The sequence below is a fragment of the Triticum aestivum genome, chromosome 7D (genome assembly GCF_018294505.1).
Source record: "Triticum aestivum cultivar Chinese Spring chromosome 7D, IWGSC CS RefSeq v2.1, whole genome shotgun sequence".
NCBI lineage: Eukaryota > Viridiplantae > Streptophyta > Magnoliopsida > Poales > Poaceae > Triticum > Triticum aestivum.
Genome location: NC_057814.1, coordinates 569,300,892 through 569,372,980, shown reverse-complemented (window position 1 = coordinate 569,372,980; position 72,089 = coordinate 569,300,892). Strand labels below are relative to the sequence as shown.

Below are 72,089 nucleotides of genomic sequence, written 5' to 3'. Positions count from 1 at the left end.
AATAAAGTTTCTACGATCTGGTCGCAGAAGCAAATATTTGAGTTACGAGTTTGGCCTTTAATTAAAGAGAAAAGTATGTTTTTGGTCCCTCAAGTTCCCCAAAAGTATAGACTTGGTCCCTCAAGATTTCTTTGTATAGATTTGGTCCTTCAAGTTTCAAAACCAGATAAGTTTGGTCCAAAACCAGATTTTAAACACGTAGACTGGGTTTGACCATGTTTGACCGGGTTTGAATGATGAATAGTAAATTCAAAAGCATGTTGGTTGTCGCAAAATTTCAGACTTTTTAAATTTGTTTCCTATTTTTTGAATTTACTGTTCATCGGCCAAATCTGGTCAATGTGGTCAAACCTGGTCAACGTGCTCAAAATCTGGTTTTGGACCAAACTTGTCCGGTTTTGAGACTTGAAGGACCAAATATATACCAAAAAATCTTGAGGGACCAAGTTTATACTTTTGGGGAACTTGTGGGACTAAAAACATATTTTTCTCTTAATTAAAACAATGTGGAATAGTTCCACAAACTCATGCCACCTGGAACACCACAGCATAATGGAGTGTCCGAACGTCGTAACCGTACTTTATTAGATACGGTGCGATCTATGATGTCTCTTACCGATTTACCACTATCGTTTTGGGGGTATGCATTAGAGACAACTGCATTCATGTTAAATAGGGCACCGTCTAAAAATCCGTTGAGACGACACCATATGAACTGTGGTTTAGCAAGAAACCTAAGCTATCGTTTCTTAAAGTTTGGGGTTGCGATGCTTATGTGAAAAAGTTTCTGCCTGATAAGCTCAAACCCAAATCAGAGAAGTGTGTCTTCATAGGATACCCAAAAGAAATTGTTGGGTACACCTTCTATCACAGATCCGAAGGCAAGATCTTTGTTGCTAAGAATGGATCCTTTCTAGAGAAGAAGTTTCTCTCAAAAGAAGTGAGTGGGAGGAAAGTAGAACTTGATGAGGTAATTGTACCTTCTCTCGAATTCGAAAGTAGCTCATCACTGAAATCAGTTCCAGTGATGCCTCCACCAATTAGTGAGGAAGTTAATGATGATGATCATGAAACTTCAGATCAACTTACTACCGAACCACGTAGGTCAACCAGAGTACAATCCACACCAGAGTGGTACGGTAATGATGTTCTGGAAATCATGTTAATAGACCATGATGAACCTACGAACTATGAGGAAGCGATGATGAGCCCAGATTTCAACAGATGGCTTGAGGCCATGAAATCTGAGATAGAATCCATGTATGAGAATAGAGTGTGGACTTTGGTGGACTTGCCCGATGATCGGCAAGCCATTGAGAATAAATGGATCTTCAAGAGGAAGACGGACGCTGATAGTAGTGTTACTATCTACAAAGCTCAACTTATTGAAAAGGGTTTTTGACAAGTTTAAGATGTTGACTACGATGAGATTTTCTCACTCGTATCGATGCTTAAAGTCTGTCTGAATCATGTTAGCAATTGCCACATTTTATGAAATCTGACAAATGGATATCAAAATTGTTCCTTAATGGATTTATTAAAGAAGATTTGTATATGATACAACCAGAAGGTTTTTTCAATCCTAAAGGTGCTAACAAAATGTGCAAGCTCCAGCGATCCATCTATGGACTGGTGCAAGCATCTCAGAGTTGGAATATACGCTTTGATAAGTTGATCAAAGCATATAGTTTTATACAGACTTGCGGTGAAGCCTGTATTTACAAGAAAGTGAGTGGGAGCACTACAGCCTTTCTGATAAGTATATGTGAATGACATATTGTTGATCGGAAATGATGTAGAATTTTCTGGAAAGCATAAAGGAGTGTTTGAAACGAGTTTTTTAAAGAAAGACCTCGGTGAAGCTGCTTACATATTGGGCATCAAGATCTATAGAGATAGATCAAGACGCTTGATAAGATTTTTCAATGAGTACATACCTTGACAAGATTTTTGAAGTAGTTCAAAATGGAACAGTCAAAGAAGGAGTTCTTGCCTGTATTGCAAGGTGTAAAGTTGAGTAAGACTCAAAACATGACCACGGCAGAAAATAGAAAGAGAATGAAAGTCATTCCCTATGCCTCAGCCATAGATTCTATAAAGTATGTTATGTTGTGTACCAAACCTATTGTGTACCTTGCCATGAGTTTGGCAAGGGGGTACGATATTGATCCAGGAGTGGATCACTTGACAGCGGACAAAATTATCCTTAGAAGACTAAGGAGATATTTCTCGGTTATGGAGGTGATAAAGAGTTCGTCGTAAAGAGTTACATCGATGCACACTTTGACACCGATCTGGATGACTCTGAGTCTCGATCTGAATACATATTGAAAGTGGGAGCATTTAGCTAGAGTAGCTCTGTGCAGAGCATTCTTGACATAGAAATTTGCAAAATACATACGGATCTGAATGTGGCAGACCCATTGATTAAACCTCACTCACAAGCAAAACATGATCACACTTTAGTACTTTTTGGGTTAATCACATGGCGATGTGAACTAGACTATTGACTCTAGTAAACCCTTTGGGTATTGGTCACATGACGATGTGAACTATAGAGTGTTAAACCACATGACGATGTGAACTATTGGTGTTAAATCACATGGCGATGTGAACTAGATTATTGACTCTAGTGCAAGTGGGAGACTGAAGGAAATATGCCCTAGAGGCAATAATGAAGTTATTATTTTATTTCCTTATATCATGATAAATGTTTATTATTCATGCTAGAATTGTATTAACCGGAAACTTGATACATGTGTGAATACATATACAAAACAAAGTGTCCCTGGTATGCCTCTACTAGACTAGCTCGTTAATCAAAGATGGTTAAGTTTCCTGACCATAGACATGTGTTGTCATTTGATGAACGGGATCACATCATTAGAGAATGATGTGATGGACAAGACCCATCCGTTAGCTTAGCATTATGATCGTTGAGTTTTATTGCTATTGCTTTCTTCATGACTTATACATGTTCCTCTGACTATGAGATTATGCAACTCCCGAATACCGGAGGAACACCTTGTGTGCTCTCAAACGTCACAATGTAACTGGGTGATTATAAAGATGCTCTATAGGTGTCTCCAAAGGTGTTTGTTGGGTTGGCATAGATCGAGATTAGGATTTGTCACTCCAAGTATCGGAGAGGTATCTCTGGGCCTCTCGATAATGCACATCACTATAAGCCTTGCAAGCAATGTGACTAATGAATTAGTTGCGGGATGATGCATTACAGAACGAGTAAAGATACTTGCCGGTAACGAGATTGAACTAGATATGGTGATACCGACGATCGAATCTCGGGCAAGTAACATACCGATGACAAAGGGAACAACGTATATTGTTATGCGGTTTGACCGATAAAGATCTTCGTAGAATATGTAGGAGCCAATATGAGGGTCCAGGATCCGCTATTGGTTATTGACCGGAGATGTGTCTCGGTCATGTCAACGTAGTTCTCGAACCCGTAGGGTCCGCACTCTTAACGTTCAATGACGATTTGTATTATGAGTTATGTGATTTGATGACCGAAGTTTGTTCGGAGTCCCGGATGAGATCACGGACATGACAAGGAGTCTCGAAATGGTCGAGACATAAAGATCGATATATTGGAAGGCTATATTCGGACATCGGAAAGGTTCTAAGTGGTTCGGGTATTTTTCGGAGTACCAGAGAGTTACGGTAATCCGCCGGGGGAAGTATTGGGCCTTCATGGGCCTTAGTGGAAAGGAGAGAAGGGACACAAGGGGAGGCTGCGCCCCCCCCCATGGGCTGGTCCGAATTGGACTAGGGAAGGGGCGGCACCCCCCCCCCTCTTTCCTTCTCCCTCTCCTCTTCCTTCCCTCACTCCCCTCTTGGAAAAGGAAGGGGACTCCAACTAGGATTGGGAATCCTAGTTGGACTCCCCCTATAGGCGCGCCCCTCCTAGGCCGGCCTCCTCTTTCCCCCCTCCTTTATATACATGGGCAGGGGGCACCCAAAGACACACAAGTTTATCGTTTAGCCGTGTGCGGTGCCCCCTCCCACTACAAAAAAAGACACATCCATGACATTTTGGGCCGAACGAAATTTTTTTCTGTCATACATATGACACTTCTATGACGATAATTGTGACAAAACTTGGTATCATCATAGATGTGGTGGGCTCCTACTTCTATGACAAAAAATCATGACAGAACATGGGCTTTTCGTCCTGGGCGGGCCGGAGACGCAGCTGCATGACATTCTTTGGGCCGTCCATGACGGAAAAAACCGTGGTAGAAGCGAGGGCGAGGAAAATTTCGGGGAGTTCCCGGTTACGGTGGGAGGTCGGGGCCGAGCGATGCGCGTTTCTCTCGTACACGTACGCGCGTGTGTGCGAGGCGTTGGCTCTAACTGAACCCGAGCGAGGCGTTGGGCTCTAACTGAACCCGAGCGATTGCACTGCAGGCTACGCGTTACTGAACCCGAGCGATCGATCGATGGCTGTTAACTGAACCCGATCGAGCGATTCCTTCGCTACTGCTGCTAACTGAAGCCGATCGATGCTGCCTCTGGGATGAACAGTGAGCGTTGCGGGGGGGGGGGGGGTTTGGATGAACAGTGAGCGGTGGCATTGCCTCTGGATGAACAGGACCCCGTGGTGTGGTGAAGGGCTGGATGAACAGTAGACGGTGGAGGGGTGCCCGTGGAGGGGTGGTTGAACAGGACCCCGTGGTGTGGAGGACTGGATGAACAGTAGACGGTGGAGGGGTGCTTTTGGAGGGGTGGTTGAACAGTAGCCGGTGGAGTAGCGCGCGGTGGAGGCTGGATGAACAGGAGCCCGTGGAGGCTGGAGGAGGTCGACGGTAGCCCGTGGAGGCTGGAGGAGGTCGACAGTGGAGATGAACAGTATCCCGTGGAGTCCCGTTTTGCGGTACGCCACACCCCTCCTGATGAACAGGACCCCCGTTTTGACCGTAGGAGGTCCGTTTCGTCCGTTTTGCGGTACGCCACACCCCTCCCGATCAACAGGACCCCCGTTTCGACCGTAGGAGGTCCGTTTCGTTCGTTTTGCGGTACGCCACACCCCTCCCGATCAACAGGACCCCCGTTTCGACCGTAGGAGGTCCGTTTCCTCCGTTTTGCGGAACGCCACACCCCTCCCGATCAACAGGACCCCCGTTTCGACCGTAGGAGGTTCGTTTCCTCCGTTTTGCGGTACGCCACACTCCTCCCGATCAACAAAACCCCCGTTTCGACCGTAGGAGGTCCGTTTCCTCCGTTTTGCGGTACGCCACACCCCTCCCCATGAACACGACGCATTCCGTTGCCTCCCCACGAACAAGACGACGACGCTGTTTCTCCGTTCTGACCCAGCCATGTACACGAGCCCTGGCCATACGTATGCGCGAGTAGGCATTCGAGACCCCGCCCGTATGTACACATACGTGGCCGTATTTTCTTTCTTGCACCCTGGCCGCTGTACGTACGTGTACATGCTACGTGCGCGCCTCTACTACGACACGTACGCGCCTCTACTACGACACGTGCGCGCCTCTACATCCACCAGTATATATGTACGTACACGTTCGCGACCAGAATGACAACGCTATGTACGCTTCGACCAGGTGGGTCCCGACTGTCAGGCACTTCCTTGCCTACGAAGATGTAGCTGGTGGGTCCCAGCAGTCAGGGGGGCGAATCGTTTTTTTTTGCCCGGACGCACTTCCTTGCGTGCGAAGATGTAGCTGGTGGGTCCCAGCAGTCAGGGGCAAACATTTTTTTCGCGAAATACGGTGGCCCGTCTGGTGGGTCCCCGCTGTCAGGTGGAGGAATAATTATTTTGCACGTAATAAGGAGGCACTTCCTTGCTGCGGCCGTGGATCCAGTTGTCAGCCTCTCCACGTACAGTCCACATCTGATGGAAGCCGTTCCTTGACCACGTTGACCGCGCCGCGCCGAGAGCACCAGGGCGGTGGACGACAGCGAGGCCTAGGAAGGGGACGATGCGGAGCCGGGGAAGACGCGGCAGTGGATGCCCACGCGTAGAGGAGTACGAGGGTTCACTGGTTTGCTGCGGTGTGAGGCTGCCGTCGCCGTAGAATAACAGGGGGTGTGGGTGAGTAGAGGGATGGCCTGGCCAGCGGTGGGAGTAGTAGGGGGCGGTGAGGCCTCCGCCGCATCGCACCCGGCCACGGGAGGCAGGAGCACGAGGCACGACCGGCGCTGGTTTGGGCGGCTGGAGCAAGAAGACCAGAGGTTGAAGAAGCACTACGGCCGTTGGATGGACATCGTACGGTCACTGGAGCTAGAATCGTGCATATTGACTAAGTTGACAAAGCCCTCCGTCCCCGTCAATTTAGTAGGCCCACAAGTCAGCCTGCCACTATACTGGGTCCCAGCTAACAGGGGGAGTATTCATTTTTTTGTGCGTAATAAGGAGGCACTTCCTTGCGTGCGAAGATATAGCTGGTGGGTCCGAGCTGTCAGTGGCGGTAACGTTTTTTTCGCGAAATACAGAAGGTGGGTCCCTGATGTCAGGTGGAGGAATCATTATTTTGCGCGTAATAAGGAGGCATTTCCTTGCGTGCGGCCGTGGACCCAGGTGTCGGCCTCTCCACGTACAGTCCACTTCAGATGCATGTCGGTCGTTGACCACATTGACCAGGCCGCGCCGAGAGCACCAGGGCGGTGGACGACGGCGAGGCCTAGGAAGGAAACGACATGGAGGCAGGGAAGACTCGGCAGTTGTTTCCCACGTGGAGGGGAGTACGACTGTATGAGGGTTTACTGGTTCGTCTGCCGTCGCCGGAGAATAACAGCAGGTGTGGGTGAGTAGAGGGATGGCTAGGCCAGCGATGGGAGTACGGTGGGGCGGTGAGGCCTGAGCGGCAGCAGAGCCGGCCGCGGGGAGGAGGGAGCAGGCAGTCCCGCCGGCGCTTGTTTGAGCGGCTGGAGCAGGAAGAGCAGAGATTGAAGAAGCACGACGGCCATTGGATGGCCATCCAACAGTCACTGCTTGTGCGTCAACCTCTTTTTTAGGAAAGCCTCACATCTGTGGAAAACAGCATACAGCCCATCTGCCATTATTTCTAATAATTTACAGCCCATTTGCTAATTATTGAGGTTTTTTTTGGAGCCCATATTCTTTTTGTTAGCATTACAGCCCATATTGTGGCCACGGTTAAAAAATTATACGAAATTTTGCATATTTCGGTGCGGTCCGAACTGTTTTTAATCCCGAAATTTCGACTCACATTCAAACTGATTTTAAAAATAATGTATATCAATATAAAATCCAACAAATTCTCCACGCATAAAAATTAATGTAATTTAAAATCTCGAAATGAAAAAAAAGATATTTGAAACTAATTGTCGGTTTGATGTGTTTTAAAAATGTACAGCCCATTTCTCATTACTGATGGGTCATTTTCTCGGCCAGCCGAATGAAAGCTCTCCTCGGCTTGAAAGATTTGCAACCCAACAGGCCTGACAAAGCGACTTACTTGGAAAATCACAAAAAAACTGGGCTGTGGCCGTGGACCCAGCTGTCAGCCTCTCCACGTACAGTACTCTTCCGATGGAAGTCGTTCCTTGACCACGTTGACCACGCCGCGCGGAGAGCACCACGGTGGTGGACGACGGCGAGGCCTAGGAAGGGGACGACGCGGAGCCGGGGAAGATGCGGCAGTGGAAGCCCGCGCGGAGAGGAGTACGAGGGTTCACTGGTTCGGCTGCGGTGTGAGGCTGCCGTCGCCGCAGGGTCTGGCCAGCGGTGGGAATAGTAGGGGGCGATGAGGCCTCTGCGGCAGCACAGCCGGCCACGGGAGGCAGGAGCATGCGGCACGACCGGCGCTGCTTTGGGCGGCTGGAGCAAGAAGACCAGAGGTTGAAGAAGCACTATGGCGGTTGGATGGACATCGTACGGTCACTGGAGCTAGAGTCGTTCATATTGACTAAGTTGACAAAGCCCTTCGTCCCCGTCAACTTAGTAGGCCCACAAGTCAGCCTCCCACCAAGGTGGGTCCCAGCTAGCCGGGGGAGTATTCATTTTTTTGTGCGTAATAAGGAGGCACTTCCGGTGGGTCCGAGCTGACAGCGGGGGGAACGTTTTTTTCGTGAAATACGGTGGCCCGTCAGGTGGGTCCCAGCAGTCAGGGGGCAAACGTTTTTTCGCAAAATACGGTGGCCCGTCCAGTGGGTCCCTACTGTCAATTGGAGGAATCATTATTTTCCGCGTAATAAGGAGGCACTTACTTGCTGCGGCCGTGGACCCAGCTGAGACTCTCCACGTACAGTATACTTCCGATGGAAGTTGTTCCTTGACCACGTTGACCTCGCCGCGTTCCGTTGCATGCATGCGTCCGTGGGCGTGGTGCGTCCCTACTGTCAGCCTCTCACATACAGTCATCTTCCGATGACTCTCGGTTGTTGACCATGTTGACCACACCGTGCCGAGCGCACCCAGACTGGAACGACCCGGAGATGGGGAAGACGGGGCAGTGGAGTCGCAGATGGAGAGGATTGGGAAACTTCACTGGTTCGGGTGCGCGGCAGCACAGCCGCGGTGCCGCCCACGGGAGACAGGAGCAAGAACAGAGGTTGAAGAAGGAGCACGGCTATTGGATTAACATCCAACGGTCCAGCTGCTAGAATCATTTGTTGATTAAGTTGACAAAGCCGTGCGTACACGTCCGCTTAGTAGGCCCACAAGTCAGTCACCAAATCTGACGGGTCCCAGCTGTCAACGGGATGAATAATTTTTTTCGCAAAACAAGGAGGCACTTCCTTCCGTGCGAAGATATAGCCGGTGGGTCCCAGCTGTCAGGTGGAGAAATAATTTTTTTCGCAAAACAAGGAGGTCCCTCCTGTAGCTGGTTCGAATCCAAACCTAGACTATGACTATATATGGTGCTATGCTACTCTGCAAGTAATGAAACTGACATATCCAACGTTTGCTTCTCCTCTTCTCTACTTACTCTGCCTAGCATCAGAAGCTCTGGCCGCAGCAACCATGTCCGCTGGCTGCTCGTCCACCTGCTCTTCAGCAGGCAACAACCAGATATGCGCCAAGTCGCCACCCGTACCATCGCCTGTGGGTCTCATCACACCCCCGCTGGCACGCGCACCGCAGCCGATTGCTCATCACAACCCGCTGCCATTGGTGTGGTGCCACTGCTGCAAATCACGCAGAGTCATCCGTCGCGTCTCAACCACAATCCGCAACCCTGGCCGAGTCTTCTACAAATGCCCGAATCATGGGGTAATAATATGTTTAAGTGTTGTTCTGCTGCTTTCAGTTGCTGATTTTTTTAATAGTTTGGTTGATGATCTTCCAATTTGATTCGTGCAGAAAAGGGAAGATTCGTGTGATTTGTATTTCTGGGAAGTTACTGATGTAGGGGAATGCAACTACGATGATTATTTGGTTAGCCGAGGAATCCCGATACCAGCAGGTTGGGGTGTTGGACAAGTAACTGAAGGAACGGCAGAAGAGGAAGATGCAGAGCAGAAGGTTAAAGATGCAGTTCCTCTGATCATGGCCAAGCAACAGCTGCTGAACGGCCTTGACAGCAATGAGGAGATGAAAGAGCTTGTGAAGATAATGGGCAAAATCGATGTGCTCTGTAGGATGATTGTCTCTTTATTTGCAGTGTATGTAGCACTCATGATGTATTCAGTGGCTATGACATGAGCACTTTGCTGAAACTAGTAATGAATGAAACCTGTGTAGCAGGCTGGGCGTAGTGTTGTGAACATCTAATGACTTCTATTAACAGAAATCAGGGGTATCCCCTTTTGCTCATATAAATAAATAGCAGAGGCCCTGTCGGGTCAGCTTTGTTCTCATTCGAAGACGTCAAGCAAATTGCAGTCCAACAGCAAACTATGTCATCAAATTCAAGTTTCACAGCCAAATATGAGTACAACTAAACAACAATGTCATCATGTTTTAGTTGTCATACAATCACCAAACACAAATCAGCATACATAACAAGTGATGTTCTCACAGCAAAATACTAAACAACATGTTCATCAGGTTTCAGTTGTCATAGCAAACACAATTTCACATAGTAGATAAAAAACGTCTTTTGACAGGCAAATACGACAAAAGCAATGTAATCATCATCCGCAGCAGCAGCGTCAACATCTTCGCCATGTGTATTAGTCTGAATCGTAATTCCCCACGGTGTCATCTTCTTCTTCGTCCTCAACGTCCTCGAACGTTGGCTTCTTCTTGATCAACTCTTGTATGTCCACAGCACGACAGGCAATCTTTTCGCCGGTGTCATTGACGTGATGGTTCTCAAAGATATTAGGAACATTGGTGTTATCTTGTACATCAGGAGCAGTGTAAGCATCATCTTGTTGTGCAACTTCATTAAACGAATTCCTCTGCTCAAACCTTTGCAATACTCTCCAGTCATCGCTACATGCAAATGTGTCTTCCAAGAAAAATATATGTGTTGCTTGATTTGCCAAAATAAAAGGCTCGTTGGTCTGGTACGCCGCCTTGACATTGATGGATTTGAAATAATCATCAGCTCTAGGTTTTGCGATCCTGGAAAACAGGTTATACCAACAACAGCACAACAGAACCACACACCGATGATCCTCGAAACTGGAGATATACTGCAACTGAACAATGTCTGTTATGTTAGCATACATTTCAGTTGTCTCTTTGTCATACGTATCCGTGCTCATGATGGCACTGTTTTGTGTCTTCCTGCCTTCGTCTCGTGCAAGGGTGTTGTAGCGCACATCTCCAACAACGCAAGATTCATAATGTCTTACCCGAGTATCAGGACCCATTGCTAGTGAGTAAAGGGCATCATCAACTGCCTGCCCATCCTCCCGCATCTTCTTAACCTATGGTTAGAAAATAGACAAGCTGATCATCTTATGTACTCAATATATTAAAAAAACTGACAGTGCACTTCAAAAGCTTACATGGTTCTTGAACCATTTCGCAAATCCTGCCATAACCAGTTTGTCAATGTTTCTTGGATTTTGCGGCAGTAACTCCTCTTTGTAGATGCTGCACAACATAGTGATCGCGTCAAACATCTAAATATATAAGAATGTGCTGCAAGTTTAGTAGATTACGATGTATAAGCTGCAGTGCTGCACTTACTTGATATAAGGTAGTATCTCAGGACAGTTATTCAACACATACCAAACCATTTTGTCCAAATCTTTAGGTTTGTCCTCTTGTCGACTCTTCCCTGTAACTCGAACAAAATAATCGAAAACATTGAGCCCGGGATTGTCTTCACCCACCTCTTTGCTAAGCTGATCAGCTGTTTCAATGTATTTTGAGCAGAATGTCAACGCTTCTGTAGCAATGTAGGCCTCTGCAATGGAACCCTCGGGTCTAGCTCTGTTCCTAACATAGCCCTTGAAAGTGCCTAGCCGCCTTTCAATAGGGTACATCCAGCCATACTATACTGGACCTCTAAGTAGTGCCTCATCAGGTAGATGAACAGCCAAATGCACCATCACATCAAAGAAGGCTGGAGGATATATCTTCTCAAGGTCGCATAGGATAGTTGGTATCTTGTCTCTAAGACGCTCCAAAGCATCTATCCTGATATTCCTACTGCAGAGTTCCCTGAAGAATTGTCCCAACTCTGCAACTGCTCTGTATAAGTCAGGGCGGCCCAATCCTCTAAGGATAACAGGTAAAACCCTTTGAAGTAGGACGTGGCAGTCATGAGTTTTCAACCCTTGTACCTTGTTTCCATCTGCACTGACTCTCCTTTCAGGGTTGGAAGCAAATCCATGTGGGAATCTCACACGTGACAGGACCTCGCAGAATTCTTTTCTTTTTACCTTGTCCAAGACATACACAGCTGGTGCCATATCCCATGGTTTACCTTCATCTTGCACGTGCAAATCCTTTCTGATACCCAGGTGTGTCAAATCAATCCTAGATTTTAAGGTATCTTTCGTCTTGCCTTCAATATTAAGAAGTGTGCCGATAATGCTGTCACATATATTTTTCTCGATGTGCATCACATCAAGATTATGCCGCAGATCCAAATCTTTCCAATACTCCAAGTCCCACAAAGTGGACCTGCGGGTAAACAATAATCTCTCTTCTACCCTGCCACGCTTCTGTGACGCCCGAATAATTAAGCTACAGTAACATCTGCTAATAATGCCACATCACCATGATTTTTGTTGTTAATCTCGTGATGATCCAACCCCGTTCGAATTCAATATTCAAAAATCAAGTAAAACAAATAAAGTCTCCAAATGTCAAAACTAAAATGTTCCAGGTGTGGCAAATAATCCATACTAATTATTGGTGTAGAAACCACACTTCTCTGAAGTATTTAAATGCACCATAGTAAGTAAAACAGCGGCAAAACTATTATTTAATAAATACTTTTAAATAATAAATAATTACAAAACTATTTTATTTAGGTGCCAAAGTTATTGTGGCAGAGGTATATTTAGTAATGCAAATTTGGGAGTTAATCATATATTTTACAAACAAAAATAAATTATGAGATAAAATAAAAACAGTAAAAGAATAATAAACAAAAATAGAACAAAAAATAAAGGGCTTATTCCATCTGTGCCCCCAATTCCTTAGTTGTGCTCAGTTTTCCCCACGCTTCAAACTTTTGCTCACTTTTCCCCACTCCCTTAGCTGAAACTCTCACAAATGTTCATAACAGACGTTTGCCGTCTTGGCCGTTAACTGACTTGTGGGGCCACGTTGGACTCTCTTGACTGTGGTTGTGGCTTCGCTGGTTGGGCCGTGTTTGTGTTCATAGGACGGGCCCATTAGTTTGTTGGGAATAAATTAAAAAAGCCTTCTATCGATGGATGCAGCCTGCTATGCATGCCCGGCTTTGGCATCGATTTAGCCTGCTATGCATGCGAACACCGCCACGCACGCATCTAGTGACCTAGACCTAAACGCATGCATGCACGCCGAGACGCACGCATCGATCCTTGCCGCCCGGTTGCCGGTGGATTTAGTCGCTCCGCAGCGTCGTTTCACGCGTCGCAGGCATACGTGCCGGTGGCAGAAGGGGCAGGCTGCACGCACGCTTGCGTCTATGTCGAGGCATCAGTTCACGCCGCACGAGTGCCGCTCGATTCAGTTGTGGGAGGCAGGCAGCCGCCAACGCAGAGCACGCAGAAGGGGGAGGCAGGCAGCCGCCAACGCAGAGCACGCAGAAGGGGGAGGCAGGCAGCCGCCAACGCAGAGCACGCAAAGCACGTTTGCATGGATTCACGTTCACACATTTATGATCGCATAGGTTCACGCACGCACTGAGTCACGATCTATGCCGTTTGCGCGTGTACCCACTTCGTCTCTCCTGGCTATTTAAACTGCCCTTCATTGCCTCTTCTTCTACAGATCCATCTGCGCCTCCCACTTCTCTTCTTCCCCCAAAAGCCAAAGCCATTCCACTCAGCGAAGCGTTTCAAGATGCAGTACACCAGGCCGACGTTCCAAGCGCCGCCCACCGTGCCGGAACGGCGGTACCCCGCCAACGTCGTCGTCGAGGCATCGCTCCGCGTGTGGGCGATCTCACGCTGGAGGGGTAGCACTGAGCTTGCACGGGGGTTCCTCCGTGCGGGCTTCCACCACCTCCCGCCGGGCTCGCCGCCCATGTTCAACCTCGTGGAGCAGCGTCCCCACACCAACGCTCCAGTGGTAGGGCTCGTCGTCCACTTCACCAACAGGTTCGATGCCTACTACCTGCTCGGCAAGGTGTATTGGTGTGGGTGCGAGTTCATCGCATTCACCACCCATAACATCTTCACGGACTTCGACAGCGCCTTCCCCGCTCGCAACCGCATGCACAGCCTCCCGTACTACGTCAGCGACAACGGCCTTGAGGAGGAGGAGTACTGAAGCCGACGGCGAAGAAGACGGTGAAGCCGGCGGTGTGCGTGTTGCCCTAGCTACCCTATCCCTATCTACTATGTAGTGTGAGTGTGAGTTTGGTGTGCGTGTTGCCCGACCTAGCTATGTAAGAACTTGGGAACTTATGTTGCCCTAGCAACCCTATCTATTTATGTGTGTTATATTAATGTTTTGTTATGTTTGTTGCCCTAGCAACCCTACTATCTAAGTTAATTTATGTGTGTTATATTAATGCTTTGTTATGTTTGTATTTCCCTTTGTATTTTGTTTGTCCCAAGTTTAGACACGGCTAATTGGCGTGGGGAAAATTAACCAAACTAACTAAAAATGATGTGTTCATAGATGCCTTCTAAAAATAAGAACATATTGTACATTTGTACACGGCTTTGGTTTGAGAGCTCTGTATTTTTTAGGTATTCCAAGAATACTTTGGTTTTCAGAAATATTGAAGTATCAAATACTTTGAGATGTTTGGCTTTAGTCAAAAGTGTAGTTTTATATACTTTAATATGTAGAAAACTACACTATGTTTGAAGTATATAAAAAAGAGGGTTGGACCTCTTTTTCCAATCATGAAGTATTGGTTCTCTAGGCATAATAATACTGCGGTTTGCAAATACTTTGATTCTAAAAAATGAAGGGACCCATAAAGGAAAGCAAAAAAATCCTCAATGAGATAGAAGAGATTGGGCAATCAAATTAATGAAAAAAGCAATCAGAAACAAAAAAGGACAAAGCAATCGTTCCTAAACAAAAAAAAGAAACATCGCTTGTTTCTGGGCCTCATTTATCCTTTGTGGGCCTATTGCAGCTTGATTCTCTTTGGGCCCGCGAACTAGGTTTCTAGCAGAACTGACGAACTCGAGGACAAAAGTTTGGCAAGTGCGAGAGAGAAGAGATGAACTTGATGTATATCCCTTGTGCTGCTCAAGTACTGCTTACTGTCATCCGACGAGCTAGGGTATGATCCAACACTCAAGGTTATTTGCTAACAAAATAATCCTATCACTGAACTGGTACTTGTCTTCTGCCGAAACTGAAAGTGTCGAAACTTAACAGTAAACTGCATACATTCAGAGATCGACAGTTGCACTAAACAGAGTTGCATTTGAGATAAACAGACTTGGATTGCTAAACAGTGGCAACAACAGTAGACAAACATCTCTAACGAGAGATGGCCATCAAGTAAAAAATTCCTAGAGCAAGTATTCCTAAAGCTATCAGATTGGATTGCTTCTTCAACTCAATCAGCTGCTTGAAGTTCTTGTTCATCTTCTTCAATTCCATCTTCAGTTCGACATCTACCACCGTCGGGTATTCCGGACGCGCTGCTGCTGCCGGAGCGGCACTGTCATGGGGCAGATTGAACTCGCGGATTGCATTCCCCCTCGAATCCAGCAAGCCCAACCCTTGAAGCCTCTGGATGTAATCATCCATCCACTCGAAATGGTGGCATTTCTTCATGATCTGAAAACGAAATGTGATAGATTTTTTGAGAAATTAGAGATAAAGGATGCGAGGAAAACTCAGATCTAACCTGCCCCTCCAGCTTGCTCTCGCATTTGACGAACTCGCGCCCAAAGTTCCCATTCTTCTCCTCCTTCGAAGTCAACCGCTTCAGTGGCGCAGTCCGTGGGCAGTCAGTGCATCGAGTCATCGACACTGGACCATACACCGGCCACGTGGAACGGGGGGCTGACGAGGAGGTCGACATATCGCCCGAGAGGAAGAAACAGAGGAATTGCTCGAGAGGAAGAAGAACGAGAAGATGGGGAAAGAAACAGAGGAATTGCTCGAGAGGAAGAAGAACGAGAAGATGGGGAAAGAAACAGAGGAATTGCCCTATCTGCTCGATGCCTTTGTCTGTCAGATGGAGAAGAGGAGAAGGGGAAGCTATATTGACGATTTGCCACATTGTATTTTGTAGTTTGAATATTTGAACCAACTCTTAACACTGACATGTGGTGGTCATGTGCGAAAAATACAATTTCATATGTAAAGTGGGGCAGATCGTAAAAACCCGAGAAGGACAGTGCAGTAGCCAATCAGGATGCATCACGCGGATCACGCATGCCTGCCCACATCTGACGGGTGGTGTTTGGCGCTTGGTAGGATCCGACGACGGACGTTCGACGCTAGGGTTTGGAGCATTTCTGCGGGGTTATGAGCGAGTCAACAGGGTTATTAAGGTTTGACCAGATTTCAAATGGCCATAACTAAATTAGAAAAAATCGCAAAAATATAAAACAAACGTAGTTCGTCCGTTTATGAGACCTAGTTACCATAAAAAATATAAACTCGGTATAGGGGCATTTTTTTGAAAAATCATTTTTTTGAAGTGATCTGTCAAAATCAAGTTCAAATGTTTTTTAAAAATTCAAAAAAACTCAAAATGTTGTAATTCTTGTGCACATAGCCGTCATATGTGACAAGGTTATGAGAAAAAAATATAAACTTGGTCTAGGTCATTTTCATGAAAAAAGGCTTCACACAAATGAGCTATCACCTATGAACATGTTCAGAGTTCGTATAATAGGGAGAGAGGGTTTAGGGTTTGAAAAAAAATCAAAAAATTCAAAAAAATCAGAAAAAACTCCATAGCTTCATTTTCGAGTGAATAAGAAGGATCTGAACTTACTTTTTCATTTTCATATCTAAAACGTGTTATTTCACGGTTTTGAATTAAAAGCATATTTTTTCAAAAAAAATGTAGTAATATGAATATTAATCAATAAATAGTGAGACTTCGTTTTTACCATATATATATGGAACAAGTGTTCATAAAAATATATATGCCTCATTTAGCCAAGGTAAAAAAAACTTGATTTCAAATAGGGCTGTTTACCGTAGCTTTCGAGCTTGTTTCTAGCACATTTCTCATTCGGACTGTTCACCTATGAATATTGGGCTTCAAATGCTCGATCAAATACACCACACAGAGCAATGAACCTCCAATGTTCAACTTCAACTTTGGCTCGAATGCAAATTTTGGCCCAAATTAAAATATTGATTTAAATTCAAATTTTGATGGAAATTTGAATTCTGACACAAATAAGAAACCAAAGTAGAAGCAACATTATTACAAGGGATCCCTTATTACAACTGATAAGTTTTCACAGTAGCTCAAATATACCAAGTTTTAAGATGCCAACATCTTAATACAAATCTACCAAGTTTTAAGCGATCGACTCGCCCTCAAATTGACAACACAAACATTTCCCAACAACTTAATTCAAATTTTCAACTTGCTCCTTGTGTTTGCAGTTGGCTTCACCGTCTTGCTCCTGGTTTCCCTAGTTGAGATGCTCTTTTCTTTCAGACTCTTGTTCCTTTTGATCTTGGGCTTTACTTGGGGTTTTCCCCGTGGAGGTGTTGATGGAGTAGTTCCACTCGCCGAGCACTTGACGACCATTTGACGGTCATCTATGGGTTCAATAATCTTTAAAGGCACAGTTGGAAAAATTACCCCCTCCTCTTCCTCTCTTATAGCTTCAAAACCATCAAAGGCCATGGTTTCAAAATCTTCTGCTTCTTCATCTCTTGGCCTTTTCTCCCTAGAGCTGGTAAATAAAATTATAAGCCATAGGCAAAAAAGACAACAAATGCAAACAAAAGGGTAGCTGCATTCTACAAAGGGTGCAAACACATACCAAGATGCTTCATTTGCTGCTGCATTCTCCACTGCTTCAATTGTTGCTGCATTCTCCACTGCATCTTCAGTCTCCATTGCTGCTGCATTCTCCTCAGCATTGGCTGCTGTCCATCTTTCCTCCTCTCCAAATGATGCATCCACTGCATTGGTACAAAGCCTAGCAATATGCCCCAGAACTCCACTTTTTTGCAAGCACGCTTCTTTGGTAGACGACCCTCCTCACCTGCTCTAATCCTCTGGTTCCTTGGTCTTCCTGGTGGTCTAGTAATGACAGGAGCGTGGAGTTTGAACCCTGGATCTACTATGTTCCATTGATCTTTCCCCAATAGTGCAGGCACATTGTCAGCATAAGCAGACATAAATTTGGCAACAGAGAAATACTCAGAGCAATATTGATCAACTTCACCATCTACACCCCCGGTAACGGTCATCAGATGTAGGGCATGTATGCATGGCTTCCCACGGATCTGCCATTGCCTAAAAGTACATTCTCTAGTACTTAGGTTCACAGGATACCTCCATACCCTATTTTTAGTGTCAGTATATGTAACCTCTCCCTCATATGTACCAGATCGAATACATTTCATCTTCAGTCCTCTTGCCTTCAAGTGCAATGCCTTAATCAGTGATGGGAGCATTTGATGACCAACATATTGTGTTTCTGCAATTCTTTTGCGAAGAGCCATCTTTATCATGATCATTTGCCTCATCTTGTCAAATGCTTGCCACAACAAGAGCCCTTTCACTGACTTGAACTTTGAATTGAAGCATTCTGCAAGGTTACTGGTCACATAATCTACTTTGCAGATTTCATTGAATTGGCTTCTTGACCACACCTTACCATGATGTCCATCCATGTACTCCTTCACAAGAGGATTTTCAGCATACAACACTCTCAAATGGTGTTCATGCTTCCTTTTGCTGCATGTGTATGATGCTGGCCATAAGTTCTCATCATAAACTTTACCTTTGAACTTCTTTTTGAAATTATGCGCTAGGTGTCGCATACATTCCCTATGCTCCACTCCAGGGAATACAATTTCCACTGCACTCTCTAAACCCTTTCAAGCATCTGCGTGTATAGCTAAACCTGGGGGTGTGCCTATAATGTTGCGCAACTGCTGCAGAAACCAGACCCAACTTTCCTCAGACTCTGCCTCCACCACACCAAATGCAACTGGGAATAGCCAGTTGTGTCCATCAACTGTAGAAGCTGCTACTAGCTGTCCTCTCCATCTTCCAGTCAAATGTGTAGCATCTACAGCCAAATAGGGCCTGCAACCATCTAGAAACCCCTGCCAGCAAGCCTTGAAACAAACAAAAGCCCTTCTGAAGCACTCCTTCTGAAATGACTTCCCATTTATTTTGAATGGAACTGTATGCTTGTCAATCTCTACAACAATCCCTGGACTTGCCATCTCCACTTCAGCTTTGAAAGTGTAAAGCAGCTGAAAACTGTCATTCCATTGACCATTAATTCTGTCAAGAGCCCTTTCCCTAGCATTGAAAATTCTCATGTAAGGAATTTCTATCTTGTACTTCTCAAAAAGCTTCCCATGGAGTGCTGTTGGACCAAGTCCAGGTTCTTCTCTCAGCCAATCCAACATAGCATCTGCCACCCACCTAGTTTTTGCTAGCTTGGTTTTGGCCTTCCCCCCTCCCCCTCCAGGTGGACATGTGTGCTTGTGTGGGTTCTTCTTTATCTGAAACAAAATAAAAGGGTAAAAAACAGTTGAGAAACCTTACTGAACGATTTGAAACTAAATTACTAACTGAACTTGGATTACCTGAATATATTTGCTCTTGATCATACGAGATGCATGCAACTTCCACCTACACCTAGGATATGGACAAAATACTGTGAACCTTGCTGGCTCACTCCTTTTAATCTTATAGGTGTTTTCAGATATAATGCACCATGTTGTCACTGCATTCCGACAGTCCACCATTGATTGGAAAATGGTACCTACACTAAGCTCAGGTTTTTCCCTGTTCCACTCAATTGTTGGCATGTCATCACCATCGTATTCATCCTCGATTAAGCTCTCCATGTTCTCCACCTTCTCTTCATCGTCAGTGTCATCAAACCTAGCTTGGCTGATGGGCACCTCCATATATTCGTCATCCACTGCTTGCTGACTGGCTACATCGACCAGTTCAGGAAACATCATCTCGTCTTCATCATCATTTGTAGGCACTGCCTCGTCAGGTTCTTCATCTTCTTCTACACCAACTGCAGAAGGTACACGAGAAGCAGCAGCTGAATCGGAACCAGAATTGGCAGCAGGCATGTTCTGGCTCCATGAACCACTTGCTTTACTTGGTGTCGACCTACAAGGAGTGCCGGGGTGCTGGCTATTAGCACAGACAGATGATGTCTGAACTCCCTTCCCCTTCGCCCGTTCTGCGCGTGGCTGAAGCACATCGATTTGGAGTTTACCAAATCGGCAGCCAGCAATCCCAGCAAAAAGCAACGGCATATGATCGTCGCAAATTAGTGGGAGAAATCTTTGCTCGTCACTGCTGAAGTAATTCAGTTCAACAGCATCGGCATCACTCCAGGGATAGGTGTTTCGGAGCTCAGCTCGCAAATCTTTGAAAGATATGCTAGTTTCTACCACTTTGGGATAGAAAAATGATGAAATCAAATGCGGTTTAGTACCACGCAGCACACTAGTTTCCATTCTAATCGCCAGCCAGAAAGCCAGCGCGGGATCAATCCTATTTTGTTGAAGGAAACAAAGGCTTCAGTTAGCCGGGTAAAATCGAGCACAAATTCAAACGATTCAAGCAAACAGAAGTCAAATACGGCCTACAATACGACTTAGAACGTCAATTCGAGAGGAAACAATGCTTACCCAGGTTTAATCCATGAATTATCTGCCGCAGATTCCACCCAATCCTCTCCACGGTCGACTGCATTCCGGCCATCCTCACTCAATATCGCTATCTAATCCCAGGTGGGGAGGTGGGCTATATCTGGCGGAGACGCAGCGTCGCCGACGAACTGAATAGGGGCATAGGGTGGAGGAAAAAACTGTGGTGGACGCGGCACGACGCCGGCGGAGGGGGAGGGGGGCGCGGTGCAGTGCGGCCTATCTAGATTTGTTTCAGATTCAGACAAGCTGCCCAATACGTGTCTCCTTGCGGTCCCACCCGTCAGCAAGCAACAGTCAGACGAAGACTCGGCCCCACTCGTCAGCAATTAACGGTCAATGGACGGTCAAGACGGCAAACGCCCGCTATGAGCATTTGTGAGAGTTTCAGCTAAGGAAGAGGGGAAAAGTGAGCAAAAGTTTGGAGCGTGGGGAAAAGTGAGCACAACTAAGGAACCAGGGGCACTAATTTAAATATCCCAAAAATAAAATAAAATAAAACAAGAAATAATAAGAAAAATAAAAGAAACACCCCCATGCTGGGCCAACCGGCCCAGCTAGCCAAGAGGCCGGCCCAGCCGCCCCCTCTCTGGCCTACTTAGGCCCCTGCACTCCCACCGAACCCTAACTACCACACGCACTCCCCCCACTCTCCCTCTCCCTCCGATCCAATCGGGATCGGGGCACACCACACCGTCGCCCCTCGCCACCACCTCGACCCCGCGCCCCCTCTCCTTCCGCGCGGCGCTACCCGACCCGAAGCCGCTCGTCGTCCCGACACCTTCGCTCGCGCCCTCGCCGTCGCTGGATCACCAGCGCCACCTCGCCCCGACGTCGCCCCGCTACCTCGTCCTCATCACTGCGCCGTCCTCGACCTCCTCCTCAACTGCGGCTCCTCCGAGCCTCGCCGGCGTCCCCCTGCAACGGGGGTGAGCCGCCGTCCGTCCTCCTCTTCCCCCTCTGCCCCGACGCGTCCACCACACCCCGCACCTCACCCCGCCGTGGCCATGCGCCGGTCGCGCCCGTGTAGCGCCGGCCACGTCCGACGCGCGCGCCCGCGAACCGCGGCCCTTCTTGGCGCCCTCACTGCGCCCGCGCCCAGCCTCTATCCCGCGACCGCACGCCCGCCGGAGCTCTGCCGCTCGGGCCGCCCCTGCAACCGCCTCCCTCGCCCTGCTCCGCCTTGCCGCCCGCTTCCCCTGCTCCTCCCTGGTCACCGCCCATCGCCGCCGCCCCTGGCTTCTGCTGCTGTGCGCCCTCGCTCGCTCCCCCCCCCCTTGCAGCCCCGCTGCTCCGGCCGCGACCACAGTCGCCGTGCGCCCACGCCTGAGCGCCCTTGGGCGTGCGCCGATCGGGCAGCGCCCGTTGCCCGTTTGGCCCTATGGGCCACTGCCCAGTGGGGCCCCCGCCCCACGCCCCTCTGTTTAAAAAAAAGAAGAATAAAAAAAATAATTAATTAAGTAATTAATTAACTTAATTAGATCTGTTAAATTAACCTGATTAGCTCTGATTAGATAACCTAATAATTAATTAACTAATTAATTATGTTTAGTTAAACTATAACTATGACAAACGGGACCCACATGTCAGTTGACCAGTCAACGCCTCTGTTGACTTCTGACGTCATGCTGACGTCAGCGTGCACTGTTTTGGATAATGTTGGATTAAATAATTAAATAAATGCTAAAAAGTGATTTAAATCTTTTAAAATCAATATAAAATAAACCATAGCTCGGATGGAAAAACCTTGTACATGAAAGTTGCTCAGAACGACGAGACGAATCCGGATACGCGGCCCGTTCGTCCGCCACGCGTCCCTAGCATAGCAAACCTGCAACCTTCCCCCTCCAGTTCATCTGTCCGAAAACGCGAAACACTGGGGATACTTTCCCGGATGTTTCCCCCTTTTGCCGGTATCACCTACTACCGCGTTAGGGCACATCTAGCACTGCGTTTGTCATGTTATGCTTTGTGATGCTTTGATTGCTCTGTTATTTATTGTGTTCCGCCTCCGTTACTTCTTTCCAGTAGACCACGAGACCGCTGCCGGTACCCCTGTGATCGACTACATCGACGACGAACCTTTCTCTTGCCAGATGAACCAGGCAAGCCCCCCCCCCTTGATCACCAGATATCGCCTATTCCTTCTCTATACTGCTTGCATTAGAGTAGTGTAGGCTTTCGGTTAATCCTATACTGATGCATAGCCTGTCATTGTTGCTACAGTTGTTACCCTTACCTGCTATCCTACTGCTTAGTATAGGATGCTAGTGTTCCATCAGTGGCCCTACACTCTTGTCCGTCTGCCATGCTATACTACTGGGCCGTGATCACTTCGGGAGGTGATCACGGGTATATACTATATACTTTATATACATGACACATGTGGTGACTAAAGTCGGGTCAGCTCGTTGAGTACACGCAAGTGATTCTGATGAGGGGGCTGAAAGGACAGGTGGCTCCATCCCGGTAGAGGTGGGCCTGGGTTCCTGACGGCCCCCGACTGTTACTTTGTGGCGGAGCGACAGGGCAGGTTGAGACCACCTAGGAGAAAGGTGGGCCTGGCCCTGGTCGGCGTCTGCGGATACTTAAAAATAACACGCTTAATGAGTTCTTGGTATTTGATCTGAGTCTGGCCATTTGGTCTATACGCACTAACCAACTACGCGGGAACAGTTATGGGCACTCGACGTCGTGGTATCAACCGAAGCCTTCGTGACGTCAGCGACGGAGCGGCGCGCGCCGGATTCGACTAGAACGCCTGCTAGGCTAGGTCTACTTCCGGCCGTGTACGCAACGTGCAGGTGTGCAATGGGCGATGGGCCCAGACCCCTGCGCGCATAGGATTTAGACCAGCGTGCTGACCTCTCTATTGTGCCTAGGTGGGGCTGCGACATGTTGATCTTACGAGGCCGGGCATGACCCAGGAAAGTGTGTCCGGCCAAATGGGATCGAGTGTGTTGGGTTATGTGGTGCACCCCTGCAGGGAAGTTTATCTATTCGAATAGCCGTGTCCCTCGGTAAAAGGACGACCCGGAGTTGTACCTTGACCTTATGACAACTAGAACCGGATACTTAATAAAACACACCCTTCCAAGTGCCAGATACAACCCGGTGATCGCTCTCTAACAGGGCGACGAGGAGGGGATCGCCGGGTAGGATTATGCTATGCGATGCTACTTGGTGAACTTACCATCTATCTCTCCTGCATGCTGCAAGATGGAGGTGGCCAGAAGCGTAGTCATCGACAGGATTAGCTATCCCCCTCTTATTCTGGCATTCTGCAGTTCAGTCCACCGATATGGCCCTTTACACATATACCCATGCATATCTAGTGTAGCTCCTTGCTTGCGAGTACTTTGGATGAGTACTCATGGTTGCTTTTCTCCCTCTTTTCCCCCTTTCCATTCTACCTGGTTGTCATAACCAGATGCTGGAGCCCAAGAGCTTGACGCCACCGTCAACGACGACTCCTACTACACTGGAGGTACCTACTACTACGTGCAGCCCGCTGACGACGACCAGGAGTAGTTAGGAGGATCCCAGGCAGGAGGCATGCGCCTCTTTCGATCTGTATCCCCGTATGTGCTAGCCTTCTTAAGGCAAACTTGTTTAACTTATGTCTGTACTCAGATATTGTTGCTTCCGCTGACTCGTCTATGATCGAGCACTTGTATTCGAGCCCTCGAGGCCCCTGGCTTGTATTATGATGCTTGTATGACTTATTTATGTTGTAGAGTTGTGTTGTGATATCTTCCCGTGAGTCCCTGATCTTGACCATACACATTTGCGTGCATGATTAGTGTACGATTGAATCCGGGGCGTCACAGCTTCCTTTTCCCGCTACCATTACCAGGATGGTTTCCTGGTGTAATATGCCTGACCTTCTCTAATTCCACTTGCAACTCATCAGCGGTGAGCCTCTTTGGCGCATCACGGTTTTCATGCTTTACATTGAACACATGTGTTCGGTATTTTCTAGGATGCGGCTTGTCCTTGGCAAGGAAACGGCGGTGTCCAATGTAACAGATCTTGCTAAGTATTGCGTATGACAGCGGATTCCTGTCACAGCGAACACATGCATTGTAACCATGTGTCGTTCGCCCTGACATAGTGCCCAAAGCCGGATAATCATGGATGCACCAAATTATAACAGCACGCAGAAAGAAATCAGCTGGTGGGCTGCTATATAGGTCTCGAGTGAGAACACCCTTCCATAGTTGTTGAAGTTCCTCCACAAGAGGCTCCATGAACAAATCAAAATCCTTTCCAGGACTTTTTGGACCTGGGATGAGCAAGGCCATCATGTAGTTTGATTCTTTGGTGTAGACATTTGGAGGCATGTTGTAAGGGATAACAAGCACTGGCCACATGCTATATGTGGCGCTCTAGTGGCCAAATGGGTTAAATCCATCTGAAGCTAAGCCAAGTCTAATGTGTCTCGGGTCAGCAGCAAACTCTTTGTGTTTATCATTGAAGCTTTTCCACTCACTACTATGAGATGGATGGCTCATTACATTCTGATCTCTGTACTCCTGGTTCCTAGAATGCCACAGTACATCCTCTCTTGTTTCAGAATCATGAAACAACCTCTGCAATCTTGGTATAATTGGAAAATGTCTCAGAACATTATGAGGAATCCTCTTCACAGCATCGCCATCTTTCCATCTTGATGATTTGCATTTCGGGCATTCACTTAAGTTGGCATAATCCTTCCGAAACAGAACACAATTATTCTTACAAACATGGATCATATCATATCCAACTCCAACTGCACGAAGGAAATTCTTCATTTTACTGTAGGTGTGTGGCAGCTCAGACGCATCTGGGAAAGATTCGCGGAAAGCAGCCAACATCGCATCGAATGATTTGTTGGTCATCCGCTCAGATGTCTTCACCTGAATAAAGGTGACCATAGCTGCGAATACTGACAGCTTATTTCCTGGGGTGATAGCAACGTTGCATTGTTCCAACATGCGGGCCCACCGTTTTTCTTCTGCAGGTGAAAGTTCACGGAATGCACGAGCATTTCGTAGCATTGTTTCAATGTTGGTCAAACTCACTGGCTCCGCCACCACCACCTCCTCCTCCTCTTCCACCTGAGCATCAGGCAGATCAAGATGGTGATCTGCTGCTTCCACATAGTCAATAACATTGACGTTCACAGCTTCACCATGATGAACCCACCTAGTATATGTGACCGACCTCCCATACAAGTGTAGATGATTTTGCACAGTTGACTGGGGTCTTGTAACTGAATTCATACAACTGCTACACGGGCAGAGCACATCTGATTTCGGACCACCGTACTCAGCTCTGATAAAGTTCATGAAGTTTTCAACCCCCTCGACATATGCAGCGGAGAATCTTCGAGCAGAAGTTATCCAAGTCATGTCCATCTGTTAGACATACAAATTAGTTCTTCTACTAGATATTACAGGAAAAACATATATGCTTTTTTATGAAGTCCAGAAAAAAATACCTAGATCGATGTCTAAAGCTATGGCAAGATATTTGGACGAGCAGATCTAAGTAACGAAATATATGTAAAGCTAATTCAGCAAACAGATTTGAGTGCCAAATTATGGCAGGCTGTTTCAGCAGTCAATGAGGCCGAGCACACAGCCATCGAACTATCGAAGGCCATCGCAGCAACAAAGATCGAGTATAAAACGGTGTAGAGCTATTTCACCTAACAGATTGGCTACTAGACCATGGCAATCTACGTCACAATAAATATATGACAGGATATTTTAGCAACTAATCGACCTTGACATGCCATCTCAGCTAAGCAGATTGAGTGCAGAACAGGGCAAGGAAGCTTCTTAAGTAGAGCATATTGACAGTAAACTACTTCGGCAAACAGTGAGATTAACAGCGTCTATCAGCTAACATTCAGCGCCACACCAACATGAACGGGGCCTCAGTCTAGAATGCGCGTACCGTGGGAGAAGCTGACCGCCGTGCGTCTCCACACGAACGTCGCCAGCGGTGGCGGCGCTGACCGCCGTGCGCCTCCACAAGAACGTAGCCAGAGGTGGCGGCGCGGCTAGAGGACGGCAGTCTACGAGAGCGTACTGTGGGAGCGAGAGGATCGCCGAACCGCGGCGCCGACGTATCGGCGTGGCGGGGAGGGCAGCTTTGGCGGAGCGAATGGAGTGGAGGGGGGTAGGGGGGAGGGGGGTTTGGGGAATATTATTGGCTAGTTGGCCGAAGGGCGGTAGAATCGGATTTGGGGGGAATTTTTGGGTGTGGGGGGGAGGATTTTCGCACGGTGGGCGGGGGGAGTTTGGCGCATGGTCGGTTTCTCCAAGTGCAGTCCCACGTGTCAGTGAAGAGGCAAGCCGGAGCGCGTTCCGTTTGCGTGAGCCGTGTGCAGGACCGAACGTGTGTGGGGTGCAATGCGACCACGACAGGAGTGTTGTGAGTGTACCGCCTTTTTCCTTTTAATCTAGGTGCTTCGCCCCCTCAAAAAAAATTTGTTGCTTCGCGCGATCCATCGATACTACTACTAGTAATCCGGTAATCCCGACTAAAACGGCGCTGCCGGGTCTTTTCCCGCGCGATATGCTGGGAGGTTGGCTTAGTTGGGTTTTTTAGGACGAGTAATGCTACACCTACGTAATCCCAGTTACGTAATTAACGTAATGTGAAACGTGTGAGCTGTTGATTGTAGATTGGGGGGAGGGAGGGGCCCACCACCATGAAAATCAGGGGAGGAGAGAGAGAGGCAATTTACGTTAACCCTTTCGTAGGTTCCCATAGATGTAGAAAGATGTGAAATGCGTGAATGTGTAGTGGACGTACTATTGGAGTGCCTAAGATAATTTGTGTATGTATAGACCCTATGTGTTTATTTTACTTCGCATGTTAGATTTGTCTCGGTTCAATAAAAAGCAGAGTTGGTGATGATGGTGTGCCTGTCATCCTGCAATATAGGTCGTCCGATCTATATCTAATGGACAGGAAGGAAACTATGACAATTTACCCGCACTCCTCTCCACATTTGCAGATAAGGCTTTCCCTCGTTCATCCTTTTCTCCCACAAGATCTTGATATTCCGTGCAACGCACGGGCATCTTGCTAGTACCCCTACAATATGTATATTATTGTGAAAGTTCATATACACCGGCCGAGATTAATGCAAACACGGCAGATTTTCATTACATTTCGAACTTTTATAGGACAGAAAAATAAAAGAAACCCGACCCTAAACCTATTCTACGGCGGTGACCGACGTCCTCCATCTGCGATCTCTATGTACGGGGGCGGGGTTCAAGACCCGTGAAGTGAAGGTGCGGTCTCCAGCGAGGAAGAGTAGAACACGGGATACGGACCGGCCAGTTGGCACACCATGCCCTGCCGCCTCCCATGCCCTACTCATCCTCGGAGGAGTCCCCGACCTCGGCTGTGCCGGACGTTGGACGGCGGCAAGTAGGACGCGTGGCTGACGGTGCTCCCGTCGTCGGCCGCCAGCGTGGCCACCGCTTGTGCGGTCGTGTCCGTGTCCGGCTATGCCGCTATTGCGTCGCGAGAGGCGACTTGAGCGAGGGCAGCGACCTCGAGCTTCATCCCCGAAGACAAGCTCTCCCGCAGAGCGTTCGCACTTGCGGTCATGGCGGATGTGGTGCCAGGTAGGAGGACGATGCGCTATGGTGTGGAGGTTAGCTGGGCGTTGCCGCTTTAAGTAGCGCATTCCGGTGAGGCCAAGCGTCCGGGTGCATCATTAAGTCGCCGGAGTTGGTTCCTCAGGCACCGAGCCTCTTAACGACGACATACGAACGGGCGGCATGAATGCGGGCAGCTGGCGCCGGCTGGGAACGCACCGCGCGACGGGGCGAGGGACGAGGGTTTTGGTGTGCTGGGGTAGTCAACTGCGGTCGTGGCAACGTTGGAGATGCCCTTTGCTCACATGCATCCCCGCATGTCATTGAAAAAGCAAGATGACCCGGCATGGTCTCAGGTCCAGAGGATGCAGTTGGCCGCACTACACCACTCCGCGGACGCGTCGCGGCGCCCCGTGCATCCTCGACGAGCCGGGTGTTGGGGTGTGTTTGGATTGTGGCCAAAGTGCACCTTACCAAAATTTTGGTCATGACCCAAAGATTGGTCTTTGTTTGGATGGTTGCCATTTTTTGGCATGCCAATGAACTCTAGCCAACTCTAGTTCATTTTTCTTGCCAATGTCGGCCAAATCATGGGCAACCAATACCTCAACCAAAATTTTGGTCATGACCCAAAGATTGGTCTTTGTTTGGATGGTTGCCATTTCTTTGGCATGCCAATGAACTCTAGCCAACTCTAGTTCATTTTTCTTGCCAATGTCGGCCAAATCATGGGCAACCAATACCTCAACCAAAATTTTGGCTACCCAATGCTTTGATGGGGCAACCTTGGGCACAAACCAAACATACTGTTGGTCGTGCCACGGCACTAACGCCACCCTAGGCACACTGAAACCGACCGTGTCTAGCGATGATATGAGCGTGTCGCTCACCGCGGTCGCCGTGTCCAGAGGCGGTGCTGGAGCTGCGCCCCGTTGTTGGCCCCAACGACCCACATGAACGGTTGTCGGTGGCGAGGAGGTCGTGGGCCAGCTCCTCCATTGGACTAGTCTGCGCTACGTCGTCCCGACGGGTGTGCCCCACATGTCGGTTTCCCTGTTTTCCCGACCATATTCGAGCGTCAGTGCTCCACGTTGCGCATTAGGCCTTTCACTATGTAGGCCAAGCGAGACAACTTATTGTTTATTTGAGCCGTTCAAGTATAATCATGTGGCGTTTGCTTATTTCTCATTCCTCTCCAACCCTCTTCTCCATCAATCATGTCGCCCTCCAGTCGAGTCCATCCTCCCGCATGCCTCATTTGAACATTCCGCCGAGTATCATTCGCATGTACCCACCCTAGTCCTCTTTCAATAGATCTCCGGACCCCGAGATGAAATCAAGAGGGAACGAGTGGGGGCACGTGATACCTAAGGCGGATTCAAAATTTTGAACCGGTGATCATAGCATCCGCAAATCATATATAAAGGGTATTCAATGTTCGTTTCGTTTTTGAACGTACAATATACTCCCCCTATCCTTTCTAGTTTACATATAAGTTTTATGTGTAGTCAAAGTATCTCTACTTTGATCAAAAAGGTATCAACATTCAACAACGCCCAATCAATATTGTTAGATTCGTACGTACTCCTAGATTTGTACTCGAGATGGTTTCCAATTTGACTATTGACAAGATTAATAGTACATGAGATGTATAATGTGAAAATTATATCATTGGAAACTCCTTTCACATACGAATTTGACCGTATGCTTTGTGTAAGTTGCATGTCATATATTATTACTCTAACATTTGGTCAAAGTTAGCCTCGAAAAACGCATTAGACCCTGTATGCTTTGTGTAAGTTGCATGTCATATATTATTACTCTAACATTTGTGTAAGTTGCATGTCATATATTATTACTCTAACATTTGGTCAAAGTAGTATAGTGGAAGTGGATCCTCTGACGTAGGTATCCCTGCCTTACCCTCCCTTTTGGTCACTTACTGGCAGACCCCATGCTTGCTAGGCCCCGCATGTCAATTACTCAATGGGTTCGGCCACGTCAGGGGATCCTCATCTGTAGTATACTCCCTCTGTTTTTATTTACTCCGCATAAAACGGAGGGAGTGGTGGTATAATAAATGACGCGGGCGGGGGAGGGGGAGGGACGTCGGTTTGCTCTCAACTGCGGTCCCACAAGCGAGTGAAAACGCAAGACGAAGCGCGTTTCCATTCGGTGAGCGACGTGGAGGGTCCAGCGTGCCGGGCTGCAACGCGAACGCGACAAGAGCGATGTACAGTCGAAACCGATTGACCGGTCGTCACCGGAACCACTATTCACACCAGAACCTTCGCTGCTCGGCCTACGCCAGCCACTGCCCTAAAACCACACCAAATCTCCAGCCCATTCCCGCACCTTTCGATCCCCTAGCCTGCATCAAGCGTCCCCTAGTTCGCCGGAAAGCCATGGTGCACCGCAAGATCACTTACTACAAGATGCTGACGCCGGAGCGCCGCGCAGAAATCGCGGTGGCGGTCGGCGCCACAGACCTCCGTTCCCAAGCTCGCTTTGCGGCGGGCCAATCCCCGAGTTCTCTGGAGCCAAACTACGAGGAGGAGGAAGCCGATCCAATGTTCATGGCGGAGGTCGTGGCGCAGAAGGCCCTCGATGGGTATGAGACGATGGACGTCGACTTCGTGCCGGTGTCCGAGTCCCCCATGGTGCAGGCGGACCAGCGGTTCAACATGGCGATACTAAAGGAGGACCGGAGGCAGAGGCTCAACTCGACGCAGAGCGCGCGCATGCCGCTGCCATCGAGGCTCTCCTGCAGGCGGCACTGGATGTCGTGGATGTGAACCGGGCGGCGGAGGCTCAACTTGAGGCGGAGCGCGCTGATGCCGCTGCCATCGAGGCCCTCCTGCAGGCGGAACCGGACGTCCTGGACTTGAACCGGGCCGCAGAGGCTCGACTCGACACAGAGCGCGCGGATGCCGCTCTCATCGACACCCTCCTGCAGGCGGAACCGGACGTCCTGGACTTGAACCGAACGGCAGAGGCTCGACTCGACGCGGAGCGCGCGGATGCCGCTGCCATCGAGGCCCTCCTGCAGGCGGAACCGGACGTCCTCGACTTGAACCGGGCTGTGCTCTCGTCCGTGCAGAGCGCCCGCACGCTCCGTTTGAACGAGTAGCTGGAGGCCGAGGACAACCACGGTGCGGAGACACACGTCGGCAGCAATGGCTGGTTCGCGCCGGCAGCCAAAGACGACGAGGCCATCTCTTTCCGCGAGCAGTGATAGTTTTTCTTTATGTTGTTGTTTCTATGGATCTTTTGCTGTGTAAAAACATATATTTGTTATGCAAGTCGCCTGACTTGGGTCAGTCTACCATTTCAGGCGGTTGGATGAATATCCTACGTCTCCTAACCCTTCTTTCCTTCTTCCTCACCTCTTCTTCTTCCCCAACAGACCACCGCACGGGCCGTACGGATACTCCCCAACATGCGGTTGGATAAACATACTCTATGAACGAAAATTATGTGTCAGCGATAGGATGGCTGAGTTTGGTTTGTTCACATGCGACAGCACGTGTCAGTGAGGGTGCGTTCCCTTGGTTGGGTTTGCGGCGTGCAGGAGCGACTGTGTGAGGGTGCGGTGCGACCGCGGCATGCAGGAGCGACCGTGTGAGGGTGCGGTGCGACCGCGACAGCCGTGCGCAAGTGTACCTCCTTCTCATTTTGAAAACTTTAGGCAAGCTTGGCAAAAATGTGTGGCGAAGTTTGGCAATGCAAGGCCTAGACCCAAACAGGATAAGTACGTACGTACTAGGAGTACTAGTGTTAAAAAAGAAAGGCGGGGTTTTCCTTCGCGGGATTTAATCGATACAAATCCTCGTTTCACGTGTCAATTAATGCGTATTTTTTCTCCAAAGACCAAAGAGCTAACCATCTCACTCCTCATCGCTTGATTAATGCAGCGCCATGCAAACCAACCTTCTCACTTCCGCATGCATGCAGGGGATATTAATGTCCTTGGTTGCTAACCCCATCAATTTTGCCTCGATTAGTGTTAGTGGCCCTTTGCAAATTGTAATTTTGATATACTGGCCTTGTGTACAAAAAAATGGAGGTAGTAACTATATTTGACTTCCTTCCCCATTGCGGTGACGTCGACGATATCTTTTTTTTGGGTGGTTTGGCGAAGTGCGTTCGATGGAGAACACCATTGAGGGAGACCACGGTAAGTCGTTCGCAAGTGCCGCCTGCAAGCCGAGACAACCGCCTTATTTGCATCCAGGAAGTCCTTTACTAGTACTACTAGGAGTACTAGTGCGGTGAGATGGTTTCTCGAAGAAGACGGTGGAGAAGCGGAGTCAGCGAAGAGTGAAATGATGGTTGCTTCGTCCATGCTTTTGTGATTTGACGCCTCACTGCTTTGTGATTTGTGATAGAAGGGACAGGGGGGTAGACTCTGTGCTCTATAATGTACTACATGCGTCCAAGCATGGGAGAAAGAGGAGAGACGTTGCATTTTTCTATTCCTTCAGTCAATCAATCAGGGAGCTTCGGTTCCATCTTTTTGGCTTTGGCAACACCGTCCACAATGGTTCCCACGATGCCAAAAGCTATTTTCACATTTGGCTACACATTGTGGATGCCCTTAACCGTACCACTTGGTTTTGCTCCTGTGTGCTATCTATACAAATCTCAATTATATTGATCTAAAAAATTATAGAATCAAGATTAGTAAAAAGGAGGTGATTTTGCCGCGCGGATGGCGGGGGAGGTTTCTTATTTGAGCAATGCTACATCCACGTAATGGTTTACATAAAGTTACGAACTGATGTGATGTGGGACTATTTGATTGGATTAAAGGAGAGGATTAGGCCCACCCCACCTAAAAATTAGGGGGGCATATATAGATTAGATGGAAAGTATACGTAGCAGCTACGTAGCCCTTTGTAAGTCTAGGATTAGGCTTCTTATTTTCGGAGGACGTTGTCCTGGCGGTTTGCTAACATGCGGTCCCACGTGTCAGTGCTTTACCAAGCCGATCCGCGTCCCACATGAGGCAGAACAACAGCAGAAGCAACACGTGGTTAAGTTGAAGAAGATGAAGGAGAAGCGGATTCAGCAACGAGTGAAATGATGGTTGCTTCTTCCCTCCAACTTAACTGCGGGAAAGGTGCAGCTTGTGATTTGACGCCTCATTGCTCATTATTACGCCGGCGCCATGACTAGGGTGCTTCACCCCGGCTGCTCTGCATTGTATTCCGGTATGGCACGTGGACCCGGTAGCTTGATGTCCCACATGTCGACGAAAGGGACTAGAAGATTTATGAAAGCGAGCACTCCACTCTTACGACGGGGGAGTAGACGACACGACGGCCCAGTGAACTGACACTTGTAGTACTGTATAGTACTATAGTTTTGTTGTTTCGCACATCCATCGATACAAACCCGATTAAACAGGAAAGGGCGGGATTTTTCCCGCGCGGTAGATGATACTGGCCATACATTTCAAAGGCAATTTTAATGTATGCAAACTGAATAATTATAAGTAACAATATGATATCTAGTAAAACTAAAAACACATATGATTTATTGTGTTAGAGTGTAGTAGTAGTGCTGTATTGCATAGTTGTTAGATGTAACATGCGAGAACGTGTAGAGATGTAGTTTTGGAGGGCCTACAGAGAGAAAAGCGTAATACGGTCACCGAACTTCAGAATAAGCTGATTACGGTCACTATATACGTTTTGCGGTGATTATACGGTCACTTGCTCACAGTTCAGCATCGGATTGCACTCTGTTGACCGGCCAAATAGTCTGCGTGGTGCCATGTTGACTAGTTAAATTGACCACGTTCCTTGTGGGTCCCACCTGTCAGTTCGCATAGGCAAAAGGTCAGATAAACACAAATTTACGCAGGCGCGACAAGGCTCCAACCCGTGCGCGGGAATCACCTGGTGTGTATGTGTCTGTCAGGGCCTGATGTGTGCGCATGCACATGTAGGTTGAGCACTTGAGCGTGAGAGTGTGTGTTGGTCGTGTGGTGTACTGGTGTGTGCATGCATGCGTGCGTGTGTGCGGGTGAGTGTTGCGTGCATGCGTGTGAGTGTTGCGTGCGTGTGTGGCTGCGTGTGTACGTGTGAGTGTTGCGTGCGTGCGTGGGTGCATGTGTTTGTGTGAGTGTTGCGTGGATGCAGTTCGTGTGCATGCGTGCATGTGTGTATAATCACCACACCAGCTCTTGTGTGTTAAAACAGACAGCTCAGCATACCAATACAAGGCCACCTTGTCCGCTGTGCCCGCGGTCATGACTTCGAACCACCGTCCAAATATATTTTTTGTCGTTTGTTTTCATTCTTACTAGCAAGATGCCCGTGCGTTGCACGTAACATCAAGATGCATTTGTATGACTTGTTTATCTTGTGAGAGAAAAGGATGAACGAGGGAAGGCCTTATTTGCAAATGTGGAGAGGTGTGTGGGTACCTTTTTGCAAAATTGCCATTGTTTCTTTCCTATCCGTCAGATATAAATCGGACGGCCTATATTGCAGGATGGCAGGCACACCATCATCACCAACTCTGTTTTTTATAAGAGTGTATTTTATGTATTTTATAAGAGTGTAGATGTAGAGTAGATACAAGTCGACAGGTGGGCACGATGGTAGTGAGATAATGTGATGCAACACTAGAGGTGCCACGTGGAGCGTTTAATTGGTCAACTAGTCATGTCATGAGCAAATACAGAGTTGTATGGTGAGCCCGTGACTGTATAATAACCACTAAACGTAAATGGTGGCCGTAATGAGTGGATTCTGAAGTCCAATGTATGTATCGTGCTTTCGCTTCAAATACAATGATCGTCATTGCATATATCGCGAGAGGAAGATGAAACATGCATGAATTTTCTGGGGGCTTACTTTTAGAGGACCTGGAGATAGTTTTGTGTGCATACGTGAAAGGGGCGTACAGGGGGGTATGCGATGGAGAGAGAGATGCTCTTCATTTCTCTTTATTATGACTAACTTTGTATATAGTATAAAAATATACAAATTCACAGTGCGGAATAAATATCATTGTGGGCACCATGCAATGCAAATTAGCGTTCATACTCCTCCATATAACTTTGTAATGTTGTATATATGTAGAAACTCTAAAATAATTTTTTGGCCACACTTTATTCAAAAGGAATGTTGTATGTGAAATAAACATGAAGAGAGGGCTTTTTAGATCAATGGGGTACGTAATGTAACATGTGTGAATGTGTAGTTGATGCATTTGGCGGGGCCTAGAGAGGTATGTGTGTGTATTACGTATTCGAGAGAGGCATGGATATAGGGGCCGACGGGGGGCGTGGGAGAGATAGCACGGGAAATGAGAGGGGTCTAGAGAGAGAGACGAATATGACGTTACGACAAGAGATTCCATTCCCTTGAGTGTGTATATGCAAGGGGAGAGGGAATAGAGGCACCAGGAGAAATTTTCTATGTGTGTGGTGTTTGTGTTGGTATGTGTGGGTGTGAGAAGATAATGAGACGTGGGGGCAGAGGGGTGTCACCGCGTGAGGTCCGGTGGGTCGAGGTGAGGCCCTTCGTTCGGTTCCGACTTGCGCCACATTGGTCGGCCCGTGACGCATTTAGGAAGACCCATGGATGACTAGTCGTACAAGACAAAGATAGCAGAATTGTGAAGGACTCTATGTCCACTGACAAAGCCGGCTAGGATTTGTAACCCTAGGTTCTCAGACTAAGGTAACCCCTTTATCTCTGATATTACTATTCATCCAACCTAACTTTAAGGGGCATCCTACAGAATGCTCTGCTAGAATCATACTCGTCGATTAGGAAGAGAGGTGTGAGACAATGCGTGAGAGACAGGCGTAAAGATAATGTGCGTACATGAGACACGTAGGCAGGTCCATGTATATAGAAAGGGTCGATGAGGATTATGCGTGTGTATGTTTGCGAGAGGAAGAGTGCTTGTGATAAAGGTTAGTGAAAACAGTTGTAAATGGTTACGAGAGGGAGGGAGGGTTATATCTAGAGCATGTGTGCGAGAAAGACACCTCGGGAGAGAGTGTGTGAGCATGTGTGAGAGACCACCGATGGAGAGTGAAACTACACGTAAAAGACTGCTCTACACATTGATTAAAGATATAAATTGTATCCAAATATTAGGATGGGATCATGATATTTGCAATTCGCATAAGGAGCGGTCATTGATCCATCAGACATCTAGATTCTATCGAATTTGAGCATGTCTATGTTATTATTCGACACAATTGATCCACATAGTTAGTATTTTGAACTCCAGACAATGCATCGCTTTAGCAATCGAATATAAACGTGAGTATAGTTCATGTTGTGTGTGTAAAGCACATTATACATACGAAAGTTACACAATGGACATTATAAATAGCTACCTATGAACTAGCATACATTTGAATTCAACTTAAGGTGGTTTAAAAATCGAATTCAACATGAAGTCCATTCAATTATTTGAATTTGATATCATGGCATTTGTAAACCATACCTAAATTATGGGGGCACCAATCTTTGCTCTGATTTTGTACATAATAGCATATGTAGTCGTGTACAAAATAGATTCAAATTTAGCTCCTCCATTCCAAAATAATCGTAGTTATAGGATTTTCAAGTGTCAAAATTTCAAAAAGAAGCGGATAATTTAATGAGGTTTTCAAACATACAAGGTCAAATATAACGTTGTCTATTTAGGTCAATCATAGTTCAAGAGTACTCTAAACGTGAATGCTTGTGTTTCAAAATTTCGAACGAAGCGCCAAAAGAGCCTCTACTCGCCCGAAACCGCGTGAGACCAATGTTTGGTAGTACAAGGAAATTACTTTTCTAATAACTCCGACCCGTGAAACCTACCGGCCCGACGTCCAAAGGTCTAAACCGGGGTAGGTTTGTAGCTTCATCTAGACGCCACGCAACCGCATCCGAAAAACATTCATAGACAATGGCCGCCTAAGCACACATGCGCGCGGCCGAAATCGCTCCCGCCCACTATTTGGGACACCTGGGATTACCATCCTACCCCCGACCCGCAGTAGGTCCAAAATTTAAGAGGGGGCAAAGTTTGTACTTTCCCCAAATTTCAAACAAGCGCGTCCCATCTTCTGTTCAAAAAAGCCAAAAACAAGTGCGTCCCAGACCGAAACATGGTTCCCCCCACCCGTGCGATTCCCCATTCGTACTCCGTGGGCGCCAAAACTACCTCTCCACCAGCCGCGAAACCCCGGCGTCCTCCGTCCGCCACCCCATCCCACCCATCAACCGCCGCCGTCCTCCATCACGTCGGAGTCGATACCCTGACGTCGTCGTCCACCGCAACCTCAACCGCAACGCCCTCCACGGCTAGTAGTTGAAGCCGAGGCTGAGCCGTCCGTACCCGAGCCAGTTCAACCACGCCGTCCTGCGCCTCACCGCTGCCGCTCCAACTTTGCCACCCTCCACCGCACGGAGCTGTTCCTGCTACGCCGTCCTTCGCCGCCTCGGATCTGCTTCCCCTCCGCCGACATACGGCCACGGCAACACAGTCAACAATTTGGCCATGGGTTCGTCCAAGCCTGCACCCTCCAGAACATCGGTTTCCCCGGTAAAAAGAAGAAGATCGGCGCGACATGTGGAGGTGACCACACCGGCAACCGAAAAAGGTACTCCTCTTCCCTTAATCGTGCAAATCTTACATCTCTGCTTGCACGGTATTCATCCCACAGAAGACACTAGTTGACCACTTCTTCTTGATACTAGATGTTCCTAGTAACTCGCGATGCACAAGGTTTCTCCTCATACACTATTTCACCTTAGCTAGAGGTCCGTCGCCCCCCTGAATTTCCATTTTTGGCCAGTTGATTCCCAATTAACGGAAGCATTCCCCGGCGTAACAGGCGCTAGTACGCCTATTACACCGGGGAAGCAGCGCCTTGGTGTTTATCTTAGGGGTGTGTGTGGCCTAGAGCTACTGGCGCCCGATCTGGAGGTCGGCCGGGATTAAAGGGATGGCCTGGGGGCGCTGCCAAGCACGGCGGTGGTGTGAGGTCGATGGGAGGGCGGGGCGGCGGAGACAGGGGTCTGGGCCGGTGGTCGCTGGCGGTTCGAGAAAGATCGTCAACAGTGACTGGCGGGAGGTAGACGAAGGCCATCTGCCCGTTCCTTATAGATCGGACGGTTCATTAAAAAAATCGACTGACCTATTTATTTTCAGTCGACTATTATCTTAGATACAACCACATGTGGCCAGATCCTCTAACGTGCCACGGAAAGGCAGGGAGGGAGACCTATAGTCCCCTGACTTTGCTTCGCTGCCGGCGCATGAACAGGGATCTAACCTGCATTTATATACAGTAATTTTTCTACAGTAACAAGATGCATTATTTTAGCTACAGTGTCTGCTTAGCTCTCTCACTTGCCTCAATGATTTTACACAAGGGAGCACTGTAGCTTCCATGCCTTCGCTCCAGCACGTCAGAGGAGCTGGTTCCCATGTGGTGGTGTGCTGGAGGAGTACCTGCATTTCCTGTGCTCATATATTGCAAAATCATAGAGAGTAGAATCTAATTTTGTTTGCCATGCAATGTTGTAGAGCTATCATATGTCTCCTGTCATTTATTTTTCAGCCACCTGCTATCTGCTACTTTTACAGTGCACTAGTTCTGCACACACTTCACCCTTACTCTCACTATTGTGTTTTTATGCAAGGGTATTTCAGACTCTGCTGCCATGAGAGAAGCCAAAAAGAAAAGAGAGAAGTCGCTCCAGCTTCATGTGCGGTTAGGCAAGACATGTTACAGCGCTATAAAGGGTGCAGTGTCAGCAGATGGAGACGGTAAACGTAGCTCTGGAGTTGATGACCTCGCTCGCAATGAACCACCATCCCAGGTGCTTGCTTTAACTTTGCGGTGTCATATGTGGTTGCATGTTCCATATGGTGTCTAGCTTGTATTCGAAAGGCTAAAGTCCGTAAGATAAGGAAAGATATTTTTTTTTACATGAACCACCATCCCGTGAGCACCAGAAGACAAATAGCTAGTCAGGGCACTGGCCGAGCCAGTGACAAGCCCAGCAAAGATAGGCATCACCTGGAAGCCAACTAAAAAGCTGCGATGGTGGCGAAGCAGCCCGCCTCCCACCAGGCTCTCAGGTCCTAGATGATCATGCTCACCACTCCAGCCGGATGTCTAGCTTGTATTGCTTCCAATTTGGTTAAATTGCATCTGCTTAGCTTACACATTATACCTTTGAATATGACATGCCTTTCTGTTTTTGGTACATACTAGTACATCTGTGTATTAACCATGTTCTTACATCAAACTAATGTTCTTGTGTATCCCTCATCAATCACTTATGATGAGGCAGGCAGGCAAGGGGACTACTCATCATTTAAAGAATGCAGCGTCAGCCTCCCGACATGATTCTCAAGAAACAGAAATGCTAGATGAAGATAGTGAACGTAGCTTATACATTATACCTGTTAATGTGACATGCCTTCCTGTATTTAGTACATAGTACATCTGTCTATTAAGCATGTCCTTACATAAAACTATTGTTTTTTTTGTATCCCGCATCAATCAACATGACGAGACACCTTTAGTATATGCAGTGCGATATTAGTTGCATCTTTCATATGATTTATAGCATGTGCTGCTTCTAATTTGTTGAAATTCCATTTATGATGGGACCCTTTTAACTTGGCAGAGTCATATTGGTTGCATCTTTCATGTGGTGTCTAGCTTGCATTGCTTCTTATTTGCTGGAATGGTTTCTGCTTAGTTTACACAAACAGTTGTGAACATGCCATGCCTCCTGTTTTTCGTACATATTCCATCCTGGTATCATGTGTTTGCCTTACATCAAAGTAGTGATTGTTAGTATCATGCATGAATGAGTTCTGAAGAGAGAATTTTATTGCTTTTTCTTATCGGTTTTACTTGACAATTCAAAATCAATAAAGCGGAAGGAATTTAGCAAGGCAGCGGATAAAGGTGCTCCTTCCGAACAGAGGGCCTCTACAGTTTCTACTCCTCCACACCCCCAAGATGATTTCCAAGACAACACATGCATAGACACTCAACAAAGCTGTGTTTATGATGAGCACGTCTCCCCTAGTGCAGCATCACCGGTGCTCCCTCTAACTTGGCACTGTTATATGTGGTTGCATGTTATGTGTGATGTCTAGCTTGTATTGCTTCTAATTTTGTTGAATTCCATCTGCTTACTTTACACATTATACTTGAATAAGACACGTGTTCCTGTTTCTAGAACATACAATATCTGTCTATCACACCATGTTCTTACATCAAATTACTACTGTTGTGTAACCTGCAACAATCACTTATCATAAGACACGTTTGACTTCGGAGTGTGATATAGGTTACATCTCACATTCTTTTCTAGCTTGTACTACTAATTTGTTGAAATGGCACTTATGACGAGACAATTTTAACTTGGTAGAGTGATATTCGTTGCATCTTTCATATGGTGTCTAGCTTTCATTGCTTCTAATTTGTTGAAATGCCTTCTCCTTAGTTTACACATCATAAGCTGTGAATATGCAATGCTGTGAATATGCAATGGCACTAATGACGAGAGACCTCTAACATGGTAGTGTGATGTTGTTTGCACCTTGCATATGATTTATTTCTTGTACTGCTTCACATTTGTTTAAACGCCATTTATGATGAGACACTGTTAACTTGGCAGAGCGATATTTGTAGCATCTTTCATATGGTGTCTACCTTCCATTGCATTGCTTCTAATTTGGTGAAATGTCTTCTTCTTAGTTTACACATCATAGTTCTGGTTATCTCTTCCGTCTTGTTTTTCATACATATTACATCCTCCTATCATGTGGTTGTCTAACATCAAAGTTCAGTTCGTCTGCATCACGCATCAATTTGTTCTGAAGAACTAAATTGTTATTCGTTTTTCTTGTCGGCTTGACTTAACATGGCACAGAGAAAGAGGAAGAAACACAGAATGGCAGGGAATGAGAAGCGGATGAATCCTGCAGATTCTGCTGGTACTGATGGTGCAATAGAAGGTCAAAGTCCAGCGGAAAATTCTACAAACACGGCATCCCATGCTACACGAGATGCAAAAAAAGCCAAACAGAAACAAATAGCTGCCACCAAACAAGCAGAGACAGCCCTAGTTCTTGCAACACCTACCACAGTACTACCAGCTGCATGACTTACTCGTGCGTCAACTGAGCTAGCAGCACGTTCCCAAGCTCCCTTGCCACCTGACACTACTTCCCAAGCACTCTTGACACAAGACGAGTTGGCAATATCAGATGAACCTTGTGAGCTTCAACAGCAAGAAGGTAGTTGCTGGAGTCAAGTTACAGTTGCGTGCTTCTTTATATGTAGTCTCACAGTTTGATGTACACTAACACTTCCTATGTTCGTTGTTGGACTAGCACCTAGGCGCAAGAGGAAACAAACATCAGGGATAATGCTCGATAGGTTAACTAAATCTAGAGGAGGAAGAATGGAGATCCGTTTTGAGGTAGGTTTAAAAAGGCCACGTGATGCTACAGAGTCAGCCAAGTTAGTATCAGAGGCAGCGGTTGCCGTTAGGTGTCATGTATGTATCCTCCCAACATGGATTCAGTACAGGAATGACAAAGACGAAACCCAGTTCAACACCTTCCTCGACCATTTATCTGTAAGTATGGTTATGTATGGAAAGTAGTAATATCGTCTTGCTCTGTCCCATACTTTCTAGGTTGCTAATAATGAGACTCCCATAATTTTCAACAGATGAGGTTCAAGTTGGATAGCCAAGATGATGCAACCAAACAAGCTTGCACTCATGTTTTCAAGTCTGCTCTGCGACAGTATCGGTATAACTTGAGGAAAACTCACTTTGAAGGCAAGGCTAACAGTGAACTTTCCCAAACATCTCCAGTGGAAAATATATCGGATGAAGACTGGAGGGGCCTTGTTAAACATTGGTCTGATCCGAAGTATCAGGTACATTATATATATGTGATCAGATCACATGTTGAAGTCCTATTTATGCATGTGCCACACAAATCTATCTTCTTGTAGGTGAACTGTTCAAAGAACAAGGCCAACCGTACGAAAGTGAAATTCCAACAGACGACAGGATCTCGTAGCTATATTGCACACTGCGAGGCTCTTGTAATTAGCTGCTGTTTCACTCTTTTCACTGCACCATATTATCATATCTACATTGACTTGTTCGAAATGCAGAGGAAAGTCCCGCAAGGACCAAAAAGTACCTGAACCAAATGTTGTGGAAATCTTCAAGGACTGTCACACCAGCAAGAAGAAGGGCATGACTACACCAGTCAAAGCCGCTGTTGTAAGTCCTTAATCCTCATACCTTTTAACTACTACTTACTCTGACTTGTGCCTTGAACTGCATGGTTTGCAGCCAATGTCTATTACTCTTTTCAATTTTATACACAATTGTCTTAGTGTATCATTGCACCTTACAAGGTTTAAAAGAGAGGAGTGATGTTCCTTTGATCTTGACCCGTAATCTAGTTCCGTGCTGGACTTGCCCACACAACGTTACAATTGCCTGTTTGTCCGTTCTCAGTTGTTTTGTGATATGAATGATGTCATACTATGCTTACCGTATTATAAACTTAGTATCTTTATCCTTAGCCCTCAATACAATGTGAAGAAATAGACAATACATTAGTGATGGTACATGGTCATATGTTTGGAACCTGGTTTTATTATGTACTTTGCAATAAAATACAACTAATATTTTACATGGGTTCACAAGAATAAGTTTTGTATATAGACCAAAGCTATTTTGTTTGGTTTTGCTGCCTCCTTAATATCTTCTGTTCTGGTACTACTAATGTAAAACCTCAACTTTTCAGTGAGCTATGGAAAAAATGGTGGAACCGCCACCTTTTGAAGGTGGCGAGGCAACTATAACCGCAATGTCAGCTCTTGCTGCAGTGGGTCAGTACCTGTCCACTAACAGTGCCAAAAGCACGTTCCTGCGTAATACTGGGTTGGTTGTTAAGGCAATATTGTCCAAACTGCCTCATGATCAAGATATGCAAGCTCAAAGCAATGTTGTATCTGCGCTCCAGACACAAGTCCATTCCCTAACAGAGACCCTTTGTGAAACAAGGAGAAACATTGCTCAAATGTCGTCAAGATATGCATGGTTTTGAAACCAGACTATCAGACATTTGCTATGTTGTTCAGGAGCCTAGGGGAAATGAAGGCGAGGGTTATGGTGCTCCATCGGACAATACAGCATGAAAACGTAACAGTCAGGTCAAATGAACTGAGCTTCTGAACTTCTGGTGGTGCATTTATCTGCTAGACTGTTAAGTTTTATGCCAACCTTCCTTTTGTTATATAGTTGTAATTTGTTTTGGTGCGATACAAAATTTATTCTTAACGTGCAGCCACCGGCTGAAGAAAACAGCAAGCCATTTTTGTATAGTGTAGGGTGTTCCCTATATTTGCACTGGTGGCGATCTTTGATGCCGAGTGGATGTAATCTGTGCAATCGCCTTAATAGCCTAGCGTTAGTTTCGGCCTTATTTATTTCCTAGTCTTCTTTTTCCCTGGTTTGCTAGTGGCCGCAACTACCATGGGCCATATACGGGCCGTAGGATCCATGGGTCTCCTACGGGCCGTCGATAAATGGGCCTGTAATCGGTGGGCCTCGGGCCATCGGATAAATGGGTCTACATGGGCCGTAATCGGGCGTAATTGGTATCGGCCCAGCACGGTAACAGGCCGTTAACAGGCCGTAGGACAGCAAAGGCTTAATTCTTTCACAGGCATAACGGGTCGTTAATGGGCTAGAATATAGGACGGGCTGGAAACGACGCAACGGGTTAACAGGCCAGGAATGGGCCGACTCTTGCCATGGGCCGAATTTGGCCCATTAGGGTAATAGGCCAGTAACGGGCCGACTCTTGCCATGGGCCGAATTTGGCCCATTAGGGGAACAGGCCAGTAACGGGACGACTCTTGCCATGGGCCGAATTTGGCCCATTAGGGGAACAGGCCAGTAACGGGCCGGAAGTAATCGAGGGCCGAAAAGGAGCCCAAGAATGTATGGGCCGTCAATAGGCCGAAAGCTAACACGGGCTGGAAACGGCCCATGTAAATCACGGGCCGTTAACGGGTATAAAGAAAATTACTGTTCATTATGGGCTAGAGTCACCGTGGGCCTGTAAAGGGCCGAAAGATACGAAGGCCTCATATGGGCCGAAAGACGTCATGGGCCATACATGGGCCGAAAGTGAAATGGGCTGGTGTTATATTCGATGGCCCACATGACGTTGTTGGGCCGATTTCCTTTAGGGCCTAACGGGCCGTAAAATGGGCTATTTGCCAAGAGACCGTTAACGGGCTTTTCATGGGCCAGCCCGTTAACTTTTGACCAAGTCAAACGGGCCGGCTTTGTAAGCTAAATGGGCCAGTGGTGGGCCGTGGCACGTGTCGACATATCATAGGCGCCTATCTGACCCACTGACGAGCTGACACGTGTTTCGTCCGGCCAATAAGAATTTTACACGTGGAAATTTCCCATTGGTCGGGGCTGTTAACGGGTTATCAGATCCAAAACCCGACCCGATAGCTTAACGATGTTCCGTTACGGTGGATGCCACGTGTCGGTCACCCTTGACGAAAGCATTTCTGTGACGCGCGATTTATCGTCATGGAAGTGGACACTTCCGTGATGATAATTTTGGTAATGTCATGGAACACTTCTACGACAGCACAGGTATGACTATCTTGATTCTGTCATAAAATCGTCATGGATGTACATGCATGACAAAAAAACGCGACCTACTGTGACAAACACGTATCATCACGGAAGTGTATTTTTTTTGTAGTGTCCACAGTTACACACCTCGGTCATATCGTCGTAGTGCTTAGGCGAAGCCCTGCGCCGGTAACTTCATCATCACCGTCACCACGTCGTCGTGCTGACGGAACTCTCCCTCGGCCTCAACTGGATCAGGAGTTCAAGGGACGTCACCGAGCTGAACGTGTGCTGATCGCGGAGGTGCTGTGCGTTCAGTACTTGGATCGGTTGGATCACGAAGACGTTCGACTACATCAACCGCGTTACTAAACGCTTCCGCTTTCGGTCTACGAGGGTACATGGACACACTCTCCCCACTCGTTGCTATGCTTCTCCTATATAGATCTTGCGTGATCGTAGGTAATTTTTTTTTGAAATACTACGTTCCCCAACATCTTCATCCTACGCCTCCCACGGATTGATAAACCTTAGGTCATCCACTTGAGGGAAAATTGCTACTGTCCTACAAAACTCTGCGCTTGGAGGCCCAACACGTGTCTACAAGAATAAAGTTGCGTAGTAGACATCATTATTCCATCATGGCCAATGCCCACGAAGGACTTGCCTCGCTTGGGTATATCTTCACGAAGTAGGCGATCGCCTTGCCCTTACAAACTAATTCTTGCTTCAACCCCACAATCTTGAAGGCTCCCAAGTGTCACCTAACCAATTTAGGAGACACCTCTCTCCAAAAGGTAATAGAGGGTGTTGTTGATGATGAACTTCTTGCTCTTGTGCTTCAAATGATAGTCTCCCCAACACTCAAACACTCTCTCACATATTTTGCTTTGGTAGGAAAGGGAATTGAATGGGAAGCAACTCGAGGAAGGCTGGAAATCAAGGTTCAAATGGTTGGATTGGAATCTCTTGATCTCAACACATGAGTAGGTGGTTCTCTTCTCGGAAAATGAGTAGTGGAAGTTGTGGTTTGTTCCGACGCCTCTCTTAGAGAGTAGGTGGTGGTGGAGGGGTATAAATAGGCATCACCAAAAATCTAACCATTGCAAGTCTTTAACCCAACTCGGTGACACCGACATGAAAATCTCGATGAGACCGACTAGTGCAAAAGACTTGACCGTTTGACTTTTCGGTGAGACCGACCATACCACCTCAATGGGACCGAAGTGCGATGTCTAGGGCAAGACCTCGTTTCGGAAATTCCAATCGATTTATCTCGGTGATTCCGAAATGAAGCAACTTCATCACAAAAACTTGGTCAGGCCATCTGGGTGAGTCCGAGATCCATTTTGGTTGCACCGAAGTATTAGGGTTTGGCATATGGCAGTGTATGGGATCACCTCGGTGGGTCTGGGTTGGAATGTGTCGGTGGGACTGAGATGGATATTTATGGTTTTGGATAAGATGGAAGTGGATAAAGGTTTGAGGGTTTTGGAGCAATATCACTAAGCACTTGAGCAATTGAGTCATGATCAAAACATTACCCCCTTTTAATAGTACTGGCTTTCCTACGGACTCAATGTGATATTTGATCATTTAACCAAAAATGTAGAGTCTTGGAGCTTTGCCAATCCTTGTCCTTAACATTTTGAAGTGGTCCACATTCACTAGTCCTTGCCATGCCACATTGAACTTATCTGAAATATACTAGATAAAGGTGTTAGTCCAACAAGGGAGAAATGTGCTTTCAGAACTACTGGTGCAGTTATAAGAGATGATAGAGGTGAGTTCATTAACACAGGTAATTGAAAAATAGATTTATGCCATGATGTCGTCTCGGCTGAAGCAACAGCCCTGCGATATTTTATTTGCATGATAACACATGTCTCATTTATATCATAAAGATCATAGTACAAACCACGTAACATCGACTTGACACAACTAAAAAGACAGCAGAACGCTAGCCTTTACACAAAAGAACACCGATCAAGAAGAAAAATTACAATCAAGAATGATGAATCCCTTGAGCTTGACAACAACGTCTGTCACTTGCCTATGACACCATCACAACGGATACCAAAAGGAAAATTGTGACGGATCACATCCTCGCCCAAGCTTGATGCGGCTCCATCATTGATATGCAGCTTTGCGGACCTCTAGGATGGCTCACCAAAGGTGAAGCCATTAAAGTTGAATGAATCAGATCAAGGCAACACTCCATACACTCCATGGAACACCATATCTGGCATCTCCGCACAACCAAGCCGCCGGAGGAGGAAACCATACCTGCCAGCCACGAACCACGAACCCAACACACGATCCACATCTTCCAGATGCCGTTGATGCAGACCATGATCTACATCTGCTCCTGGACTACCTACCAAGCTCCGCGCCGGTGCTGGAGCAAATTTAGTCGCAACAGCGGATCCTGAGGTCACAAATCCAGTACGAGGATTCCGCCGCTGTCACGCCATCCTTACTTGAACAGTCCGGTTTCCATATCCACCTCCAACCATAGGGCCGATCGCCTCCTCGGTGAAGGATCAGAAGATTCTTTAGTCAGCGTCGCTGACACAACCGCCGAAGCAAAGATGATAAACATCCCCAAAGCCTAAGCTACTAGGGCCTAAAACCTAAAACTACACAATCCACACGCATGGAACCGGTGACCCCTGCCCTCACCATCGATGACCAAGGTCATTGGTGGATGGGAGCCGCGAGAGTATGGCGGCGGGAGGAAACTCTCGTGGCGGCTCGCGGGCCTTTGCGCATACACAATAATCCTTTTTAGCCCAAAATTGCACCGTACACAAAAGATATTCCAGGCCCACGCTCATGGCTTACACAGGGCCTTATTTTACCACTCCAGCCCATCTCCTGAACAAACGGTCAGCAATCCAAAGAGGCCCGCAAAGCCTCCTCCTCCTAGGTTTTCTCCTTCCCCACGCCGCGCCACGGCCTCTCATTCCACTCGCCGCCAGGGAGGCTATAAATAAACTCCGAAGCGGTCCTCCAAACCCACCACCCTCCTAGGGTTCCCAGCCGCCGCCCCCGCCCCGCTGTATCTTCATCACCTACCTCTCGCTCTCGCCCCCTCTCTTCCCCTCCGCGATTTCCTTCGTTCTTTTTCCTCATTCGATCCTGCTTATTTGCGTTTTCCTCTCTCGATTCTTGATAAGTTGGCGGCCCCCATGCCGCCATCTTCGCGAGGAGGGGATAGATCGACGCGTCAAGAAATCGTTTCAATTGCCATGTCGTGCAGTAGGCAATATGATTGTTGCTTGCGTACACTTTTGTTCGCTCTACCTTCTGGTAGATCTTTTCTTTGTTTTGCTTCTTTGCTATCTCTTGGTAATTAAGTTCCTCTGTTTGGTTTCTGCACGATGCTAACCCCGGGCTTGTCGGACGGACCTCGGTCCGCTGTGATGAAGGAAAGCCCCAATGCTGTGCTAGATCCACACCGCCGTTCAGTGTTGCAGGCCGCGACACTACGCGTGGATGAGCAGCCTGTGTCAGAGTAACGGATACATTCGCATCACATCTTTTATTCCTCTGGTCTTGTTTCGGATCTTGGGTTGTGGTTTTGTGGCAGTGATTAGAATCTTACCCGCGCTTCTGATTAACTCGTGAAGTACAAGGGAAAACATGGTTGAATTTCTTAATATGAGCCACTGCAAATACCAAATCCTTCTTTTGTTACTGTTGTTGGTTTGTTTATGTTACTATATTGATTGTACATGGCGGTGATGATAAACACTTTAAGCAAACATGCCAGTTCTGCTTCTGAAATTTCTTGACTGAAAAACCTGTTGTATACCGATCTGAGCCATGGTCTACCATCCAGATTAGTTTCTTGTTCTGTAATATTGCCAATTCGTTTGAGGATCCTTGATTTGTAGCCCACCATTTGGACACCGGATCCTGTTCGCAGGATGAACCTTCCTGGAGGCTTGACTTTGACGGAGGCTCTTTATTTTGATTGTTTGTCTCTGTTTTATCACTGGGTTGATTGTTGCCGAGTTTAACTATCCTCTTGCAAGTTTTCTGATTTGTGGAAGAGGCTGAAAATCTCGGGAGAGCGTGTGTTGTCATCAGCTTCGTCTCTTGTTCCTACGAGATGGGAGTTAAATAACGACACGAGATTTCACAAATTTGTGGTGCATCCACGCTACAATATCTACTCAAGCTGGAATGACCCCCCTGCATCCCGGCAAACAATTTCTACTCTGGAGTAACAAGGTGTAGTTCCGTTCTGAAAGAGGTTACCTGGACTTGAATGAAAAATCTGCAGTTCAGTACCAAACGCCACGAATTGAATCTGCTGTGAATTGTTAAAATAGCTGGTTGCTAAACAGCCCAATTATCAGCAAATTGTAATAACGGTACAGACACTTCACTGAAGCGAGCTCTGCATATAACAAATATGTCTAGATACATCTATTTCTATGACAAGTATTTTCGGACAACTTAAAACCATTGAAATGCAAATTTTTCTGTTTGAATGGTTCAGTAATAAGTCACTTGCTTTCTTCAGATGTGCATTCTGTAAGTCAGGTGTTTGACGTAATTTTTTCTTGGACAGTTGTATATGGTAGCATTGTCTGTATTTTCTGCTGCCCTACATGATGAACTTTATGTTTTAGCTATGGATGTATGTCCAGATGGAGCTATATTTGTCATAGTTACTCTGATAGGGCAAATACTAGTGTTGCACAAAACACCTATTTTACAGGTTTGTTGCACAAAACATCATATATTGGGGTAATTCGTTGCAGTTAGGTGTAATCCTCCATTTAGGTTTGTTGAGATTCCTGACGAAACCTTCACTAGTCTTGTCTCATCTCTGTCCTCCCCTTTTCTCTCCCCCGATGGTAGCCTCCCCTGACGACACCCTTCACAAATCGACGGCAAAATTTTCGCCTAAAAATAAAAATATAGGGTTTCATGGTGGAGAAAAATACCTAACCAACTCTCTAAGGAGAGGTATGGGAGACGAGCACGCTTTGGGGGTTGGGAGGTGCACGTAGACAGGCTTACCCGACGACATAGGAGAGCACCTAAGAAATACACCCCCAAGCCATATCTCCCAAGCAATATCCGGATCGAGACTTAGGCTTTCGCCCGGGGACATCCAATCAAGTGAGAGGTGGCGTGCTGACACACCATAGTGATGCTTCCAAGACGGAGCACGACACCCACAAGCCGTCACCGCTGGCATCGGCCGAAGGCAGGCAGGATTTTCGTTCAAAACGTCGCACACCTACATCCCAGACCATCGAAAATGGGATACACCGTCCATGTGGATTCACTTCGCCGCTGCAGCACTTTGTCGCCGCTGCATCACCGCGTCCCACCAACACCATCGAAAGAACGAGACAATACCACCCCACCGCAGCACCGCGTCCCACCAACACGATTTCCTCCGTGATTTTCTTCTTCAAGAAATCGTTTCAATTGCCATGGCTTCCCGTAGGCACTATGATTGTTGCTTTTTTCTCTCTCCCTATGTTTTGCTCGTTCTAGTCTTGTCGATGATGAGTAATTTTCTTGTTCTGCATGATGCTAACCCTGGGCTTGTCGGACGGACCTCGGTCCGCTGTGATGAAGGAAAGCCCCAATGCTGTGCTAGATCCACACCCCCGTTCAGTGTTGCAGGCCGCGACACTACGTGTGGATAAGCAGACTCTGTCAGAGTAACGGATACATTCGCATCACATCTTTTTTTCTCTGTATTTTGTTTCGGATCTTGGGTTGTTTGGTGGCGGTGATTAGAATCTTACCCGCGCTTCTGATAACTCGTGAAGTACAAGGGAAAACATGGTTGAATTTCTTAATATGAGCCACTGCAAATACCAGGTCCCTTTTCCTTTCTGATCTTGGTTTATGTTATTATGTTGATTATACATGGTGGTGATGATAAACACTTCAAGCAAACATGCCAGTTCTGCTTCTGAAAATTCATGACTGAAAAACCTGTTATATACCGATCTGAGCCATGATCAATCATCTTTATTCCTTCTTTTGGTTATTGGTCTCTGTTTTGTCACTTGCTTTAAATTTGATTGTTGCCGAGGTTAACTATCCTCTCGCAAGTTCCTCTGATTTGTGGAAGAGGCTGAAAATCTCGGTAGAGCGTGTGTTGTCATCAGCTTCGTCTCTTGATCCTACGAGATGGGAGTTAAATAACGGCACGAAATTTCACAAATCTTCACTGCATCCTTGCAACAATTCCTTCTCTGGAGGAACAAGCTGGAATATCGTTCTGAAACAAGTTACGAGACCATATTGTGAACCTGAAACCTGATTCAGAAACAAGCTGGAATGTCGTTCTGAAACTAGTTATGTAGACCATATTGTGAACTTGAAACCTGATTCAGAAACAAATGGCACGAATTGAATTGGATATGAATTGTGAAAAGGAATTGAATTTGCTGGACGCTAGTAGCATGAATTAGTAGCTAATGAACTTAGTGAATGACGCTTGGAACATCTTTATGGCATAGTTTTATAACCAAGAGATTTCTATTGGGTAATCTTATCACGTTAATTTCTTGAACTCAGGGAGTTACTGTAAATTCTTTCTGGAATAAGTTGTTTGCCTTCCATGATAGGAGTTTATGTAATTTCAGCTGGTCTTTATTCCCTCAGCCCTACATGATGAAATTAATGTTTTAGCTATGGATTTATGTCCAGATGGAGCTATATTTTTTGTCATAGTTACTCTGATAGGGCATTTGTTATTTCATTTCATTGATTTGATATTGGGAAATTAAATAAATTTATGGCTTGTTTGTTGAAACATTTGCATTTCCCGCTAAGAGCTAATGCTGCTAATTCCTTCTATGTATGTCGGAGCCTTATTAATTTTCCAAGTATTTTTTTAAACTATAATCTTTACTTAAATTTGCATTTGCAAAGTTCAAACCATGATCTTGTGAAAAGTAGGGTCATCAATCAGAATGATAATTATTCTCTATTTTAATGACCTGCACTACGCAACGAAATAAACTCCCACGTTTCCTACCAGCTACCTATTTCCAGATAATTCATGGATCTGTTTCTACACTAGCATGTAAAATTGGTAACAAACTGAATTTGTATCAAGACCTGAACATGTATGCAGTCAAATGAAAGCTACCTAGCAGCGGAAATAGAACAATAATTAAACCTGTATCTACACACTCGAATGAAAGCTACAGGCAGGATAAACTACAGTAAGATGCTGATCAGGCTGGAAAGAACATAACTACCTCCACGCAGTAGAACATGTATTCTGCTAAGAACACTACAGGCACCAAAAAATGCATCGTTGTCACAACCAAATTACGGGGAAAATGCGCTACAAATACTGAATCCCTTTTTCTTTCTGATCTTTCTTGTTTCTTTGTACATGTCGGTGATGATAGACACTTCAAGCAAACATGCCAGTTCTGCTATGTTAAAAAAAATCCTGCCAGTTCTGCTTCTGATTTGAGCCATGATCATAGTTTAGTTGTCTGATTCTGTGACGTTACAAATTCGTAGTTGGCGCCCCCCATGCCGCCATCTTTGTGAGGAGGGGATAGATCGACGTGTCAAGAAATCGTTTCAATTGCCATGGCTTCCCGTAGGCAATATGATTGTTGCTTGCGTACACTTTTTTTTTTTGCTTGTTATTCTCTTGGCGATGAGTAATTTTCTTGTTCTGTATGATGCTAACCCCGGGCTTGTCGGACGGACCTTGGTCCGCTGTGATGAAGGAAAGCCCCAATGCTGCTAGATCCACACCGCTGTTCAGTATGAGCAGCCTGTGTCAGAGTAACGGATGCATTCGCATCACATATTTTTTTCCTCTGTTTTTGCTTCGGATCTTGGATTGTTGTTTGGTGGCAGTGATTAGAATCTTACCCGCGCTTCTGATTAACTCGTGAAGTACAAGGGAAAACATGGTTGAATTTCTTAATATGAGCCACTGCAAATGCCAAATCCATTTTTGTTTCTGATCTTGCTTTATTTATGTTATTAATGTGTTGTTTGTACATGGCGGTGATGATAAACACTTTAAGCAAACATGCCAGTTCTGCTTCTGAAAATTCATGATTGAAAAACCTGTTGTATACCGATCTGAGCCATGATATCATCTGTTTTAGTTTCTTACTTATTCTGAAAATTCGTTTTCATGAAAGACTGTTCTTCCTTCTGATTGTTTGTCTCGCAAGTTTTTTTTGATTTGTTTAAGAGGCTGAAAATCTTGGGATAGTGTGTGTTGTCATCAGCTTCATCTCTTTGTTTCTACTAGATGGCAGTTAAATAACGACACCAGATTATACAAATTTCCGCTGCATCATTGCGACAATATCTACTCAAGCTGGAATGCACCCTGGCAAACATTGTTCTGAAAGAGGTTGCCTGGACCCAATTCTGAACTTGAATGAAAACCTGGAATTCAGTAACAAATGCCACGAATTCAATCTGCTGTGAATTGTTAAAATAGCTGGTTGCTAAACAGTCCAATTATCAGCTAATTGTAATAATGGTACAACATTTCACTCATGCGAACACCGCATAATAAATTTACAAGTCATAGTTCTAATACAAATTTTATGTTTGAATGGTTTAGTAATAAGCATGATATTTCTACTGGATCACTTGCTTTCTTCAGATGTGCATTCTGTAAGTCAGGTGTTTGACGTAATTTTTTCTGGGGCACTTATGGTAGCAGTGCCTGTCTGTTTTCTGCTGGTCTTTATTTGAACAGCCCTACATGATGAACTTTATGTTTTCTGCTGGTCTTTATTTGAACAGCCCCCTACACTCTATGGTCGACATTGCATATTACAAAAATAAATTCAGTTTTTATTTTATTTTTTCTAGCATTTTTTTGAATTTACTATTCATAATGGGTGTGCATGCTCCCCATGTTCACCAAATCCATCTCCTTTATATGTCAAGTATATATCACTAGATTTCTACATGGATGTGGTTTTTATATATTTTTTGTCACATAATATATTTTTGGGAGTTAAATGCACCGGAGGTGCCTAAACTTGTCATGCGCGGTCAGTTTGGTGCCTAAAGTTACAACATACATAAAACTAGTGCCTGAACTTGTCCAGTCGTGCAAATACGGTGCCTCCTTCCGTATTCAAACATACACCCTGCCCACGTGAAGTGCTACCATGGCAGTGGCCCACATGTAAGTGGATATGTGCGGGGAGGAATTATTTTGCAGAAACATCGCTTTTGTTTTATTTAATCATGTAGGAAAGCCCTCAAATACAGTGTATGCCAGAGAGAAATAACATGAAAAAATTTCTGCATCGCGGTGTTTCTAACCTGCACCTCCAGGTTACCAAACGGTGTAATCAATTGGTTTTATTTTTTATTTTCTTCCAAGTTCCTGTTTAGTTTTATGACACACAATTTTTCCAATATAAAAATACAATAATTATTGATATGCAGTTGCTGTGTATTTTTTCTTTTTTTTTCATTGTGTACTTTGAAGAGGTAAAATTAACTATTTCAAAAATTTATGTGGATTTAAAATTTTCTACAAATATTTAACATTATTATGTAAATTCATATATCTTCATTCCAGACCAAAAGCATACATAATTATTGTGTATCTTCATTATATTTATGAAATACAAAATTATTAAAAAATTGGCAACATTGTATTTTTTGAAATTATTCAACATATATGAAAATTATTGTGTAATAATATTAAATTCTAGAAATGTATCAAAACATGTCAACCGTGTTTGCAGAGTTGTAAGGAGAATTTTACACAGCAATTTTTTAATACTTGATGAACATATTCTAAAACATGTTGAACCTAACGAATTTCAAAAACACGTTATACCTTTTGAATACATGTGAAACATTTTCCAAGTACATGAAATGCACTAGCACTTTATTTTAAGTTTGTGGCAGTTGCAACTTTTTCTTGCATTTCTTCTTTCAAAAGGTAAAAAAATATCAAAGACAAAAAAATATACACAAACTTGAAAAAAATAAAAATAAAACTTGTGTGGGCCCAAACAAGCACCATATATAAAAGAATCGCTTGAAGAGGTACATAGCAGCCAAAGCAGATTTTCGGAGCACGGTGGCCACTGAGCATGTTTTTTTTCACACCAAAAACGTATGCATGTGTTTGACGGTCAAATCCGTACGAAATTATGTTATATTATACCCAGCAATAAAGACAAACTTCCAGCCAAATAACAAGCTAATTTTTGCATGTATCTTTTTTTTTATCTCTCACATACAAACGCGAATTTTGATGAAAATTTGCACAATATATTACACTTCTACGTGTGCATGTATAAAAGATTTTGGAATTTTTTTGAGTTGTAAAAATCCATTTCTCTGAACTTAAGAGAAACAGGCGCAATACGCCCGTGCTCCAAAGTTGCCTTTTGCACAGCAACACCGTATATATAATTCGACCCGATGAAAGTGCACTGTGCATATTTTGGCGTGGTGGATAGCCTGTGCGTACAGTGCAATCTGCAACCATGAGATCTCAGCATCGATTCTAAATCATGCAATATATTTGTACTGTGGGTCAATGCCAAACTGTCACGCCATGCGGGCATAACATACGTCCGGATACGGAAGGAGGTGCCGTATTTGCACAACCAGATAAGTTCAAGCACCAGTTTCATGTATTTTACAACTATAGGCACCAAACTGACCACGCCGAACAAGTTGAGGCACCTCTAGTGTATTTAACTCTATTTTTGGGTATGTCTAGGGCACATCTAGATATGCTCTAGTTATTGTACATCTAAATGAGTGAATCAAGCATAAAGAAAAAAAGAAAAAAAATGAAAATATTCACACGAATCTCAATGTAAGATCAATGACATATGACTTAGATGTGCAATACTTATGGCAGATCTGGATGTGCTTTAGCAAAACTGTATATTTTTAGATAGTTAAATTGTTGACCTAGAACTATTAGGTGCGTGACTTGATTTCGGATAGGTTGTCTCCTGAAGCCGGTTCATAATCTGTTGGATCATCTGTTTGGTTTCTGCACGATGCTAACCCGGGCTTGTCGGATGGATTTCGGTCCTCTGTGATGAAGCAAAGCCCCAATGCTGTGCTAGATCCATCCACACCGCCGTTCAGTGTTGCAGGCCGCGACACTATGCGTGGATTGTTAGCAAATCTCCCCTTTCCTCCCTCCGCAATAACCGCATCCCTCGATGCGCTGTTCGGAAACGGACGTGTTCTCAGATTGTATACCGCTTGGCCATGCCACCAAACAATCGATCAAAAATCTAGAAAACAACAAGTATTAGCCTAATCATTAATGAAAAAGATCAACGGTTCGATTCATTTTGTCTCCCGCTCTAGAAATCGACTCCCAACACGTTATCAGCACACTCTTTGCCGAGAGCGATTTGGCCAAGAGGGAAGCGATGACGGAGTGCCCGGCGGTCCTCGACCTCGCCCGGTCGATGCCCCCGGCGAGGCCCCCTCACACGCACGGCGCCCGCGCCTGCGCTACGGAGCCACGCGTCGTACTCGCTGGCTCCCGGGCTCTCGGCAGCCAACAACCATGGCCACGCACGGCATGGCTGGTTGCCCGGCCCAGGCGGTCGACCAACGGTAACGCCCTCTGGCACGCCCCTGCGTGGAGAGGCTCCCTTGCCTGCCCGGCGGCAGCAACCTTTATGCGGCCTCCCTCTGGAGCACACGATGCGGCTCTCGGCCTGCGCGCGTAGGCGCTCAGGCCAGCACGCCCTCCTCGGCGTCCCCTGGCGCAGCCCTGACCGGCCTCCAAAGGCGGCGCGCGATAGCAGCGGCCCCTCCCGAGCGGAGGTTTAAGGTTTGAAGTGAGTTTCAAACCTTTACCCTTGAGGTTCTTTGCGTCCCGGTGGTGTGGCTTGGATTACACGCGCTATCCCATGGGAGGCAAGACTGATCTTGATGTCCATGACCCGCTTAAGTAAGTTGTGGCCATTGAGGGCAAGCGCCTCAAATTACTTAGCCATCAATTACTTGGGGCAAACCAGAGATAATTAATTTACGAGTAGTAAATTAAAGACTATCATGGTTAGTGTTGTAATGAATTTTGCAAAATTAATGGATATTTCAAGAACTTAGTTTGAAACCATTAGTGTGAATCTCAAATTGCTAAGTATGATATCTTGAAGATAATATCCAAAATGGAGTAGATCTTGCAGCACTAGGGAGTATAATCTGATGAAATCAGCAGATACTCACTCGTAATGCCTTATGCCACGACATAGTAAAATATGTGGGAGAGCACTTTGTCAAGCAATCATAATGTCAAAATGACAAAATGTAGGCTTTAACTGTAGTGGTGATAATCTGCAAAGCAGTAGATCTACACACTACCTTGTGATCTCAATACATCAATCTGAAGAAATCACTAAGAATTTTGCATCTGTATTTGCAAGAAATTGAAAATCTCAATTGCAAATAGACGTATTAATCTCGACATGTGTTTAACATGAAGATAGATACATCATAGAAATATTTCGAAATACATTGTACTCAACGGAGAAACAGTACTGTAGAAGTACTGAATTTATGTTTGCAAGAGATTAAAAATCTCAATTGCAAATAGATGTAATTAATCTCGACACGTTTCAAACGTGGAAATATATAACATCAATTTAGTATCTGGAATACATTGGTATTCAACAGAAAATGATACTAAAATATATGTACCAGATTTAACGGTCTAAAACAAGAATAAAATCACTGCTAAAATTAACCGTGAAATCACAATTAATACAAATTTTGGCCTATTCAATCAAAAATAGGTAAAGCCGCAAGAACTAGAGTGCAAAACTTGCGAAATATCATCACATGATTAATTAAGGGAATCTCCCCTTATCCAAACTGCCACACCGTTGCATCCCACAACCTACGCAAGGCAGTAACTGCCTCATGACGGTTCTCTCCCGAATCAGCGCCTCTCCAAACCGACGCCTGAAGGCGTCTCCCCATGTCATATATATACTGTATAACATGATCAATAAAGGATACAGTTAAATCATTTGTTGTCTCTCTTGATTAGTTCCAATACGTTATCAGCATGCTCCTAGCCAAGAGCGATTTGGCCGAGAGAAAGCAACGGGAGTCGGCGTCCTCGACGACCGAAGCGCGCGATGCAGCCCTCGCGCCGTCGTCGCCGACCGCAACAGGCCGTAGCCGTTCCTGGCCGCGTCCGCGCCGCTCCCCGGCCTCCGCGGCCGCGCCGAGCCTGTCCGCGCCGTGCCCGTGGCTACCCAGCGCCCTGCCGCGCCGCGCTGCGCCTTGCCGCCCGGCCCCCGCGCCGCTCACCGGCCTCTGCGCCGCGTCCCAGCCTCCGCGGCCGAGCCCGGCCGTGCATGCTCCGCCTCGTCCTGCCGCCCGCCCCCCGCGCCGCTCACCGGCCTCTGCGCCGCGTCCCGGCCTCCGCAGCTCGAGCGTGGTGTGGCCGGCTCCGCCCGCCCACTCCCGCTCCAGGCTGTGGCCGCGCCCCGCCCGTGGCGCTTGCCCCGCGCGCTCCACCAGCACGCCCATCCTGGCGTTCCTAGCGCAGCCCAGCCGGCGAGCCAAGGCGGTGGTGCACAAGCTAGTATGGCTATGGCGCTCTTTACGGGAGAAAATCCCAATCACGGGAACTACTCCTGTGAAAGAGATAGAATCTTATCTCTTTGCAAGTTTTGCACTCTAGCCCTTGCGGCTTTATCTATTTTTGAATAGGCCAAAACTTGTATTAATTGTGATTTTGCAGTTAATTCTAGCAGTGATTTTGTTCCTGTTTTAGACCGTTAAATCTGGTACATATATTTTGGTACCATTTTCTGTTGAATACCAATGTATTCCAGATACTAAATTGATATTATATATTTCCACGTTTGACACGTGTCAAGATTAATTATATCTATTTGCAATTGAGATTTTTAATTTCTTGCAAACATAAATTCAGTACTTCTACAGTACTGTTTCTCCGTTGAGTACAATAAATTCCGGAATATTTCTATGATGTATCTATTTCCATGTTAAACACATGTCGAGATTAATACATCTATTTGCAATTGAGATTTTCAATTTCTTGCAAATACATATACAAAATTCAAGGTGTCATCCTTAGCAATTTGAGATTCACACTAATGATTTCGAGCCACCCTCTTGAAATCTATCAATTTTGCAACATTAAGATGTATGTATATTACGCAATCTGTAATATAGATAAATTACCGGTTTTTCACCGGAGATGATATGTTCTATGTGTTTACCACATTGCCATTCTTCATGAACATGTCACAGCGGTCGAGATTGATTTCTCCCACACAACAACTTGTAAATTTTGACAGTAACATCTCCCTCATTATATTAGGAAAACACAAGGTAATGAGTTGGATCTACTGCCCATGTGCAGACTATCTCTATTACTGTGAGATATGTATGATCTTCAATGTGTTATGTTCCCACAATTGAGGTTGAGCATTTTCAAGTTATACACTTGAGTCAAAATTTTACATTCTTATTGCAAAACCATGATGGTTTTTAATTTACTTCTTGTAAATTAATTATCTCTGGCTTGCCCCTATAAGTAATTGATGGCTAACAATTTGAGGCTCTTGCCCTCAATGGCCACAACTTAGTTAAGCGGGTCATGGACATCAAGATCAGTCTTGCATCCCATGGGATAGCGCATGCAATCCAAGCCACGCCACCGGGACGCAAAGGACCTCAAGGGTAATGGTTTGAAACTCACTTCAAACCCTCAATCTGACATCATCAAGCTGTCACAAGACCCTATGAGCATGAAGAGCATGATGGTTGAATATGCATCAACCGACATGTTTGGAGACTATAAATTTAATCCCTTAGTCTCCTTAGTGATCTATTTATTTATGTCCATTTATGATGTTCTAATAAGAACATGATTATTGTTGTCATCATATATTGTATGTCACAATATACTGTATCAGCACTTTGATACAAATACATTTGTATGTATTCTATATATCTTACAGTGATTTTCATATTAAGAATCTTCATGTTTATATATAGATTTCTGAGTCAATCCGATGAAAAATGATATGTGCCTTGTGGACATATGCACCACAAACTTTATACTCAGGGAAGTCCAATGTTTCCACTCTCATTGAGAGAAAGGAGATATTTAAATCGCTAGACGCGATGAGGTATTTGTTGACTCAACTCGAGTCATATTTACTATCCCTCTGGGTACTCGAGTAACGTTGGGATGCTTTATTGCTTCCCAGGTTTAACTCGTACCCTACTAAACTATGAAGGTATCCGTCAAAATAGTTTCCATAGCAAAACTTATGATGACAACAAAGAGAAATAACTTCTCTTTACCATATGCAACGGATATGGCAAGCACATTCTCCGTGTATCATCTGGATTGTATTACACATACGACACAACCCGTAGCACATGTTGCGTACAAGATAGTTTTCCAGAGTGTCTTGTACATAACAAACTTGGCATACTCGCCTTGGTCATCGAGACATTGGGTTGAAACCGAAACTATCAGCAATTCCAATAGTTTATGATTATTATGATGCTAAATTCTAATAACATTTGGATTTTATGTGCACTACAAGTGACACAGGGAAGCTAATTTTAAGGCTCGCACACCTTAAAGTCTACGCTGAACCACTTAGACTCCTTGAATGCATCAAGTTGAGGTAAGTGGCTCTTCTCATCCATTGACTAGACTATTAAGGTATTCCATGGTTCTAAAAGACAATCTACATGATGGTCTTAAGTGCGCGGTTATTCACACGAAACCATTGGCTCATTATCCTGACATCGATTTCAAGCAAATCGAATGGATAACATTGCAGAATTCTCCTTTAGTGCCTTCTCTATGGCCTTTGGATTGAAGTTTAGCAATTTGTCCTAATGTCTAGACTCAAAATGGTTTGGTAGAATCCTATCCAAAGAGTTAAGCTCATTGCATTATCTTTACTTTGGAATTGCAATTTACCAACTTTACATTGGAGTCATGCAGTTTTACACGCTCATGACAGAACTGCATAATATTATTCCCCTCTATCTTTGATATGTGGATATCTATTAAGTATTTCCTATCTGCGGTAATTCAGTTGCATACCGATATCACCACCCGGCATACACCATTGGCCCCTCAACATATAGTTGGGATCTATGTGAGGAATAACTGTATTTCCATCAATACCTTGAGCCCCTCGGATGGGGAGTTATTCAAGGCCAGTGTGCTGATTCATGAGGAATATTTTCAGGCATTAGGGGGAGATTTCAAGTACCATAAAGAATGCCAGAAAATTAGTGGAATGTTCAACACATTTCTGCCTCAAATCTACGCACTCAAAGACCTGAACCATGCGTTCAGAAGATTTGCAACACAATGCAAATAACCTGCCAGATTCATTTACTGACTATAAAGGTGTCACGCAATCCTACAATCCTGCAAAAAATATGTCAGAAAGAGTGGAGGTACCAACTAAAACCACTCAACTCCTCGTTCAAAGCAACAGGGGGAGAAGTACAACAATAGTACATCAGGATCCAGCTTCTTGCAAGTAAGGATATCAAGGCCTTTGAATTAGTAAATGCAGGTCAACTTCACGTTGACAGACACCTAATGGGTAGTGGATGGGAAACCTCCACCAACCTAGGTCATAGTGCACACAATGACCGGCACATCGGAATACCCGACTCAGCCGCATTGGGAAATCGCGAGCAGTCACCATGGGTAACGATATTCGCATCAACTATATATTGATATATAGATTCTGGAGAATCATATAACCGGAAGTCTACAAATTTCGACATACATTTCTCAACTACGATTGCAAAAACCTTTCAAATGATTCAGATCCAAAGACCATGGCCATGGCAAAGTGTGAACAACACTCGGACTGAAGTCAAGCAAAGGGTATAATCTAGGTAGAAATGATCTTGCTCAATAATAGGAAGGTATTCATAAGCAATGCCTACATCAGTTTTCTTCTGGGAATAGAATTGAGAACAATGAGGTGGTGAAACAAAGAGCAAGTATTGTAGCACAAGGGTTCACACAGATACCCAACTATTCTCCACAGGTGGAATCTCTTTCCGATAACTTATATCATTGGCAGTTCAAAATCATCTGTCTCTGCAGTTGATAGATGTAGTGATTACATATCCATGTAGATCACTAGATTCAGATGTAGATGGTTCCCGGTGGAACCTGAATTCTGAATCGAAGTACAAAATGCAACATACATCGTGTAAAATCAATAAGTCACCCTATGACTTATTATTATCGTTGGTACATTTGGTACAACCGACGTAGTCAGTTCCTTATTCACAAGGATTACTCCTACAGTGATGATTATCCATGTTTGTGTGTCTGCAATGATGATACATGTAATCATCTAAATGACGGAGTTTAAAATGAAGGATTTGGATGTACAAAATACAGCTCGTTACTACAACTTGAGCACCTTCATTCATACATTATGGTATACTATGTTGTCTATATCCATAATATATTGGAGAAATTCATTGTGGACAAATCTTATCCATCCATAACTCTCATAATAGTTCATTCTCTAGACGTAGAGAAAGATCCATTTAGACCAAGAGATGATGGAAATGAGATATTGGGACTTAACGTTCCATAATGCCATTGGATCCACCAAACACAATTGGTTGGTACTCAAGAATATCTTTCGATATCTCCAAGGCATCAAACATTTTGTCCTAATCTTTCAGTTTTAGAGAAATCTGGAAACCAATATCATTGGATACACCGATCAGATCCCTACTATGTTAGATCGTAGACAAGCTTTGTGTTCCTGTTAGGTGTGGTAGTCATCCCATGAGAGTCTTCAAAACAGACCTCGTGGCTACATCCACCAACCATTATCTCAAAGATAATGTTGCTTGTGTTGCCCGGATGCAAACAGGTTACATAATAAGCAATATCACTATATTGCATATCTTGCAAGTCAAACCATGTGACTGATTTGCTCACGAAGTCCCTACCAACTTCTACGTTCCACAAATATGTTCATGGAATTGGTATGTGACGGCTTCTAATTTTGCAAGAATTAGGGGGAGTATCTTCCTGAATTGTTCCTGTTCAATGCATCATATTATACTTTTTTTCCTTTATGAGTTTACTATACAGGTTCTCATAAAGGTTTTTAATGAGGTAATATCAACACAAGATTATATGTCATACTTTCCGTTTTCCCCGCCGGTTTTTTTTAGGAAAGTATACACGATATATTATTGTTCTCCAAACTCTATGGTTCTATCATATTGAGTTAAACGAGACAATAACTATTATATGTTGCATTATTTTCTCCTTATTTTCCCACTGGGTTTGCATGAGTTTTGGTAACATATCTAACACTATACTCCTCACATTTTTCCCACAGGGTTTTTAGAAGAGACTCTTTACAATATATAATGCTATTTGGACAAGCGTAGATTAGGGGGAGTGTTTGCGATTAATCATCACATGATTAATTAAGGGAATCTCCCCTTATCCAAACTGCCACACCGTTGCATCCCGCAACCTACGCAAGGCAGTAAGTGCCTCATGACGGTTCTCTCCTGAATCGGCGCCTCTTCAAACTGACGCCTGAAGGTGTCTCCCCATGTCATATACTCCTTCCGTTCCTAAATATTTGTCTATCTAGATATTTCAACAAGTGACTACATACAAAGCAAAATGAATGAACCTATACTCTAAAATATGTCTACATACATCCGTATGTGGTAGTCCATTTAAAATGTCAAGAAGACAAATATTTAGGAACAAAGGGAGTATATACTGTAAACATGATCAATAAAGGATACAGTTAAATCATTTGTTATCTCTCTCGATTAGTTCCAATAGCCTTTATGCGGCCTCCCTCTGGAGCACACGATGCGGCTCTCGGCCTGCGCGCATAGGCGCTCAGGCCAGCACGCCCTCCTCAGCGTCCCCTGGCGCAGCCCTGACCGGCCTCCAAAGGCGGCGCGTGATAGCAGCGGCCCCTCCCGAGCGGAGGCGGCGCCCAGCGACGCGGTAGCGAGGCCGGCTGCCTGACACGGCTCCCCACGAAGGGGTGGCGGCGCACATGGTCTTCACGGCCGGCGGCACGCGATGCGAGTCGACGACTCCGCATCTCCCGGCCCTGATGCACCAGCCCGGAGCAAGGGCGCCTCCAAGCGTCTGCCCGGCCCCGGTACTGCTCCCATCTCAACGCGGCCGATGGCAACGAACATCTGGGCTTCAAGATCAAGAGAAGATCGAATGTTCAGCCAAAAACGGTAAGAACTACTCTACATTGCCTGGACATGCTCTCCATCCACGACGGCAACATGCAGCGGCCCGGTGTGGCTTCTCGAGCGGCGGCGGCCGACGCGGTCTTCCGGTTGCAACGTTGCCGCGCCGTCCGCGAGAGCGGCCCTTCACTCGCATCGCCGATGCCCCGACGCGACGGCGACCTTGGCGGCACCGACCCACTGGAGGCACGACTTGCGCGGCTTGCGCCCAGCACGCGGTGGCCCCCGGCTCTGATGCTTCTGCTCCCGGCGGAGACGGTGCCCGGCGCACACGGCGGCCGGTGGTCCAAACGGCGTGGTGCTGACCCCTGGCGCGAGGGAGCGACGGCCCGACTCGCCGGACTGAATCGCGGCAGCCGGCTCCTCTAGTGCGGCATGGTGGCGATGGGCAGCGGTGCCGTGGTGGTATCCGCCTGTGTCTCGCGTGTGAAAGGGATCGAAGCTGTTGGGGATTTCTATTCCTGGTCGCTCTCCCTATCTACTCGATTGACCAGACCGTGGACTGCTGCACATGCGTGTACTACTACGTGGCCTAACTGCAAACTAGTTAGAGTCATTAGCACTCCCGTCCTAGTATTTGCTTAATTGCTTTACTAGTTGAGTCATTAGCACTCCTCTACTAGTATTTGCTTAATTGCTTTACTAGTTTACCTTTTCTTTTCAGAAAATTAGTTCTAACAACAACTTTTAACAGTGATTTCCCTGTTTTTAGCCTGTTAAATTCGGTGCATATATTTCAGTACCGTTTTCTGCTGAGTACCAATGTATTCCAGATCCTATGTTTCCACGTTTGTCACGTGTTTGAGATTAATTACATCTATTAGCAATTGAGATTTTTAATCTCTTGCAAAGATAAATTCAATACCTCCATAGTACTGTTTCTCCATTGAGTATGATGTATTCCGGGATATTTTTATGATGTATATATTTCCATGTTTAACATTAGTACGTCTATTTGCAATTGAGATTTTCAATTTCTTGCAAATACAGATGCAAAATTCAAAGTGATTTTTTCAAATTGATGTTTTGGGATCACGAGGTAGTGTGTAGATTTATCTACCACTACTATTTAAGCCTACATTTTGTCATTTTTGACATTATGATTGCCAATGTGCTCTCCCATACATTTTCATTAAGTTATGACATAAGACATTCGGAGTGTGAGTATCTTATACTCCGCTAATGCTGTTAGATCTACTCTAGAAGTTCTTTTGGAGATTATCTGCAACGTGTCATGCTTAACAATTTGAAGTTCACACTAATGGTTTCAAGCTAACTTCTTGAAATATCTATTAATTTTGCAAAATTTATTGCAACATTACCATGATGGTCTTTAATTTACTAATCGTAAATTAATTATCTCTGGTAACCGATGGCTAGAGAATTTGAGGCATTTGCCCTCAGTGGTCATCACTACCCTACCTGGGAATGGACATCATGATCACTCTTGTGTCTCGTGGGATGATGTGTGCAATGCAAGACCGCGGTATTCACCTTTGGTCGGAATCGCACTGCTAACAGAAAAATATTGTCTTATAAATCATAAGGCATTATATTGATTTAGATCTGCATCTGGTTATTCTGTACTAGCAACTCCCGTGATACAATGAAACTCAAGGGCAAAGGTTTGAATCTTACTTCACCCCTTTAACCCGACATCACCAGCGGTGACGGGACCCTATGGGCATGGAGAACATGAATGTTGAATATGTCTCAACTGACATGTTTGGAGACCATGAATAGTCCCTCTGTCTCCTGAGTGGTGTCCATTTATGTTGTAGTAATAACAATATAAGTATTGTTGTCATCATATTGTATATCACAATATATTGTATCAGCACTTTGGTACAAATTCATTTATATGTATTCTATATATTTGACAGTGATTTTCTTGAGAATGTTCATGTCTATATACAGATTTCTACGGGGGTCAATCTGATGAAAGATGATTTGTGCCATGTAGACCTATGCACCACGAACTCTATATTCAGGGAAGCGAAATGTTTCCACCACCACTAGGGAAAAGCCTAGCAGTAGCGCGGGTATTTTCTGTATCAGTATCGCGGGTACCCGCGCTACTGATAAGGCGCTACAGCTAACGTGTAGCAGTAGCGCGTGTTGACACGCGCTACTGCTATACCTAATTAGCAGCAGCGCTTCCCGTTGCCTGCGTCATCTGGGTCTGGGCGAGCCAGGCTTGGGTTGCCCGCGTCATCTCCGGCGAATGGAGGTGTGGCTCGTGCTAGGGGTGGCAGAGATGGCGGCACGCGTACTGCAGCGCAGCGACACGACCCGTTTCGTGCTCGGCCGGGAATAGGGTGCCTGGTTTGCTCCTGATATGGCGTCTGATCGGTTACCATCGAGGGCGGTGGAGGTTGTCCCCACGCGCGTGGCTGCTGACTTTGCCGCTCCTCGTTCCCGCTGCTTCCTCTTGGCCCCGCCAGTCTTTCTTCGCTTGCCACGGTGAGACGGCGATGCTACATGGTGGCGCATGTTGGTGGGCGGCAAGTATGGTGGAGCGCGATGGATCGCCCGGGGGCGTGTTGGTTGGCGGTTGGAAGAAATCCTTGTTGGCTTGACCAACACCGACGCATTGACGGCCGTGGGCGCCGACGTGCCTTCCTGAAGGGCATCGGATATACCCATTCCCCCACGCCCCTCTACGTACCGGAGGAAACCCTAGGACATGTCCGAGCGGCAGCGTCATCGTCATCCCGTTCCTTCTTGAAGGTGTTGCTTGGTATGCCGTGTTACGGAGTGCTAGGAGCGTGGTGGAATTCTCCGATGGGCGCAACTATTGCGGGACATCATCGTTTTCGCTGATCCGACGTTGTTGGCATTATTTTCTCTCTTGTTTCTCTTTTGTTTCGTTTGGATGTGCTTGTGTTGAGGCCCCAATAATTATATCGTGTGGTTGCTATATTAATATAGCGGGGCAAAAGCATATTTCGAATGTGCAAGTGAATGTCATCGGTCCATAACACCATAGGTCGGCCCAATAGTTACACGACATCACTTAGGGACAAATTAATATTTTAATAGAACATTTTCTAATTAGTAGATGAACGCAAGAAAATGCTAGTGGGACAATGCAAGTGATAATGTTCATACATGCCACACAGGTTCTTCATGTAAGCTTAAAAAAGTGTTTCATGTGAGATGGTTTTCCCCCTAAACTATTTCTATCAGTGAAAAATAGTTCATCTATATAATACTAATAAACACGTTGACATAGCTCCGATGAATGTTCAACTGTTCATGCTTTTTTTGCTACATGTATAAGGTAAGATATTCATCTAGCTCGGCATAAATGGCCTATGGTTCATGAAACATGTTCACCTCACTGAAATGTTCTGACGTACGTGTCCTACCATCGTGAAAAATGTTAGCCTGTGTCATCATAGTTGTTTAGGTATGTGTAAAAAAATGTTCATTTAAAAGTCTGCACAATAAACTTGTGAAAATAATTTTGTTACTAAGAAGAAAGGACCTTCCTTTCTGTTGAATAACAAATTATATCAGTATTATAGAGTACATAGAAAAAAAAGAACTTTTAAAAATTTGTCAGCAAGAAAAGAGTTTTTTTTTGGTTTGGTAATTTTAGAATAAAGGAGTGGCAGCTAACAAATTCTCTTTAGGTGGCCTTTGTTTGGGCTACAGCTACTGAATTTAGATTCTAGGCCTTCTAAAATCAGAATCAGAAAAAAAACTAGCTTACCAAACAAAGGCCACCAATACCACGTGGGCCGCGCCCATGTTCGGTCTCATTAAGTCTTTCTTTTGGGGTAAGTCTATGTCTCGCCCGTACCGAGATGGCAGCAAAACTCGCCTACAGAAGCGGGTACTGGGCCGACCTAGTAAACATGTGGTCTCATCATCTGACGTCACACACATGATTTTTCATTTCTTTATTTTTTATATATTAATAAATAATAAATACACATATATGAAAAAAAACCTAAAACAACATAATATGGAAAAAAAATTTGGTTGATCTTTAGAAACGTTTAACATTTTTTTAAAATGTTCAAGCAGTGTAAAAAAGTTTTCTCAACTTTTACAAAATGTTTGTACCATTCAAAAACAATGTACTTACATGACATTTAAAAATCGTTACCCTTTTAAACAAAATTACATGATATTTTTGAAAAATGTTATACAATGTAAGCAAACGCTTGTGTAATTCAAAAAAATGTTTCACATCATTCAAAAGAATGTACGTTACATTAAAATTTGTTTTCAAAAAAATGCAAAGAAACCTGTTGTAAAATAGTGAAAATGCCAATAAAAACACAATCCAAAAAAACTCGTGCGTACCTACAGTATTGGGCAGTCTAATAGAACGTGCTGTAGGCGAGACCTATTAGGACTCACAGTGGGTAAGAAATAGCATTTACATTTTTTTTTCTGCTTTTCACTTTCTTCTGTTGGTTTTCTCATGTTATTTTCAGCTGGTTTTTCAGTTCCGTTGGTTTCTGGTTTTCGTCGCTAGATGGTCTACGGATTTGGATGTAATTTCTACTATTTCTGGTATTCTCTGTACTGCCATGATTGAAGATAAATAGATCGGAAATTTTGTCGCAAAAAGAACAAACAAACAGTAGCCTAGAACAAATAGAACAAAGGGGACGCGGGTAATTTACCTGGCTGAGCCGTAGACGTCGAGAACAGCAGCAGCAGGAGGAGGTAGAGAAGAGCAGCAGGGGCACGTGCAGTCGTCATCATCTGCAGAAATTAGCAATCAAGGTTCAAAGAATGTTGAGCAAGTTTAATGAGCACATGGTAAGCTAGTTTTTTTTTTGAGGCAGCCCAGGTTTTGAAGGCTAAAACCAGCTGAGTACTAATAGAAATGGCGGGCCTGGCGGAAATGTGGTGGCTTCCTAGCTTCCAAACATTGAGTCTAGAAATTCGAGATAATTTCTTACTAATAGAAATGCAAATCGCCTCATACGATAGCTTTAATTTCCCGGCTTTTGACACTTACGGCGACGAGCTAGCCAGGTGATTACTTAAGTGCTAATTAATCAGTTTGCATGCCATCTATATATGAACCCACGCTTTTAGTCGCTTTGTCACTTTGCCATTTTGGGCAAGCACCTATTCCCGTGTAATAACTCTTAAAGGAGCACGCCTCTCAGATCGTGCTGAGAAAAAAGAGTGGGGCGGGGAATGATTTGGGGTTTTTCGCGTACTTACTTGCATTGCTGATCATCGGTAGAAGCAGCGGAGACCGAGTGCTTGTGATGCGCCGTCGGAGGGAGTACGAGTCCGCTGGCGACGGGCTAGCTGCAGCGGGTAGCACGCGTGGTCATCTGCTTCAAACCGCTAGCTGCTCCTCGCGCGCGCCTCCTCTGATCGTGCCAGCAGTGGCGGAGCTTCATGGGGGCCAAAGGGGGCCATTGCCCCCCCCCCCCCCCCCCCCCCCACTGTAGGAAAGTTTTTTTGGATACTCCTAATTATTAGGCTTGAATATCAAAGGTTTCGTAGAGTTCATGCATAACTTATCTTCTTCGCCCCCTCAACTATCTTCGTCAAGCTCCGCCACTGCGTGCCAGGAATGGATGGTGTGGATGCAGGGGAGGCCGGCCGGTGTGCTAGAAGCTAGGGGACGGCAGATCGAGCTAGCTAGTCAGGGGCGGGAGGAAGGACCACGCATCTGAGATCGTGCTGAGGAAAAAGAGTGGGCGGGGAATGATTTGGGTTTTTTTACGTACTTACATGATGGGGTGCCCGGGCCTTGGATCGACAGCGGATAATCATCCCTTCGAGTGTTTGTGATGCGCCGCCGGAGGAAGAACGAGTCTGCCGGCCGGATGGTGACAGGAATTATGCCCAGCGGCAGCGAGGCCGGATGAGGTTCCGCCGGTGACTGTCATGGCCGACGGTGGAATGGGTACGGCCGGTGTGCTAGTAGCTAGCTAGGGGAGGAACAGAGCTCGGAAGGGGGGAAAGGCACTAGAAAAACTAGTTTAAGGAGTCAGGACTGAAGAAAACCATATCCACGGGTGCTAGGTAGGACGGGAGAGTAGTCAGGGGCCGGCAGGGGAGTAAAGGAGCGTAGCGCCGCCGCGCGGGGTGAATCGGAAAACTCGATGTGTTGCGCTGACAGGGATGGACTGGCCGGAGAGGAGAGGAGAGAGGTAGGAAAAGCACGCATTATGCCCGAAAGGGAAACCTCCCCCGCTTGAGGGAGACGGATGCGGCATGCACGGGTCCACAATGGAGCCCATGCACGCACGTCGTACGTACGCATCTCACTCTCTCTCTCCCCGCCGCCAACTTCGCTTTAATTTGGTCGTTGTCAGGTGCCCGGCCGGCTAGGGACATCTAGCTAGCTTAATATGTGGCAAATTTGACAAATTTGACCTATGGATGAAATCAAATCACAAAATGAACTGCCCGTGGGCGCCACACTACACTGTGCAACGCCTCACAGATAGGCGCTACACGCCTGGCCAGCGTTGCACCCGACAGCGTAAAAATTGCTAAGTCATTGTGCAGAGCCTAAGAGCTAGGCGCTGCACTGTATAGTGTGGCGCCTAGCTCTCAGGCGCTGCACTAGTGGTCGCACTACAAAATGAAGCAACCACTAGTGCAACGCCTAGAAGCTAGGCGCTACACTGTATAGTGTGGCGCCTAACTCTCAGGCGCTGCACACTGATTTAGTAATTTTCGGATCACACGGGTGCGACGCTGGCTAGGCGTGTAGCGCCTATCTGTGAGGCATTGCACAGTGTAGTGTGGCACCTTCGTGTCGGGCGTCACACAAAAAGGTCAGCGGCGTGAAATAGTTTCACAGACAGTTCATTCTGTGATTTGATTTCATCCATAGGTCAAATTTGTCAATTTTACCTTAATATGTTGCGTTCATTTTCTGTTTCACTAGCTAGTTGTAAGCTTATGTGCATGCATGGTTTCTGTTAACTGAATTCGGAGTGCTGTCTCCATACATGCATTTATAGGTTGATCTCTTTTGCACAATCGTTGTGTCTCGCTTCCTGTGCTCGTCATAAATGCATGCTCCAGCCCACGCCACTATCTTTTACAGACAAAAACACATGCTCAATTATCGAGCCTTCTTCCCTGCACTCTCACATGCATGCATATTGTCATACCGACCTCTCCCATATCGTTGATCTTATGACTTATGTCTTCTTTCTTTTATCTCGATCATGCTCGCGTGCACACACACACATCCAACGTATACATGTATACCTATGCTCGCGTGCACACACACACATCCAACGTATACATGTATACCTCTCGCACATGCACGTTCAAGGTCTCCTATGTCTCCATACATAGTTAATTACCCTCAACCCTAACGCCACATCGAATCGTTCTCCTCTTGTGTGCACATAACTTCCGCCTGGATGGGTAAAACACACACTCACACTTAACAATCTCCTTCTAGCTACCCCCCTCTCTCTCACTCTTCCCCTATATCCCCGAAACCAATAAGACCATCCCTTCGTTTAATTCCCGCCTACATGCACCATCGATATATAATAGTCTTCCTCGGTGTCTCTCGAACAAACACGTTCTCTCGATGTCGACTCCTCTCACGCGCACACGCATTCTCTTCCCTCTCTACGGGCCTTTTCTCTCTCGCACCCCCTCGTTGGTGGCCTCTGTCATACACTATGATGAAGCCATGCACACTTAAATTACATCCGCCACCGAGGACCCCGCGTCACACACACACACACGCACCCACCCCCACCCACCCCCCACACACTAAGATTTCATCTCTCACACACATGCTCTAGGCGGAGCATTTGTTCCTACCACCCTTTCGTCCAACCTTACCCGTATGATAAGCAATCACCTTAATTTACTTGTATAACATGGACAAATTCCACTTTACTTTAGTAGTTAGCAAACTTAGCATCTCTACTCTTATAAAAAAACGAGTTGGTGATGATGGTGTGCCTGCCATCTTGTAATATAGACCGTCCGATCTATATTTGACGGATAGAAAGCAAACTATGACAATTTTACAAAAGATACCCACACCTCTCTCCACATTTACAGACAAGGCCTTGCCTCGTTCATCGTTCTTATCTCCCACAACCTCATTGCTGAGCAATTAAAAAAAGGAAGTCTCTGGAACAA

General features: G+C 45.9%; 13 non-coding genes and 1 pseudogene across 13 annotated transcripts; all 14 read left to right on the top strand.

The window, feature by feature from the left end:
- The first annotated feature begins 47,852 nt into the window (after positions 1-47,852).
- On the top strand, positions 47,853-47,972 carry LOC123171778 (small nucleolar RNA snoR111). The gene has a single exon (XR_006485395.1). It is a non-coding gene; the product is annotated as a small nucleolar RNA snoR111 (small nucleolar RNA).
- An 85-nt stretch (positions 47,973-48,057) lies between these two features.
- LOC123171791 (small nucleolar RNA snoR134) lies at positions 48,058-48,213 on the top strand. Its single transcript, XR_006485407.1, has one exon. It is a non-coding gene; the product is annotated as a small nucleolar RNA snoR134 (small nucleolar RNA).
- A 54-nt stretch (positions 48,214-48,267) lies between these two features.
- LOC123171785 (small nucleolar RNA U36a) lies at positions 48,268-48,352 on the top strand. Its single transcript, XR_006485402.1, has one exon. It is a non-coding gene; the product is annotated as a small nucleolar RNA U36a (small nucleolar RNA).
- A 64-nt stretch (positions 48,353-48,416) lies between these two features.
- On the top strand, positions 48,417-48,513 carry LOC123171676 (small nucleolar RNA Z223). The gene has a single exon (XR_006485352.1). It is a non-coding gene; the product is annotated as a small nucleolar RNA Z223 (small nucleolar RNA).
- A 207-nt stretch (positions 48,514-48,720) lies between these two features.
- LOC123171771 (small nucleolar RNA snoR97) lies at positions 48,721-48,826 on the top strand. Its single transcript, XR_006485390.1, has one exon. It is a non-coding gene; the product is annotated as a small nucleolar RNA snoR97 (small nucleolar RNA).
- Positions 48,827-50,233: 1,407 nt separating this feature from the next.
- Positions 50,234-50,389, top strand: LOC123171792 (small nucleolar RNA snoR134). The gene has a single exon (XR_006485408.1). It is a non-coding gene; the product is annotated as a small nucleolar RNA snoR134 (small nucleolar RNA).
- A 51-nt stretch (positions 50,390-50,440) lies between these two features.
- On the top strand, positions 50,441-50,524 carry LOC123171787 (small nucleolar RNA U36a). Its single transcript, XR_006485404.1, has one exon. It is a non-coding gene; the product is annotated as a small nucleolar RNA U36a (small nucleolar RNA).
- A 59-nt stretch (positions 50,525-50,583) lies between these two features.
- LOC123171677 (small nucleolar RNA Z223) lies at positions 50,584-50,680 on the top strand. The gene has a single exon (XR_006485353.1). It is a non-coding gene; the product is annotated as a small nucleolar RNA Z223 (small nucleolar RNA).
- Positions 50,681-50,774: 94 nt separating this feature from the next.
- Positions 50,775-50,880, top strand: LOC123171772 (small nucleolar RNA snoR97). Its single transcript, XR_006485391.1, has one exon. It is a non-coding gene; the product is annotated as a small nucleolar RNA snoR97 (small nucleolar RNA).
- Positions 50,881-52,198: 1,318 nt separating this feature from the next.
- Positions 52,199-52,317, top strand: LOC123171779 (small nucleolar RNA snoR111). Its single transcript, XR_006485396.1, has one exon. It is a non-coding gene; the product is annotated as a small nucleolar RNA snoR111 (small nucleolar RNA).
- Positions 52,318-52,365: 48 nt separating this feature from the next.
- LOC123171793 (uncharacterized) lies at positions 52,366-52,493 on the top strand (annotated as a pseudogene).
- Positions 52,494-52,547: 54 nt separating this feature from the next.
- On the top strand, positions 52,548-52,632 carry LOC123171784 (small nucleolar RNA U36a). The gene has a single exon (XR_006485401.1). It is a non-coding gene; the product is annotated as a small nucleolar RNA U36a (small nucleolar RNA).
- A 66-nt stretch (positions 52,633-52,698) lies between these two features.
- LOC123171674 (small nucleolar RNA Z223) lies at positions 52,699-52,795 on the top strand. The gene has a single exon (XR_006485351.1). It is a non-coding gene; the product is annotated as a small nucleolar RNA Z223 (small nucleolar RNA).
- An 85-nt stretch (positions 52,796-52,880) lies between these two features.
- On the top strand, positions 52,881-52,987 carry LOC123171773 (small nucleolar RNA snoR97). Its single transcript, XR_006485392.1, has one exon. It is a non-coding gene; the product is annotated as a small nucleolar RNA snoR97 (small nucleolar RNA).
- The last annotated feature ends 19,102 nt before the right edge of the window (positions 52,988-72,089 follow it).